General features: G+C 44.2%; 1 protein-coding gene across 1 annotated transcript; it reads left to right on the top strand.

Annotated features, from left to right (window-relative positions):
* Positions 1-2,812: 2,812 nt before the first annotated feature.
* On the top strand, positions 2,813-40,313 carry SLC15A5 (solute carrier family 15 member 5). The gene is made up of 9 exons (XM_044285790.1): positions 2,813-3,173; positions 4,155-4,377; positions 7,512-7,685; positions 29,030-29,246; positions 29,967-30,153; positions 37,376-37,564; positions 39,144-39,275; positions 39,487-39,595; positions 40,166-40,313. The coding sequence occupies exons 1-9, from the start codon at positions 2,813-2,815 to the stop codon at positions 40,311-40,313; spliced, it is 1,740 nt and encodes a 579-aa protein (XP_044141725.1).
* The last annotated feature ends 19,856 nt before the right edge of the window (positions 40,314-60,169 follow it).

The raw sequence follows: 60,169 nt of genomic DNA on the forward strand, positions 1-60,169 counted from the left end.
CTATCCCAGTTTGCGATAGAACTTCTGGCCTGCCCCGCTTCAAGTGTCCTGTCAGAAAGGACCTTCAGTGCAGCAGGAGGCATTGTCACTGACAAAAGAAGTCGCCTCGGTCAAAAAAGTGTTGATTACCTCACCTTCATTAAGATGAATCAGGCATGGATCCCGAAGGGACTGACAGTAGGGGATACGTTTAACTAACAAAAGGCCTGATGACATGCCTTGGCCTAAAAATGGTCCCCACGCTGCTGTATTTAATGTCTGCATACCGGATGACTTTCGTGAATTCTCCGCCACCAACTAGGGTTCAAGCCGCAATGTTTTAGTCACCTTTCTGCCTTGAAAACATCAATTTACAACAGCGGCTGCAACAATAACATTGTTTTTCAGGCATGTGTACATGCCTAATTTTTCTGGCCTCTGGTGCTGCACTGTGGCTGCAAAAAGAAAACAAAAAAAAAGGCACATACAAGTGTCAATTCCCCTTTCGTGATCGTTACCTTGTTGTGGTGAAGGGGCTTGCGTATCACAATGAAGCGATCATCACCTCTGTGAGTGTGTTGGCAATGTTGCCACACCCCAGATGATAAGGCCGTTGCTTCATTATGATCAGACCAAAAACGATCGGGACGGCTGGATGTTTTTTCATAGAAAAAACTTAAATTTTCTATTTATTTTATTTTTTAAGTTGTATGGGTGGGTTTTTAATACATAAAATAAAAAAATCATAATAAAATCTCTTAATAGTTTATTAGAAATAATGCAGACAATTAAAAAAATCCCCATCAATTCCAATACAAATCAAGTACAAAGCTCAGAACTAAATTATTCCAGGATGTCGTAATGGTTCGTTAATTCGACAATGGTTAATCAATTTGACACACGTCCCCAGATAGGGGACGTAACAGGGATTAAACTGATAGGAATAGGACTAGTTAAGACACCACTCATATAGGGTGTCACAGCACATTGCTCCGTGCACGCGCAGTGCCACAATTTGGGAGTAAGAGGACTGACCAAGCTGCTTTTTCCATCTCCCGGTTCCTAAAATCAATTCAGTTTGGTGTATCAGAGTTTGGTCTGTCACTGTGAAGGCAGTCGAAGATACCCGGCCTAAATTTTTTTTCACAAAAGGCAATCCCACCCTGATATGGGACGTAACAGGGATTAAACTGATGAGAATAGTACTACAGAAAATACCACTCATATCGGGTGTGACAGTAAATTGCACGGCGCAGGCGCAGTGACCGTGGCGTGGATTCAAACAAAGGGGAGGGAGCCAGCGTTTTTTTAACCATCTCCCCACTCGAAAAATCTATTTAATAAATGGACCCCAGATTGGGGACGTAACAGGGATTAAACTGATGAGAAGAGAGAACTACAGGAAATACCACTCATATCGGGTGGGACAGTAAATTGCACGGCACAGACGCAGTGACCGTGGATTCAAACAAAGGGGAGGGATCCAGCGTTTTTTTAACCATCTACCCATTCGAAAAATCAATTCAATTCACCTTTCCGGGACCCTTGGTGTTGTACGTGGCTGGGTGGAGGAAAAAACCTTCAATGACATCAACGGGACATGGCTAGCTTGGTATCCAACCTTGTGCAAATGGGAAGTTTGCGGTTGGGCAAATGGACTGTTTTCGGTTGTTTGCGGTGCATAAAAGGGGAGTTTGGTCTGTCAATGTCTGTGAATTGGGCGTAACCCTTACACTACCTGATCGATACAACATCATACCTGATCGTATACACACACTGGATGTTTTAAACCACGTTGTTAAAAAAATATTTAGATTGTTAGGTGATTTATGCCCTTTATGGATTAAAATCCAACTCTGCGTCAACTATGTAATTTTCCATGGGAGTTTTGCCATGGATCCCCCTCCGGCATGCCACAGTCCAGGTGTTAGTCCCCTTGAAACAACTTTTCCATCACTATTGTGGCCAGAAAGAGTCCCTGTGGGTTTTAAAATTCGCCTGCCTATAGAAGTCAATGGCGGTTGGCCCGGTCCGCACGTTCGCGAACATTTGTAGAAATTTGCGTTCGCCGTTCGCGAACGGAAAATTTTATTTTCGCGACATCTCTAGTTACGTTGGCACTGACTCTCTGTACTACACAGAGGTCTGTTTCATACACTGTATAGAATCCCAAACGGTCAACTGACCAAAAGAAATCCCTTCTATACAGTGTATGAAACAGACCTTCTATACAGTGTATGAAACAGACCTTCTATACAGTGTATGAAACAGACCTTCTATACAGTGTATGAAACAGACCTCTGTGTAGTAGAGAGATTCAGTGCAGTTGTAACAGGGTGTATCAAGTTGAAGCACTTTTACTTTTCTGAGATGGTACTTGAAAGTACAACTTGTCATATATAACCTGACCCTTACACAATGCATTCAGAAAGACTTTAGACTATAAATGAGTGAATTGCTTGAAAGGGATTTCTTTTTGGTCAGTTGACCGTTTGGGATTTTGTTGAAATTATCCCGAGGGTCCCATCTAGGGCCTTCACTTTGATTAATACACTGTATGGGACATTTTGCACACAGGAGGGCACTAGGCTTCATGGATTCCCCATATACACTGGATTCCACAAAAGTAGGCGATGTTCTCCGCTGAGATTTGTGTTGTTGTTTTTTATACTACCGTAATTAGATTTGGTGGACGCAAAGCAGCAGGGTTTGGTGCAGCAACAGAGTGTGACTTGCAGGAGGAATAGTTTTATGTATGTGTGGAATTCCTGTCCCTGGACAGCACTGAAGGACTGCATTCTCCATTATCACTCTCAGTGTGAGAACAGTGGAGATGCCTTTGCCACACTTTGTGAGCTTCTCCAGGTTCCAGTCCTCGCATGAGGACAGTAGCAGGTTTTGGAGGAAAGATGTCCATCTGGAGTCTTCAAGGACTGAGGCCAGGAAAAGCCTCCAGCCCATAATCTGTATGCTTTTGGTGGAACTGTTCGAGCGGTTTACCTTCTTTGCCACTGTCTGCAACATGATCTTATTCTGCAAATTAAAAATGGGCTACCAGTACCACCAAGCGGCCATTGCAAACCTCTGCTTTGTGGGAGCTTGTACCATCACGCCTGTCCTGATAGGCTGGTCAGCAGAGTTGTTCATTGGAAGAACAAGAGTGATTTATATCTGCACTTTCCTGCACTTTGCAGGTAGGTATCTATGAGACCTACATGTATATGAGTATGTATTATGTATGCAGCATAGATGTACAGATGTATGTATTTATATTCTTGTGTACATGTATACATGTATGTATGCATGTTTGTATACACTGTACATATAGCCTGCACATACTGTATTTACATACCCACATACATGCATATATATGCACATTCGTGCGTATACACAGATAAGAAATGTGTGTAGATGCACGGATGTGTGTGTGCATGTGTATCGATGTGCATATGCATGAATGTGTGTACATGGGTAGAAGTGTTTATGGAGGTGTGTAATTGCATGGATATGTGAATGTACAGATTTGTGTACATGCAAAGACTTGACTATGGATGTGGTTATGTACATGAATATGGGAAAATAAGTGTTTATAAACTTGAGTATGTGCATGGATATGTGAATGTATTTGTGTATATGCATGAGTGTATAGATGTGTGTTTGTGCATGGATATGTGTATGGTTGTGTGTGTACAAATCATGCATATAGATGTGTGTGTACGGTTGGGTGTACATGAATGTATATGTCTATGAATATTCTCATTGCAGTCTCCCCACCACCACCACACATATACACGATCAACTGCTCTGAATGGATGTCGGTAGCCCCATCTTGTAAGTGGACCTTCATCACACCCTAGTAGGGGTATATACTGACTACATAGAACTCCAGACATTGTTTTGGTGTGTAGTTTTATAGATCCTACAGTTGGGGTGTAGCAAGTTAGGCCCTGTAGTTGAGGTGTGGCTTGATAGACCTTGCCTGGTAGAACCTGCAGTTGGGCTTACAAAGCCCTTACAGTTGTGGTACATTTTGATAGACACTTAGGGGGTCTATATAAGGTAAGAAAGGTAGACCCTGTAGCTGGGTGCCAGTAGGTTGGGTTTGATGACTATGGGGAGCTGTAACAATGATAAGTCAATATTTGGCACCTGACATGTTTGTTTTATGCCCCCAGGAACGGTTCTGCTGCCAGTAGTTGCATTCCCCTTTGAGGACTTTTACATAGACATGCATCACATCGCGCACACACTGGCTCGGAGGGAGCAAACTCTTCTTTTCTACGCTGGACTTTTAATGGCATCCATTGGAACCGGAGGGATTCGAGCCATCATCTGCCCTTTGAGTGCTTATGGTCTCCAGGGCTATAAACAGAAGGAGCTGATGTCATTTTTTAACTGGTCAGTAATCAATAACCTTGTCATTGCATAAAACAAGCATATTTTCATATAGTGTTATGCCACAGCCTCAGTATCTGCTTCTCCTCTGTATGTATTATTCTCAATCCCAGGGCGCACTGTTCAATGTGCAGAGTTTGGCCAGAGGATAAGAACTGGGCTGTGAGCCATGTAAGGATGACAGGAAAGCCCTGTCACAGCTTAAGATCTGAGAAGCGACACATTGCTCACTGATCAATGGCACTGCTATAATATCTACTTTGGGCCCCTTCCCATGATGCCTCACACATAGAAGCCTTTGTTATCTGAAACAGTATCACAAGGAAGCCCTATAAATGTGACAAAAGAGAAGATAGTGGACACCATGGGCATGTGAAGGTAAGAGGTAAAATCCCCTCTACACATCACATCTCAGTTTTTGATCTATGATAAAGTCTGTTCGTTGCCTTCCTTAAAGGAAACTTACCACTTACACAATAATAAACCTTTTATGGATCTGTAAAACTCTGTATGTGGTGAGCTCCCCCTAGTGGTGAATGCAGGCAGAGGAATTTTATCTTGGCTGTGTGAGCAGAGGTAGGGCTCTTTATCAGGAGCACAGCACTCCGCTGTAAAGTTATATTATGACATACAGTACTGTGCAAAAGTTTAGGCAGGTGGTGGGAAAATGCTGCAAAGTAAGAATGCTTTCAAATAGTATTTTTTTATCAACTATCAAAATGCAAAGTGAATGGACAAAAGAGAAATCTAAATCAAATCAGTATTTCCTGTGACCACCCTTTGCCTTCAAAACATCATCAGTTCTTCTAGGTACACTTGCACACAGTTTTTGAAGGAACTTGGCCGTGAGGTTGTTTCAAACATCTTGTAGAACTAACTACAGATTTTCTTTGGATGTAGGCTTGCTCAAATCCTTCTGTCTTTTCATGTAATCCCAGACAGCAGGGGCGTAGCTATAGGGGGTGCAGAGGTAGCAGTCGCTACCGGGCCCAGGAGCCTGAGGGGGCCCAAAGACCCTTGTGCCACATAAGACACTGGCATTATAGAAAGTGCATACTGGTCAATTTACACCTCTGGCTGGAGGGAATGGGTTTAGGTTAAGAATTTGGAATGATGGGGCGCCCTTTCAATGTTTGCCTCAGGCAGCAGGAAGGATATGTGCTCCCCTGCCCCTTGCCAACAAGCACTGAGGGACGGGGGCCCAAGCTGAACTCTTGCACCAGGGCCCATGAGCTTTTAGCTACGCCCCTGCCAGACAGACTTGATGATGTTGAGATCAGGACTCTATAGGGGGCCATATCATCATTTCCAGGTCTTCTCTTCCCTCTTTACACTGATGATAGTTCTTAATAAGATTGGTTGTATGTTTGGGGCTGTTGTCCTGCTGAATAAATTTGAGGCCAATCAGACACCTCTGTGATGGTATTACTTGAAGCATGTATTTCCCAGTGAGGACACCATTAATCCAAACCAAATCCCAACTCCATTTGCTGAAAACTGTCTTGTAGCAGATGAAAGACACATAAGGACACATTTACTGAGGGACTTACGACTATTTTACACAACAATAGTTGCAAGTCCCCCTTTTAACTGGCCGTGCAATAATATTTAGTTGCACAGCTGGTGTTATGCTGTATTTGCTCATTTACTAACATCAATGCACAGTCGTTTTTACACCTGCCACAGATACGCCAAATTTATGATGAGGTGCATGCCTTGTCTTAAATTAGACAAATCTTATGGCAGCACAAGGGGGAACTAAGACCAGCGTTTTGTTGTTGATAAACTAGTAACACTTCTATTTTTGAAAGCATTCTTAGGCTACTTTTCACACTAGCGTTTTTGCTGGATCCGGCAGGGTTCAGCAACAACGCTTCCGTTACTGATAATACAGCCATCTGCATCCGTTAGGAAAGGATCTGGTTGTATTATCTTTAACATAGCCAAGACGGATCAGTCATAACTCCATTGAATGTCAATGAAGGACGGATCCGTTTTCTATTGTGGCAGATTGTGGCAGAGAAAACGGATCCATCCCCATTGACTTGCATTGGGGGTCATGCCAGATCCATCTTGCTCCGCATCCCAGCACGGAAAGAAAACTGCGGTTTGCTCTCTGGTATGGGAACGCAACTAAACGGAACGCATTTTGGAGCATTCCGTTCTGTTCAGTTCAGTTTTGTCCCCATTGACAATGAATGGGGACAAAACAGAAGCGTTTTTTCCCGTTTTCCGGTATTGAGCCCCTATGAAAGATCTCAATACCGGAAAGTGAGATAGTAGCCTTACTTTGCCACATCTTTTCCACACCTGCCCAAAACTTTTGTACAGTACTGTATCTATAAAGGTTTCCATCAGTCAAAAAAATATATTTTTTTCTCATTGACTGTTCCTATAAAATAAAACAAACCAGGGAAAACTGGGAGGTGAACGAGATGTATTTTTCCAGACTTTTTGGTTTCTTCTCCATAAGAGCTCATTCAATTACACTTGTTCCCACATGATGCCAGTGCACAATTTTTGGCTGCATCTTATATCAAAAATGGCAAGGAGAAAAATATATATATATTTTTAATGGCCCAAAACTTAAAATGCGATCAAACAAGTAGTATCAAATAATCCCTGTTAAGCTACGCCCCAAAAAGCACCCATTTTTACCCTTGTAATCTTGGCTGATTGGGAAAGTTGGCAACCCTACACAAGTACATTGGGTATTCTCAGGCCTTTTACGCCAGTCTTAATTTGCCAGGTGTGCTGCCGGAGGATTTGTCTAATTTATGTAAAAAAAACGACACCAGCCCCTGACTGGAGTTGTTTTTACTCCTCTTTTATGCCTGTTTTCAGGTATAAAAGATAGCTGGGTACATTTACTAAGACCGGCTTTTTACATTGTTCTTAGTTTCCCCCTCAGCACTGCTGGTAAATACGTCTAAGTCCTCATGCACACAGCAGTTGTGCGGCCGTTCCGTGCATTGGGGACTGCTATTTGCAGTCCTCAATGCACGGGCAACATCCGTGCGGCGGCTTGAATGGGTCCGTGATCCGTTTGCACCGGAAAAAAATAGAACAATTTTAATGTGACTGGAGTATAAAGTGTGATGTCACTGCTCATTCTTGCCTTTGTTTTGTGTCTTTAGGTTTTATTGGCTCGTTAATCTTAATTCCCTGGTTGTGTTTGTGGGAATCTCCTATATACAACAGTCTGTGGCCAAGAATTTAGGATTCCTGATTCCATTTATGTCCATTGTTATGGCCTTAATTACCATTCATATGGTGCGTAATGAGCTCATCTACCAGCCGGTAACAGGTAAGCAGCATCCACCTTCTCTGTATGTCTCTGTGACTCTCATGATGTTCTATAGGGGACGTTAAAAATGAATAAATGTACTTGCAATAGTTCTGGACTAACAAGCGGCGCTAAAGAGAATAAAAAAGAAAAGTTCAATATGTCCAACCAAATCTATACAAAACTATCCTACTCCAGATAGTGAGAACAGATACAATTCACAGTTATTTACGTTAGAAAAAAATCTGCAACAAGATGCCATTTGGATGCACAGGACTGTGTTTTTACAGGATCCGTTATTTTCTGTTCTTCTGACAGATCAGAAAAAAGGAAACATACAGTACAGACCAAAAGTTTGGACACACCTTCTCATTCAAAGAGTTTTCTTTATTTTCATGACTATGAAAATTGTAGCTTCACACTGAAGGCATCAAAACTATGAATTAACACATGTGGAATTATATACATAACAAAAAAGTGTGAAACAACTGAAAATATGTCATATTCTAGGTTCTTCAAAGTAGCCACCTTTTGCTTTGATTATTGCTTTGCACACTCTTGGCATTCTCTTGATGAGCTTCAAGAGGTAGTCACCTGAAATGGTTTTCACTTCACAGGGTGTGCCCTGTCAGGTTTAATAAGTGGGATTTATTGCCTTATAAATGGGGTTGGGACCATCAGTTGCGTTGTGGAGAAGTCAGGTGGATACACAGCTGATAGTCCTACTGAATAGACTGTTAGAATTTGTATTATGGCAAGAAAAAAGCAGCTAAGTAAAGAAAAACGAGTGGCCATCATTACTTTAAAAATGAAGGTCAGTCAGTCCGAAAATTGGGAAAACTTTGAAAGTGTCCCCAAGTGCAGTCACAAAAACCATCAAGCGCTACAAAGAAACTGGCTCACATGCGGACCGCCCCAGGAAAGGAAGTTCAAGAGTCACCTCTGCTGCGGAGGATAAGTTCATCCAAGTCACCACCATCAGAAATCGCAGGTTAACAGCAGCTCACATTAGAGACCAGGTCAATGCCACACAGAGTTCTAGCAGCAGACACATCTCTAGAACAACTGTTAAGAGGAGACTGTGTGAATCAGGCCTTCATGGTACAATATCTGCTAGGAAACCACTGCTAAGGACAAGCAATAAGCAGAAGAGACTTGTTTGGGCTAAAGAACACAAGGAATGGACATTAGACCAGTGGAAATCTGTGCTTTGGTCTGATGAGTCCAAATTTGAGATCTTTGGTTCCAACCACCGTGTCTTTGTGCGACGCAGAAAAGGTGAACGGATGGACTCTACATGCCTGGTTCCCACCGTGAAGCATGGAGGAGGAGGTGTGATGATGTGGGGGTGCTTTGCTGGTGACACTGTTGGGGATTTATTCAAAATTGAAGGCATACTGAACCAGCATGGCTACCACAGCATCTTGCAGCGGCATGCTATTCCATCCGTTTTGTGTTTAGTTGGACCATCATTTATTTTTCAACCCAATCGAGATGGTTTGGGGTGAGCTAGACAGCAGAGTGAAGGCAAAAGGGCCAACAAGTGCTAAGCATCTCTGGGAACTCCTTCAAGACTGTTGGAAGACCATTTCAGGTGACTACCTCTTGAAGCTCATCAAGAGAATGCCAAGAGTGTGCAAAGCAGTAATCAAAGCAAAAGGTGGCTACTTTGAAGAACCTAGAATATGACATATTTTCAGTTGTTTCACACTTTTTTGTTATGTATATAATTCCACATGTGTTAATTCATAGCTTTGATGCCTTCAGTGTGAATCTACAATTTTCATAGTCATGAAAATAAAGAAAACTCTTTGAATGAGAAGGTGTGTCCAAACTTTTGGTCTGTACTGTACCTCCCCTATCTGATGCACAGGTTTCTGTTCTTCTGACGGATTATTATTATTATTTATCATTAAAGTGCCCTTCATTCCATAGCTCTGTACATATGAAAAAGGGGTATACATACATAATACAGACAATTGCACTAGGCATGAACAAGATGAGTTAAAAACTGGTACAAGAAGAAGATGGTATGGGAGAAGGACACATTAAGTGAGGGTTAAGTTGATCTTGGCAGATTAGAGGCAGCAGGGTCACGTTGTGGGCTTGTCTGAAGAGGTGGGTTTTTAGGTTTCTTTTGAAGGATTCCACCTGTAGGTGAGGGTCTGATATGTTGGAGTAGCGAGTTCCAGAGTTTGGGGGAGAAATCTTGGAGGCTATTGTGGTAAGAGGTGATAAGAGGAGAGGAGAGAAGGAAAGAAGGAGGTCTAGTGAGGATCGGAGATTACGTGTGGGGCTGTATCGGGTAAGTAGCTCAGAGATGTAGGGAGGGGACAGGTTGTGGACAGCCTTGTATGTATTTTTTAGTATTTTGAACTGAATTTACCAGTGAAGGGATTGGCGGAGGGGAGAGGCAGAGGAGTAACAGGGTAAGAGGTGGATCAGTCAGGCAGCAGAGTTGAGGATAGATTGGAGGGGTGTGAGGGTGCAAGATGGAAGGCCACAGAGGAGGATGTTGCAGTAGTCTAGGCAAGAGATGATGAGGGCATGTACAAGCATTTTCGCAGACTTAAAGTTGAGGAAAGCGCGGATGCAGGAGATGTTTTTGAGTTGGAGGCGGCAGGTGGTGGAAAGGGCTTGGATGTGCGGTCAGAAAGGAGAGGGCAGAATCCAAGGTCACTCCAAGGCAGTGGACTTGGTTGACCGGGAAGAGTAGCTTTGAGACATATGGAAGAAGTGAGATGGGGTGATAACTGGACAAATAGGATGGGCTAAGTAAAGGCTTTTTGAGGATGGGTGTAATGGTAACATGTTTAAAACCAGAGGGGAAGACACCAGAGGTTAGTTATAGGTTGAAGAGATGAGTTAGGGCTGGGATAAATACTGTAGTGAGGTTAGAGATGAGGTGGGATGGGATTGGGTCAAGTGCACAGGTGGTGAGATGTGATCTGGAGAGTAGAGTGGAGAGTTTTTCTTCTGTAATGGTGAAGAAGTGGGTTTTGGGAGAAGAGGACTGAGCAGTTGTGTAGAGGGTCTGTGGGGACTGTGCACTGAAGCTTTCTCTGATGTTGACTATCCTTTGTTTGAAGTATGTGCCAAAGTCCTCTGCTGAGATAAGAAAAGGGGGTGGGGGCGCTGGGGGACAGAGAGGGAGTTAAAAGTGTTAAAAAGTTGTTTAGGGCTGTGGGACAGGGAAGATATGAGAGATGAGAAGTAGGCCTGTTTTGCATCAGTGAGTGAGGATTTGAAAATGAGGAGGGATTGCTTGTATGTGGTGAAGTGATCCTTAGAGTGGGATTTTTTTCATCGCCGCTCAGCAGCCCTGGAAGCTTGTCTGAGTTTTTTGGTCAGGTTGGTGTGCCAGGGTTGTCTGTAGATGTTTTGGGTTTCGTGTGTGAGGGGGCAACAATGTCCAGAGCTGTACTTATTGTGGTGTTATATAGGGTGGTGGCAGTATCTGGGTCTTGAAGAGAACAAATGGTAGAGAGTGGCAGAAGAGAGTCAAAAGGCAAGCGAATGTCGAGATGTTTAAGGTTCCTGCGGGGGAGTGTTAGTGTGTGGACCGGGGGAGCAGCAGAAAAGACCAGTGAAGAGAAGGTGAGTAGGTTGTGGTCGGATAGGGGGAGAGGAGAATTAAAAAGGTTAGATAGGGAGCAGAGACAGGTAGAGATAAGATCCAGAGTGTGACCATCTCTGTGGGTGGGAGCGGAAGACCACTGTGAGAGGCCGAAGGAGGAAGAGAGTTATAGGAGTTTAGAGGCAGCTGAGTGGCAGGTGTCAATAGGGATGTTAAAGTCACCCATGATTATAGTGGCAGAAAGAAAGTGTAGGAGGCAGTTGTTAAAGTGGTCAAGAAAGATGGTGGCTGGGCCTCGGGGGCGGTAAATGACAACTACTTGGAGGTTGGAGGGAGAGTAGATGTGAACAGAGTGTACTTCAAATAAAGTGAGTGTAATGGAGGGTGGCAGTGGAGTTGGACTGTAGGAGCAGGTGGCTGATAGGAGAAGACCAACTCCTCCACCATGTTTGCTGACGGGGTGGGTGGTGTGAGTGAAATGAAATCCACTATAAGAGAGTGCAGCAGGAGAGGAGGTGTCAGAGGGTGTCAGCCATGTTTCTGTGAGACCCAGAAAGTAAAGTTTTGAGAGATGAAGAGGTCATGAATGTAGGACAGTTTGTTACAGAGCGTGCATTCCATAATACTCCTGCAAGAGGAACCAAAGGAGCAGGGGTCAGAGGAATGGTTATTAGGTTTAAGGGGTTGCAGAAATTTGTAGAAGGAGATTTGTAGTAGAAGGTAGAGGTTATAGTGGGGATTTCCTGAGGGGGGCCTGGTTTTGGAGAGATATCACCAGCAATAAGGAGAAGCAGAGAAAGTGTAAGTAGGTGAGAATAAGAGAGGGCATGAGGTATCTGTGTGTGTTTGTGAAGGAAGTGTTTTACGTTGCCAAACAGGATTGTGCAAGCGGTCAGATGAGAAGGTAAGATGGAGGGAGAGATGAATAGTTCCTTGCTGGGTGAATGGATGTAGGGGTGTTTCAGGAGGTTTTGGAAAAGTGGAAAGAGTAAGATGAAAGATTGAAACATTGTTTGCATTACCTATTTCTGTATTTACCGTTGGCCCCCTTCTGATTATATTCTGGTATAATTCGGTATGTGCACTTAAAGAGTTGCACTTGAAAAATGTTTCATTGAAAAGACCAAGGTCTGAAAGACCTAAGAACTTAGATTTATACCACTAAGTTTTTAATCAGGTGTGAACAAGAGGGGAGGGGGCTACATTTGGCCTAATCAAGGGAGGACTAGATTCAAGGGTGAAATAGTCAATGTAAACAAATACTCAATAAATCCATCAGGGGAAGAGACTTTAAAAGTTCAATGCAGACATACCAGGGGATGAGAAGGAAAGATGAGGGGTGTGGACAATATCAGACTATGGAAAAGTTGGTTGCAGCAGTTAGGTTCAATGCAGACATACCTGGAGAGGAGAGAATTGGGTGATGGTCAGTAGACAGTAATGACAAAGTGTATTACACTATTATATACATTCTGGTATAATTCAGTATGTGCACTTAAAGAGTTGCACTTGAATGATGTTGCATTGAAAAATTGAAAAAAACCGAAGAAGAAAGGAAGATGAGCCTTAGGGCTCATGCACATGAACGTGTGCGCCCCATGCTGTTGACCGCAAATTGCGGGCTAGGGGTTATTTATGCACTGCAATACTCATGTGGGCTGGTGTATGTTAGCAGAACTGGGTGCAAATTAAAAACTAGGCCATGAGAACAACCAAGAAATGTTAGGATTGGTAAAGAGACTCATGGCGTATTCAGACATTTGAAAGGAAAACATTATAGAGATTCATTAGGTAAGACTTTTCTGGGCAATAGAAAAAATTGTGGTGGATGGGTGAAGATATTATTATTAATAATAATAATAATAATAATAATAATAATAATATATATTTATATAGTGCCAACATATTCCACAGCACTTTACAATCAAAGGGCTCATGTACAAATACAGATTCATAAATTACATAGCAACAAACAAGTCAACAATTAAAACAAGAGGAATGAGGACCCTGTTCGCAAGAGCTTACAATCTATAAAAAGATAAGCGTTACACACAAGGTAATAAGTGCCTTATTAACACAATACGGGAGTAGATATATACGGCCACAGTCAACAGCCGATATTTGTAGTGCTTCTGAGTGCATGGAGTGTGGATAATGGATCAGGTTCAGAAGAATGATGCTGAAGGGATGGTGGGGCTGTGAATGGGGGAGAGTTAGATCAGGGTATGTAATTGGCTAACCAAAAAGATTTGTTTTTAGGGAGCGCCTAAAACTATGGATGTTATAAATGAACCTAATTGCTTGAGGTAAGGCATTCCAGAGAACGGGTGCAGCTCGGGAGAAGTCTTGGAGATGAGGGTGAGAGGTTCGAAATATGGTGGATGTTAGTCGTAAATTGTTGGCTGAACAGAGAGCATGGGTAGTATGGTAAACAGAAATGAGGGAAGAGATGTAGGGAGTGCAGCACTGTGTGGAGAGCTTTATGGGTGAGGATGAGAAATTTAAATTGAATCCTATATTGTATGGCACGGCACAGGCATTAGAGTAGCAGTTAGACAGATAGATGAGCCTGGCTGCTGTATTCTGGATAGATTGGAGAGGGGAAAGTATGGTGAGGGGGAGACCAATTAGTAATGAGTAATCGAGGCAGGAATGGATCAGGACAACAATGAGAGTTTTTTTTTTTCTAAAGTAGGATAAGGGCGGATTCTAGAGATGTTTTTAAGGAGTAGGCGGCATGAGCGGGCAAGAGATTGAATATAGGAGGTAAAGGAAAGATCAGTGTCAAACATAGCACCGAGATAACGGGCGTGCTGTATAGGCATTATGGTAGTGCCACACACTGAGATGGAGATATCAGGTTTAGGTAGGTTAGTAGGTGGAGAAAACACCAGTAGTTCAGTTTTTGAAAGATTCAGTTGCAGATAAAGAGAGGACATTATGTAAGAGACAGCAGACAGACAGTCACTGGTGTTCTGTAGTACAGAAGTGTATAGTTGGTTGTCATTATTGACAAATTAAACACATGGGAAGGTTTCTGTATTTATACACTGAAATCACTAGCACCAATAGGGTTAAAAGAAACATGTCTTTAGAAAATATTTTGTAGAATTTTTGGTGATTTTGTTTTATTTTCCATCTCCCTAATATACAGTATATTTAAAAACAAACCTTAAAATCATAATCAATTCACATTGGCCACTAGTCCTTAAAATATGTCAAGACATCTTCCTTTTCTTTCAGAGCAGCCACATGGACCATAGACACAATAAACTGTAGGGAACACATCGACTTCTATGGGAGATTTTGGTAGGCATGCTATGTGACTTGTGCTGAGGTCAGGAGGCAGCAGATAAGCTGTGATAGCTGTGAATGGTGGATCCTTTGTTATCTACAATGCATTTTGAAAGTCCTCAGACTCCTTCAATTTTTCACATTTTGTTATGTTGTGGCCTTGTTCTAAGGCTACTTTCACATTAGCGTTCGGGGCTCCGCTTGTGAGTTCCATTTGAAAGCTCTCACAAGCGGCCCCGAACGGATCTGTCCAGCCCTAATGCATTCTGAGTGGATGCGGATCCGTTCAGAATGCATCAATATGGCTCCGTCTGTCCTCCGCTCCGCTCAGCAGGCGGACACCCAAACGCTGCTTGCAGCGTTCGGGTGTCCGTCTGGCCGTGCGGAGGCAAACGGATCCGTCCAGAGTTACAATGGAAGTCAATGGGGGCGGATCCGTTCGAAGGTGACACAATATGGTGCATTTTTCAAACGGATCCGCCCCCCATTGACTTTCAATGTAAAGTCTGGACGGATCCGTCTGAATACAAATTGTACTTAGACTTTTTTAGTAAAATATAATGCAGATGGTTCCGTCTGAACGGATACCATCATTTGCATTATAGGAGCAGATCCGTCTGTACAAATACCAGGCGGATCTGCTCCAAACACAAGTGTAAAAGTAGCCTTAAATAAAAAAAATTGAAAACTCAAGTTTTTCCAAATCATTCTGTACGCAATACTCAATAAGAACAAACTGAAAACAGAATGTTTGAAATCTTTGCTAATTTATTGAAAAAGAAAAACTAAAATCTTGCATTCACATAAGTATTCAGACCCTTTACTCAGGACTTTGAAGCGACTACTGCTCCAGTCTTCTTGGGTATGATGCCACAAGGTTTCCACAATTGGATTTGGGTATTTTCTGCCATTCTCCTCTGTGGATCCTCTCAAGCTCTGTCAGGTTGGATAGGGACCATCAGTGGACAGCTATTTTCAGGTCTCTCCAAAGATATTTGATTGGGTTCAGGTCAGGGCTCTGGCTGGGCCACTCAAGGACATTCACAGAACCATCCCTAAGCCACTTCTGTGTTGTCTTGGCTGTGTGCTTAGGGTCATTGTCTTGTAGGAAAGAGAACTTTTGGCCCTGTCTGGGCGTCCAGAGCACTTTGGATCAGGTTTTCATTAACAATAAGTCTTTTACTGAGAAAAGGCTTCTTTCTGGCCATAAATCCCAGATTGGTGGAGTGCTGCAGCGATAGTTGAATTTTGCCTTCTGCACACAGGATCTTTGGAGCTCAACCACAGTGATCATTGGGTTCTTGGTCACCTTACTAAGTCCCTTCTCACCGATTACGTAGTTTGGTGGGGCGGCCAGCTCTAGGAAGAGTCTTGGTTGTTTAAACATCTTCCATTTAAGAATTATGGTGGCCACTGTTCTCTTGGGAACTTTCAGTAAAGCATACAATTTTTGTACCCTTCTCCAGATCTGTGCCTCCACACAATCCTGTCTCTGAGCTCTACAGGCAGTTCTTTCCTCCTCATGACTTGGTTTTTGCTCTGATATGTATTGTCAGTTGTGAGACCTTATATAGACAGGAGTGTGTTTTAACAAATCATGCCCAATCAACTGAATTTACCACAGGTAGACTCCAGTCAAGATGTAGAAACATTTCAAAGAAGATCAAAAGAAATGGGAGGCCCCCAGAGCTAAATTTCAAGTGTCATAGCAAATGATCTGAATAGTTATGTCCATGCCAAATTTTTGTTTTTCCTTAATAAATTAGCAAACATTTCTAAAATTCTGTTTTCACTTTCTTATTATGGGGTATTAGATGCAGATTGATGGGGGGAAACATGTTTTTTTTTTATTTTAGAACATGGCTGCAACATAACAAAATGTGAAAAAGTGAGTTTCTGAATGCATTGTATATATAGGGGCAGAGGCGTACATAGAAATCACTGGGCCCCATAGCAAAAATCTGAATTGGGCCCCTTAACCCCGCCCACTACCCACCATGGCCCCTCCCACTTCCTGACCTGGCTCCTCCTATGCCACACCGCCATTAAATAAATTTATACATGACCTACAGAAACTGTTAGGGGTTTCCTGGGGGCGACCTGTCACATGGGATATCTGCTGCAGCCTGCAGGTCTCCTTATTTGGGGTGCCCTGTTAAAGGGAATCTGTCACTAGCAATTTACCACAATTTTTTTTTCCATGAATCCATGTTTAACAGAGTACCTTTTTTCCATCTGTCTTGTTCTTTTGATTGTGAGTCTTGTCATTTCTTCAAAAAATCGATTCTTATGATATGTAAATGACGCTGTAAGGAGCCCAGAGGGGCGTTATTCTTTCTCCACGGTGCCCAGGAACGCCCCTCTGAAGTGCCGTGCCCGGCTAAATTTGAAAACTAATAACGCCTCCAAGACAAGTTCATCTAAATCGCCTCCAGAGGCGCGGCTAAGTGCTCAACACCCCCCTCCTCAGCGCCGCGCTCTGCTGCAAACACCCCGATCCTCCTCTCGCCGGCATCCCAAATCCCGCGCAGGCGCAGTGCCGGTGATTGCCTGCGCTATGATAAGAAGACTGACGGCACTGCGCCTGCGCGGGATTTGGGATGCCGGCGAGAGGAGGATCGGGGTGTTTGCAGCAGAGCGCGGCGCTGAGGAAGGGGGTGTTGAGCACTTAGCCGCGCCTCTGGGAGGCGATTAAGGCTACTTTCACACTAGAGTTCGGGCGGATCCGTTCTGAACGGATCCGCTCATAATAATGCAGACGGAGGCTCCGTTCAGAACGGATCCGTCTGCATTATTTTTAGCATAGAACAGCTAAGTGTGAAAATAGCCTAGTACGGATCCGTCCAGACTTTCAATGTAAAGTCAATGGGGGACGGATCCGCTTGAAGATTGAGCCACATTGTGGCATCTTCAAACGGATCTGTCCCCATTGACTTACATTGAAAGTCTGGACGGATCCGCACGGATCCGCACGCCTCCGAACGGCCAGGCGGACACCCGAACGCTGCAAGCAGCGTTCAGCTGTCCGCCTGTCCGTGCGGAGGCGAGCGGAGCGGAGGCTGAACGCCGCCAGACTGATGCAGTCTGAGCGGATCCGCCTCCATTCAGACTGCATCAGGGCTGGACGGCTGCGTTCGGGTCCGCTCGTGAGCTCCTTCAAACGGAGCTCACGAGCGGACCAGCGAACGCTAGTGTGAAAGCAGCCTTAGATGAACTTGTCTTGGAGGCGTTATTAGTTTTCAAATTTAGCCGGGCACGGCACTTCAGAGGGGCGTTCCTGGGCACCGTGGAGAAAGAATAACGCCCCTCAGGGCTCCTTACAGCGTCATTTACATATCATAAGAATCGATTTTTTGAAGAAATTACAAGACTCACAATCAAAAGAACAAGACAGATGGAAAAAAGGTACTCTGTTAAACATGGATTCATGGAAAAAAAATTGGGGTAAATTGCTAGTGACAGATTCCCTTTAATCAGGACATCTGCTAGATTTTTGGGACCTGTCACATGGGACATCAGCCATGATGGTTGGGGGCCGGGGCACTATTTCTGGGGTTCCATGAGTCAGTAGTGGTAATTAAATATCTCTGGGTACATTGTGCTATAATATATTTGGAATTTGGACTAGTCGGCCGGGCCAGGCACTGCTGCAGGGAGTGCAGCCGGCAGTGACACGGCAGGGACGAACGAACGGTACTTCACTTGACTGAGTCTGAGACTAGTGACTTACTTCAAGACTCAAGTTCAGGCCAGCCCCAGCCAGGGACACAACCGGTGCACTGCTCAGTGCTCACTCACAGTACTACTCACTGCTTCAGAGTTCAGAATCTTCCTCCGGACTCCCTCTCTCTCCTCAGCTCAGGCACTGACTCTGGTGAAGGGCCAACGGCGAAGTTCGAGCCGATTCTCCCGCCCGCCCCCTTGTGCCACTGGCCAATCAGCAGCTGCCTCAACAGAGTTGCCTTGTGCTGATTGGCCAGCGGCACAAGCGCCACATGCAGGCTGGTGTTTGATGCTGATTCCGGCAGATACGGTCAGGAGGAGGTCAGGTCAGGGGGGGGGGGGCGGGGCGATTGCAGAAGATAAGTTGATGTGTGGGCTGGGCCCTGGGGAGAAAAGCAGCCGCATAGCCGGCTGCAGCAGGCCATGAGTGGGCGGGGCCAAATAGTGTGGGCGGGGCCTTCGCTGCGCTACGGGCCCCCTAGTGCCGTGGGCCCCATAGCAGTGGCGTGGTCTGCCTCTATGGGCGGTACGCCACTGTATAGGGGATATCTGTCATTGTAATTCTGTCTGTGATGGTAATGAGATGGCTGCTGAAAAGTTACCAACACAGAACAGGAAGTCTCAACATATTATTAGGCATAGTGGCCAGTATGAAAAGTGCAAGATTTCAAATATTATTTCTCAAATATAGATAGTGACATTGAAAATTAAAACAAAAATCTAATATATATACCCTGTCATCTTTCTGGAGCACTATTAGCACTATTGCTGAGTCCTCATTGCTCATGTTCATACTCACTCCATTCGACTGCTGTACGCCAGGACACCACATTTCCTTCTGCTTAGTGCCTGGAAATGTCCCGAGCAGAGAAAGGGGTGTGTAATGAAGGTGCCACCTGTGTCTTGCTGGTGGACAACAAAACTGTGGGAGCTGTTTGTGCTTGTCAGCAAATCAAATGATCCTCTCTACCAGTGGTCTGTCTGGGCCATTAGGATCCTGTTCTTGGTGTGTGTGTGCGCCCTCACTCACTTCCTAACAGCTTGTTCATAATTTCCTAGATGGCAGGCAGTTCATTGAAATGACCATCCTGCTACTCTCAGACTGATGGTATGCCCCCTCTCAAAGTCTGCATTTTAGGTAAAATGTCTTTGAGTGCATCATAGAGGCATATTTAGAGGTCAATGATCTCTTACCAAGAGACATGCCATGGATGTGTTTGGGATGACCCAAAGGCTACGCTGGGTCCCCCAGACATCGTCGAGGAGTCACGTGTTGCTGCTCTCCAGAGGGAATGGTAAGATGTGGTGCACCCCAATAGAAGATAATTCCAGGGAGGCAAGGTTTGCAATGAACCAGTGTGCTTCTTTGCTGGAAAAACTCAAGTGCAAAACAATGTAGGCAATGAATTTTGCTAGATTCTCCAGTCTCCTCCCGAGCAGAAGAAGGTTTCATGCTGAGGAAAGGCCTGAGCTAATTGTCCCTTTCATTCTCTGAAGGTTGGTACCCTGGCCAAAGGACTGGTGGCCCATAGTCTCTGCGTCAGTAGTCCGGATGGCTCTCTGGTCAAATGGTTAGTGACTCAGGGTCTGTGGCAAAGTATCCCCGTCTCAGCATCTTATTCTGGTCACTGGTTCAGTGTAGCAGAGTCTCTCCTACTGAACACTGGTCCCTATCTGCAGACAACTAACAGCTCTGACTTCTCCACCTTTATACAGTTTCTAGCTAACTAGACCCTACTAGTAGGGGTGTAGTGAAGAAGCACAGTCTAACAGAAACATTGTTGCAATAGCAGTCTGCCACAAACTTGTACTGAGCCTCAATACAAGTCAGTGGGAATGACTAAGCTGTTTTGAGACATAAACAACAGTCTATATACAGCTTAACCAGACAAAGGGGTCAAAAGTTCACAGTGTCAGTTTTTTTCCTCCAAAACTCAACTCTGCATATTCTCTATTGGTAACTGTTGAAATTTACTAGCTTCTCAGTGCATAGGTAAAAAGTCCCAAAGTCTCTCAGAATGCTGCTTGCTGTATATTCCTTTCCACAGTGCAGTGCAAATACAGTGCAATAACAGTGCAAATGAATAGGATATATTACATATAATATAACATAGCATAAAATGCAGTTAAATAGTGTAAAACAGCATCGGTGTTAACAATGGCATAAATCACAAAGCAAGTTAACCCTTCAAAGTGAAATAAGTAGGGAGTTGATGGCTTTGCATAGTAGGAATTGGGGCAAATGTCCACAAACGACCATACTCTAAAGTACCCTTGCTCCAGGGTACTACAGACACACTAGTCAATAGTAGGGTCTAATAGCATTTTAATAGGACAGTGGGGGAAGCCCCTTTAGGCCTTTTTGTGGCAAGACCCAGTGTCTAATCAGATCACACATGTAATCATTTACATATCTGCCTTAGGCCTCTTGCACATGAACATTTTATTTATTCCGTTTCCATCCTGTTTTTTTTGCGTTCCGTATACGGAACCATTCATTTCAATGGATCCGCAAAACAAACGGAAGGTACTCCGTATGCCTTCCGTTTCCATATTTCTGTTCCGTTCAAAGATAGAACATGTCCTATTATTGTCCGCATAACGGACAAGGATAGTACTGTTCTCTCAGGGGCCAGCTGTTCCGTTCCGCAAAAAACAGAATGCACATGGACATGATCGATATTTTTTGTGGATCCGCAAAATACTGAAAAAGCCATACGGTCGTGTGCAAGAGGCCTTAATGTGCATTTAGATGCTGGGAGGAGTAGCAGATTGTTGGGAAAGAAGTGTTCCTTCCTGACAATCGACTGCTTGTAAGTGAAAGTAAAGTGCTGCATTTACACGCAGCGATCACCTCCACAGTATGAGGATGAGGGATCGCTGCTGCTATTGCTCGTCCCCATACAAAATCATTGGTCCTGGGCAGGAGGGTGCTGTTTAGACGATCCTGGGAAACTATGATTGAGGTGTCCACACCTCAGATCATTTCACCCGATGAATGAGCATTTTTGCTTGCTCATCAGGTGATCTGCAGCACCTTTAGATGGGCAGATTATTAAGAATGAGCATTCGTAGGAACATTTGTTCCCAATAATCAGCCCTACCATCAGGCCATGTAAATCAAGCTTTAGACATAACTGCATGCTAAGTTGTACATTTCTATCAGTTTTTTTTTTTTGTCAATGAGTGTATTACAGTGGCACTTTGTAGGCACACACCAATGGAAAAAAGGGGAGTATGAACATATAAATTTGTGATCCAGACTCAACAGGAGCAGTACTATTCATGTAATATTCCTCCTAATAGCACTCCAAGGAGGTGACAGATTTCCTTTAAATATAGATTTCAAAATAAAATGTTTCCTTAAAGATTAGACATGTTTTAGTTTTATGGCTTATTCATATTCAATATATTTTTCATGTTCAAAAACCAAATTTAGCGAATAATCTCGAGAATTGTATTGTAGGTGGAACAAATGGGAGTTATCTGTTTATGGACACTGATGGGGTGTATTACATCTCATCTGTCAATGCCTAATAGCTGTTTAGATAACAAGAATCATGTGACCATGGGAATAGATTGGGTTTGGAGTAATTGTTACTTTGCATACAGGGAGTGCAGAATTATTAGGCAAGTTGTATTTTTGAGGATTAATTTTATTATTGAACAACAACCATGTTCTCAATGAACCCAAAAAACTCATTAATATCAAAGCTGAATATATTTGGAAGTAGTTTTTAGTTTGTTTTTAGTTTTAGCTATTTTAGGGGGATATCTGTGTGTGCAGGTGACTATTACTGTACATAATTATTAGGCAACTTAACAAAAAACAAATATATACCCATTTCAATTATTTATTTTTACCAGTGAAACCAATATAACATCTCAACATTCACAAATATACATTTCTGACATTCAAAAACAAAACAAAAACAAATCAGTGACCAATATAGCCACCTTTCTTTGCAAGGACACTCAAAAGCCTGCCATCCATGGATTCTGTCAGTGTTTTGATCTGTTCACCATCAACATTGCGTGCAGCAGCAACCACAGCCTCCCAGACACTGTTCAGAGAGGTGTACTGTTTTCCCTCCTTGTAAATCTCACATTTGATGATGGACCACAGGTTCTCAATGGGGTTCAGATCAGGTGAACAAGGAGGCCATGTCATTAGATTTTCTTCTTTTATACCCTTTCTTGCCAGCCACGTTGTGGAGTACTTGGACGCGTGTGATGGAGCATTGTCCTGCATGAAAATCATGTTTTTCTTACCTTGCAGACTTCTTCCTGTACCACTGCTTGAAGAAGGTGTCTTCCAGAAACTGGCAGTAGGACTGGGAGTTGAGCTTGACTCCATCCTCAACCCAAAAAGGCCCCACAAGCTCATCTTTGATGATACCAGCCCAAACCAGTACTCCACCTCCACCTTGCTGGCGTCTGAGTCGGACTGGAGCTCTCTGCCCTTTACCAATCCAGCCATCTGGCCCATCAAGACTCACTCTCATTTCATCAGTCCATAAAACCTTAGAAAAATCAGTCTTGAGATATTTCTTGGCCCAGTCTTGACGTTTCAGCTTGTGTGTCTTGTTCAGTGGTGGTCGTCTTTCAGCCTTTCTTACCTTGGCCATGTCTCTGAGTATTGCACACCTTGTGCTTTTGGGCACTCCAGTGATGTTGCAGCTCTGAAATATGGCCAAACTGGTGGCAAGTGGCATCTTGGCAGCTGCACGCTTGACTTTTCTCAGTTCATGGGCAGTTATTTTGCGCCTTGGTTTTTCCACACGCTTCTTGCGACCCTGTTGACTATTTTGAATGAAACGCTTGATTGTTCGATGATCACGCTTCAGAAGCTTTGCAATTTTAAGAGTGCTGCATCCCTCTGCAAGATATCTCACTATTTTTGACTTTTCTGAGCCTGTCAAGTCCTTCTTTTGACCCATTTTGCCAAAGGAAAGGAAGTTGCCTAATAATTATGCACACCTGATATAGGGTGTTGATGTCATTAGACCACACCCCTTCTCATTACAGAGATGCACATCACCTAATATGCTTAATTGGTAGTAGGCTTTCGAGCCTATACAGCTTGGAGTAAGACAACATGCATAAAGAGGATGATGTGGTCAAAATACTCATTTGCCTAATAATTCTGCACGTAGTGTATAGATAGCCAATCATTACAGTGGAAGGGGAATTCGATCCAGATTTCAGGATAAATGTCCTCGTGCTTCGTGGTAACGAATCGATTTTACCTAAAATAGTGTAAAAAAAAAAAATCATACTTATCTCCTCCATTTGCTTGCGACGGGCCGGCCACCGCCATCTTGATTGAAGATCTCGGCCGAAATCCCGTACACCGGCCAGCGTGACAAAGTCAGATCTTCAAGCAAGATGGCAGTGTGATTACATTTCTCCTTCTGTTACTTTTACACAGTTTTTACTCTCAGATCATATATGATCACGGCATCTGAGGGGTACAATTATGGGGAGCTGCGCTATTGTAGCTCACTTTCATTGCACCCGCTACTTACAAAAAAATGCACTTCCTGACGAAGTAATTTGTCACTAAGCAAATTTTTTTGTAAAATCGGATTTTCCAAAACTTCGCTTATTTCTAGCAGTCATGTACAGTATGAGGATAGGGTAGAAGCAGTCAGATGACATGACGTGAAAGGAAGAGGAGTGATTAGACATCGTGGAAGCAACCACTACTGGTGGACTTTTTGGCCTTTATTGCTGGCGTCTCAAGATGCTGATAGCACAGGGAGAAAATATATAAAGTTATGGGTCGAGGTGTAACTTTACCCATGTGAGAAAATTAAATAATAAAATGCTGGTTCTGAGTCAGGGCAGTAGAATGCTCAACTGATTAGGTCACGATGAGAACGGAAAATGTAAAAATATCACAAAAAAATTTGAGAATAAATTTTGAAATGTGAGGTATGAGGAAGTGTGTCTAATCTAGTATATGTTGTGGGTCATTTATTATCGTGGTCTGAGCCTGTTTTTGTCCAATTTTACCTTGTTTGGACAGACTACTTGTTTTAGCCACATTTACTAATGATGCTATGCCTGTTTTGGAGTTTTTTTTTAGACTTGTTAGACAGTTTCATGGTGAGGGTGTGGCTAGTTGTGTGTTTTGTGTGCCTATTTATGTAGGTGCGCTTTTAAGTATGACATAAAATGAGTCTTATTTTTACTCCACTCCAGGAAAGACTTACCCTAAGTTCACACCTGAGCGTTTTACAGCGCGTTCCTACACGCTGTAAAACGCTCAACAAGGAGAAACCAATGCTTCCCTATGGAAATGGTTCTCACCTGGGCGTTTTACAGCGCGTATGATCGCGCTGTAAAACGCCCGACGCTCAAAAAAGTTCTTGAGCTTCTTTGGGGCGTTTTGTCGCATACATAGACTTTCGGGAACGCGCAACAATGGGCGTTCGCTTGTCTCTGTATGCGCGATTGTAAACGCCCGTACAATCGCGCATACAGAGCGCTCCATCGCGAACGCTGAGGTGTGAACCCAGGGTTAGAGTACTTTCACACTAGCGTTTTTCTTTTCCGGCATTGAGTTCCGTCAAAAGGCTTCAATGCCAGAAAATAACTGATCAGGTATATCCCCATGCATTCTGAATGGAGAGTAAACTGTTCAGGATGCATCAGGATGTCTTCAGTTCAGTCATTTGGACTGATCAGGCAAAAGATAAAACCGCAGCATGCTATGGTTTTATCTCCGGCCAAAAAAACTGAAGACTTGCCTGAATGCCTTGCATGCACAGACCGAAAAAAGGGTGAAAAAAATAAATGCCGGATCTGTTTTGCTGGATGACCCTGGAAAGACGGATATGGCATTTCAATGCATTTTTCAGCAGGATCCTGATCAGTCTTACAAATGCCATCAGCTGGCATACATTTTGCCGGATCCGGCGGGCAGTTTCGGCGACAGAACTGCTTGCCGGATCACTCTACCACAAGTGTGTAAGTAGCCTTAGGAGGTAATTTATCAAACTGGTGTAAAGTAGAACTGCCTTAGTTGCACATAGCAAAAAATCTGATTCCTCCTTTCATTTTCCAAAACAAGCTATCCAAAATGAAAGGTGGAATCATGATAGGTTGCTATGGGCAACTAAGCCAGTTCTACTATACACCAGTTTGATAAATTACCCCATTGGTTATGTTTGTCTGCTTTTTGTGGGGCTGCGCAACAATGTTATTTAAAAAGTTGCATTGTCTGGTAGACATGCGTCTTTTCACAAATATAAAACGTGTATATAGCTGCGACTTTTTGCCACACTTTTGCGCCTTATTTATGAGCCGACTAATGAGTAGTCTAATTGTACACTATCCACCGTCGCCCTGACAAACACAAAGACACCTCGCCTAACTCATCACCTGCTGTGCGACTCCTTATAAATACTATGCAAAATACTGACAGGCTAATCCACTATGCCGGTCTAATAACACTCTAAAAAACAGACGCGCATGAGAAATGACCTCCATTGCGTTTTATTTTAATACGTTCTATTTTATTACGATATAGATATTTCTAATGGGTGGCTATATATTGGTTCTGTTTGCATATGCTACTAATGCCCCGGAAGAAGCCGCGGTGCGGTGAAACCTCGGTCGGGCATGGATAGTATGAGATGTTTTTATGTGATAAGTACAAATGCTTTTAACTCCTAGTATAATAAAACCTTCAATGTTATCCTTGAATCGAGTTCTGCACTATGGGTCTCCTTTATTCTCATAGCACTAACACTGCAAGAAAACCGGACTGCATGGCTCCAGCCTCCAGAGAATACCAACTACACTAGGCAACTGTATGGATTAGCACAGGAGAACTGGTTATCTACTTGCTGCTAAGCTGCCATTCATCTCGTTGCAGATTGTGGAGTGGCAAGTCTCAGGACTATGAGATGCTGTGTTTTTCCTCTAATGTGAATTGAGAGTCACTGAAAATTGTATTTCTTCTCACTATCTAGAGTAAGGTAGTTGCTACTGGTTTATTTTTCTGTAGGGGGCATAGTTTAACCCTATGGACTGAGACTCTGTAGCCCCAGTTGCTAATAAGAAGATGCAGCCCATAACAGGCAACCAATAAGAAGATGCTTCCTCATCTTTCCAATAAGACGAAGCAGAATTACAGTCAGGTCCATAAATATTGGGACATCTACACAATTCTAACATTTTTCGCTCTATACACCACCACAATGGATTTTAAATAAAACAAACAAGATGTGCTTTAACTGCAGACTGTCAGCTTTAATTTGAGGGTATTTACATCCAAATCAGGTGAACGGTGTAGGAATTACAACAGTTTGCATATGTGCCTCCCACTTGTTAAGGGACCAAAAGTAATGGGACAGAATAATAATCATAAATCAAACTTTCACTTTTTAATACTTGGTTGCAAATCCTTTGCAGTCAATTGCAGCCTGAAGTCTGGAACGCATAGACATCACCAGACACTGGGTTTCATCCCTGGTGATGCTCTGACAGGCCTCTACTGCAACTGTCTTCAGTTCCTGCTTGTTCTTGGGGCATTTTCCCTTCAGTTTTGTCTTCAGCAAGTGAAATGCATGCTCAATCGGATTCAGCTCAGGTGATTGACTTGGCCATTGCATAACATTCCACTTCTTTCCCTTTAAAAAACTCTTTGGTTGCTTTTGCAGTATGCTTTGGGCCATTGTCCATCTGCACTGTGAAGCGCCGTCCAATGAGTTCTGAAGCATTTGGCTGAATATGAGAAGATAATATTGCCCAAAACACTTCAGAATTCATCCTGCTGCTTTTGTCAGCAGCCACATCATCAATAAATACAAGACAACCAGTTTCATTGGCAGCCATACATGCCCACGCCATGACACTACCACCACCATGCTTCACTGATGAGGTGGTATGCTTAGGATCATGAGCAGTTCCTTTCCTTCTCCATACTCTTCTCTTCCCATCACTCTGGTACAAGTTGATCTTGGTCTCATCTGTCCATAGGATGTTGTTCCAGAACTGTGAAGGCTTTTTTAGATGTCGTTTGGCAAACTCTAATCTGGCCTACCTGTTTTTGAGGCTCACCAATGGTTTACATCTTGTGTGAACCCTCTGTATTCACTCTGGTGAAGTCTTCTCTTGATTGTTGACTTTAACACACATACACCTACCTTCTGGAGAGTGTTCTTGTTCTTTCTTCACCAGGGAAAGAATTCTTCGGTCATCCACCACAGTTTTTTTCCGTGGTCTTCCAGGTCTTTTGGTGTTGCTGAGCTCACCGGTGCGTTCCTTCTTTTTAAGAATGTTCCAAACAGTTGTTTTGGCCACGCCTAATGTTTTTGCTATCTTGCTGATGGGTTTGTTGTGTTTTTTCAGCCTAATGATGGCTTGCTTCACTGATAGTGACAGCTCTTTGGATCCTATCTTGAGAGTTGACAGCAACAGATTCCAAATGCAAATAGCACACTTGAAATGAACTCTGGACCTCTTATCTGCTCATTGTAATTGGGATAATGAGGGAATAACACACACCTGGCCATGGAACAGCTGAGAAACGAATTGTCCCATTACTTTTGGTCCCTTAACAAGTGGGAGGCACATATGCAAACTGTTGTAATTCCTACACCGTTCACCTGATTTGGATGTAAATACCCTCAAATTAAAGCTGACAGTCTGCAGTTAAAGCACATCTTGTTAGTTTAATTTAAATCCATTGTGGTGGTGTATAGAGCCAAAAATTTTAGAATTGTGTCGATGTCCCAATATTTATGGACCTGCCTGTATGTATTTGACTAAAAGCAGGACACGGACTCAACTGTTTTATGCATCCATCCAACCAATAAGACACAACATCATCCATCCAACCAATAAGACAACCTCATCCATCCAACCAATAAGACGAGTAGTAAAGGGGCATCTGTCAGCAGATTTGTAGCTATCAAACTGGCTGGTCTGTTACATGTGCACTTGGCAGCTGAATCCATTTGCGTTGGTTCCATGTTCATATGTGCCCACATTGCTTAGAAAATTGATTTTAATATATGCAAATTAGCCTGTGGGAATAACGTGGGTGTTGCCGTTACACCTAGAGGCTCCGCTCTCTCTGGAACTGCCGTGCTGACAGCACTTTCATTAACAGGGCAAAGCAGTGAAAACCTCATCACATCTGACCATGAAAAAGTGGAGAGGACGTGGCAGTTGCAAAGAAAGCTGAGTCTCTAGATCAAGCATTCTCAAACTGCGGCCCTCCAGCTGTTGCAAAACTACAACTCCCAGTATTCCCGAACAGCCTACAGGTATCAGCCTACAGCAGGGCATTCTGGGAGTTGTAGTTTTACAACAGCTGGAGGGCCGCAGTTTGAGGATGCCTGCTCTAGATGTAACGGCAACGCCCCTGTTGCTCCTAGAGGCTCATTTGCATATATTAAAACATCATTTTTCTCAGAAATGCAGGCACATATGAACATGGGACCAACACAGATGCCTTCAGGTGCCAAGTGCACATGTAACAGGTCAGCCAGTGTCATAGGTACAAACCTGCTGACAGATGCACTTTAAGGCCATTCACGCTACTCAGCCATTTTCCCTTTTCCCAGATCTTGATTTTTTTCTTCTATTGTCCCAAATGGTTCTGTTATAGGGAGTCAATGGTTTCTCCATTTTTGTTCATTTACATGTGTGTCAGTGAGTGGTGTGGCTGCTGCTTTCCACCTCTGCCTGTAATATCGGATATCTGGACGTTCCTGTGTGTTATATTAATGGTAGAAATGTTTGTCTCTTGCAGTCAGTTCTCTTGGCACAACGCTTGGTGTGTTTGTAAATGCTGGAAGGATGTGCTGCATTCATTACCGTCATGTCGGGGGACAGGTCTCCAGCTGGATAGATCGTGCTAAGGAATATAATGGTGGCCGTTACAGCGTGTCCCATGTGGAAAATGCTAAGGTGCTGCTCAGGCTCCTCCCACTTTTTGTTTTGCAGGTTCTGTACAGAATATGTACTGCTCAGGTGAGTGACATGGAAATGAGGGTTAAGAATGAAGGAGGCAGAAATAGATGTCTATGTCCCCAACTGTACCTCCATATGCCTCCTGCTACATTCGGTGTAGCTACAGCCTTAGGCTACATTTGCACGACTGTATAGGTTTTGCTGATCCGCAAAAAAAATACGGATGATGTCCTTTTGGCATCTCTTATTACAAAACGGACAAGAATAGGACATGCTCTATATTTTTGTGGGGCTGAGGAACGGACATACGGATGCGGACAGCACATAGTGTGCTGTCCACATTTTTTGCAGACCCATTGAAATGTATGGGTCCTCATCCAATCCGTAAAAAAATGGAACGGACACGGAAACAAAATGCGTTCGTGTGCATGTAGCCTTAGGGGGAGATTTATCAAAGGTGGTGTAAAGAAAAAACTGACTTAATTGCCCATAGCAACCAATCAGATTCCACCTTTCATTTTTCAGAGCTCCTTTGGAAAATGAAAGGATCAAGCTGATTGGTTGCTATGGGCAACTAAGTCAGTTTTCCTTTACACCAGTTTTGATAAATCTCCCCCTTAGTGCCCACTACACCATTAGCTAGAGGGGGTGATTTTGTCTACTCCCTGTCTTAACCCAAGGCTATAGACCACAAACTTTCCTAGGAGCCTGCAGTAATCATAATCTAACATAATGGCCATTGGCCACCAAAGCTACTCAGTTTTATGTCTTCTTGCTCAGGCTTCATCTGGATATTTTATTCAGTCTATGAACTCTAACCTAAGTCTCAACGGGTTCCTGCTGCCCATCGCTGCCATGAAAGTCATAAGTATCATCCCAGTCATTCTTCTGGCTCCTTGTCTGGAGAGAGTCCATTCCTTCCTGTTCTACAAACGAGGTTACAGGCAGCTACCCTGCATGGCCATAGGTGAGTCCCATCACGAATGGTCATCTGGCCAGGAAAAGTGTCCTCTGATGACATGATAACAGCACTGATATCAATATAATAACACATAAGATTTACTGAATTATACTCAGCAACATCGATAAACAAAATCATAATCCATTATAAAGTCTGTGGGTCCCAGGTTTCATGGAGATTACAGTTCTTACGGTTCCTGGAGGAAGAATTATGTTCCATGTCCATGAAAATGGTAATAGTGGGGGTTTGGGCTAGACCTGGTTTGTATACATCTAATACAGTTCCTGCTCCTTCTTCTGATATCTCTGCAGTGTCACACAACTTCATCAATTTATAGATCTATAGATCAGCCCCTTAAAGCTGGAACAGTCACTTGGAGTACTTTTTCTACGTATGCCATTTGCATGCAATAGCAAGGCTGGTTTTGTGAAACAAATGCCAGTTCTCTACTGGAGGTAATAGTGGCGCGGTGCACATATACATACTCGCAGTTCAGATTATTCATGGCCTGACAGATCTCACATGTAATGCAGTTTCCACAGTTCTTAAAGTTTTACAGGCTGCAAATGTGGTTGACAGGCCTGGATGTTATCTCTCTGAGTCAGACTTCCAGTATCTGAACTTTTACTCTCCATTCAGTCACAGGGGTGCAAAACATATATCTCTCTCCCTTTTTCTGTATTTCTCTGAATCTCAGCACTTCAAGTACCCAGCTACAGGGTATAGCTACTTAGCAGATGTCTCTAAAGTATGTGTCACGGCTGTTTAAGGGTAACCAGAGCATACACAGTAAGAAGAGCTACTGACCGGACCCCAAACTAGGGAAGAGAAAGAGTGACCCCTGTCAGACCCTCAACACTCTCCCTATGCTGCTAAAGCACATGCCCGGATCCAAATGGTGGAACGAGGCATGCCCGCGTACCTTAGACTGATGAGCCCTGTAACCCCTACAATAGTGGAAGGGGCACGGCCACCGATGCCCTGCTCAGAATATGGAGGGAACCGGGGCCACCTCAGATCCAGTCAGGAAATCACCAGGTACACAACAAAGTCTGCACACTTAGCTGATGAAGCTGCAACCGCAGAGAAGACGGATCCAAGGGCCGCTGGCAATATCCGGAGTGCTTGCAGCAGCAGAACACAGGTCCAGAGAACTAGTAGCTAAAGAAGTGAAGATACTCAAGGCAGAGCTACAACTGAAAAGAGAAATATAATCCACGCCCTGCAATAGGAGGAGGGGTGATTTAAAGGCAGGGAAATCAGGAGAGACAGCTGGGAGTAAAGACCTCACAACAGGGGCGGAGAAACAGAACAGTGAGAATACCTCCAAACTCTAAGTGACATCATCACAGGGGTGGAGACACAGAGCTGTGAGAACGTCTCAAAGCTCTGGTAGTGACAGTACCCCCCCCTCTACGGGTGGACTCCGGACACCCAGGACCCACCTTCCCAGGATGAGCCCTATGAAATGCCCTGATAAGGCGAGTGGCTTTAATGTCCGACATCGGAACCCACATCCTCTCCTCAGGACCATAACCCTTCCAATGAACGAGGTACTGAAGAGAACCGCGGACAATGCGAGAGTCCACAATTCTGGAAACCTCAAACTCCAGATTGCCATCAACCAAAATCGGAGGAGGAGGCAAAGAGGAAGGTACCGTGGGCTGGACATATGGTTTTAAGAGAGATCTGTGAAATACATTATGTATCTTCCAAACCCGTGGAAGATCAAGGCGGAAGGCAACAGGATTGATGACTGACAAAATTTTATAAGGCCCAATAAACTTGGGACCCAATTTCCAGGAGGGAACCTTCAGTTTAATATTTCTTGTAGACAACCACACCAGATCACCCACATTCAGGTCCGGACCAGGCACACGTCTCTTATCAGCCACACGCTTATACTTCTCACTCATCTTTCTGAGATTACTCTGAATCTTTTGCCAAATGGTAGACAAAGACGAGGAAAATCTCTCCTCCTCAGGTAAACCAGAAAGAGCCCCTCCCGAGAATGTCCCAAACTGCGGATGGAACCCATATGCACCAAAAAATGGTGACTTATCAGAAGATTCCTGACGACGGTTGTTCAAAGCAAACTCAGCAAGAGGGAGAAATGAACACCAATCCTCCTGGTTCTCTGCCACAAAACAGCGCAAATATGTCTCCAGATTCTGATTGAGGCGCTCAGTCTGACCATTCGACTGCGGGTGAAAAGCAGAAGAGAAGGACAGCCGAACCCCCAGGCGAGAACAGAAAGCCTTCCAGAACCTGGACACAAACTGCGTGCCTCTATCGGAAACAATCTCAGAGGGAATGCCGTGCAATTTAACAATATGATCGACAAAAGCTTGCGCCAACGTTTTAGCATTGGGTAAACCAGGGAAAGGAACGAAATGAGCCATCTTGCTAAAACGGTCCACGACCACCAGGATCACCGACTTCCCCGAGGAACGAGGAAGATCCGTGATAAAGTCCATGGACAGGTGTGTCCAAGGACGGGAAGGTATGGGTAACGGGAGAAGGGAACCTGAAGGTCGTGAACGAGGGACCTTAGCGCGAGCGCACGTCTCACAAGCCGCCACAAAACCCTCCACAGACTTACGAAGAGCCGGCCACCAAAATCTCTGAGCAATGAGATCTACCGTGGCTCTACTCCCGGGGTGACCAGCAAGAACCGTATCATGATGTTCCTTAAAGAGTTTGTGACGTAGCTCAGGAGGCACGAACAACTTCCCGGAGGGACAACGGGCAGGTGCCTCAGACTGGGCAGCCTGGACCTCGGCCTCCAAATCGGAATATAGAGCAGAAACTACCCCCTCCGCCAAAATGGGACCCGGGTCCTCGGAGTTTCCTCCTCCCGGAAAACAGCGAGAGAGAGCATCAGCCTTCACATTCTTAATCCCAGGGCGGAAAGTAACAACAAAATTGAATCTGGAGAAGAACAGAGACCATCTGGCGTGTCTCGGATTCATACGCCTGGCCGACTCCAAGTACGCCAGATTCTTATGGTCGGTAAAAACGGTGATAGGGTGCCTGGCCCCCTCCAACCAATGGCGCCATTCCTCGAAAGCCAACTTGATGGCCAACAACTCCCTATCTCCCACATCATAGTTTCTCTCTGCCGGGGAGAGTTTTCTAGAGAAAAAGGCACAAGGTCGCCATTTGGCAGGAGAGGGGCCCTGGGACAAAACTGCACCCACACCCACCTCGGAAGCATCCACCTCAACAATAAAAGGTAAGGAAACATCGGGATGCACCAAGATGGGAGCAGACGCAAAACTCTCTTTAATCTTAGAAAAGGCTGCAAGCGCCTCCTCCGACCAAGAGGAAAAATCCGTCCCCTTTTTTGTCATGTCAGTAAGGGGTTTGACAATAGAGGAATAATTCAAAATGAACTTTCTGTAGTAGTTAGCAAAACCCAGAAAGCGCATCAATGCCTTCTGATTTTCAGGAAGCTCCCACTCCAGCACAGCACGGACCTTCTCCGGATCCATGCGAAAACCAGAAGCAGAGAGGAGAAAACCCAGAAATTGAATCTCTGATACCATAAAAAGACATTTCTCCAGCTTGGCATACAGTTTATTTTCCCGCAGTATCTGCAGGACCTGAAAAAGATGATCCTGATGGGTCTGAACATCAGGGGAAAAAATCAAAATATCATCAAGATACACCAATACAAATTTCCCCATTAAATGATAGAAAATACTATTAACAAAATGCTGAAAGACGGCCGGAGCATTCATCAGGCCGAAAGGCATAACGAGATTCTCAAAATGCCCATTAGGGGTATTAAAGGCCGTTTTCCATTCATCCCCCTCTCTGACCCTGACCAGGTTGTACGCGCCTCTCAGATCCAATTTGGAAAACACCTTGGCCCCAACAATTTGGTTGAAGAGGTCCGGGATTAGAGGAAGGGGATAGGGATCGCGAATCGTGATACGGTTCAGCTCCCTAAAATCTAAGCAAGGTCTCAGAGAGCCATCTTTTTTTTTTAACAAAAAAAAACCCGCGGCAACAGGCGACTTTGAGGGACGAATATGCCCCTTCTCGAGACTCTCGGAGATATAGGTTCGCATTGCGAGTCTTTCCGGTTGTGAGAGATTGTAGAGCCGTGCCTTTGGCAGCTTGGCGCCGGGAATGAGGTTAATGGGACAGTCAAACTCCCGGTGAGGAGGTAGCTCCCGAACACCGCTCTCGGAAAACACATCCGAGAAATCAGAGAGAAATGATGGCAGAGTTTTAGTAGACACCTCTGCAAGAGTGGCTGTGAGACAATTCTCTCTACAAAAGTCACTCCACTCATTTATTTGCCTTCCTTGCCAATCAATAGTGGGGTTATGTCTAGTGAGCCAGGGTAGCCCCAAAACTAGAGGAGAAGGCAATCCGTTAAGGACAAAACAAGATATCTCCTCCACATGAGTGTCACCTACAGCTAGCCGGATATTGTGAACAATGCCTTTCAGAGATCTCTGCGAGAGTGGGGCAGAGTCAATAGCAAAAACAGGTATATCCTTTTCTAATGTACAAACCTGAAAACCATGCAAGGCTACAAATTGAGTGTCAATAAGATTGACGGCCGCTCCACTATCGACAAAAATCTCACAAGGAATGACTTTGCTCTCTAGCGCCACCCTGGCAGACAGGAGAAAACGGGAACTGCAGGTCAAAGGAAAAGCATCAATTCCCACATCAACTTTGCCCAAAGTAGCAGATGAAGCAGAACTTGATGATCTACCTCTTGAGGTTTTTCTCTTATTATCGCTCTTAGAACAGGTCAGGAATCTCATAGACGGACAAACATTTGCCAAATGACCTATGCCCCCACAACAAAAACACACCATATTCTGAGGACTAAATCCTCTTTTATCAGGGGCAAGTCGGCCTAGCTGCATGGGCTCCTCCTCAGAAGGGAGCGAGACAGGATGAGACCCCTGCATACTGAATGAGTCCGCACCATTGCCCCTAGACTGACAATGGCTGGACGGAGAGGTCTTGTTTCTTTCTCTTAGACGCCTGTCAAGGCGTACCGCTAATGACATGGCAGACTCTAAGGATGTTGGTCTCTCATGGAAAGCAAAGGCATCTTTCAAATCCTCTGAGAGACCATGACAGAACTGACTTCGGAGTGCAGCATCATTCCAGCCTGAATCAGCTGCCCATCTCCGAAATTCAGAACAATAAAGCTCCGCAGACAGTTTGTTCTGGCATAGAACACGTAAGTTCGATTCTGCCAGAGCAACACGATCCGGGTCATCATATATCTGCCCCAGGGCCACAAAAAACCTTTCCACGGATCGAAGGGAAGGATCCCCTGATGGCAGCGAAAAAGCCCAAGTCTGAGCATTACCTCTGAGCAGGGAGATGACAATCCTCACCCTCTGTTCCTCATTACCAGAGGAGTGGGGACACAAACAAAAATGGAGTTTACATGCCTCTCTGAAGCGAACAAAATTCTCACTGCCCCCGGAGAACGTTTCCGGAAGTGAGACCTTTGGCTCGCAACAGACTCCATGAGCCGGAGCAGAGCCCAATGCTTGTAGCTGAGTCAGAGATTGACGGAGATCCGCTACTTCCAAAGAAAGACCCTGCATGCGGTCAACCAGGTCAGAAAGCGGATCCATGTCAACAAGGACGGTTTTGGTGGATTATAATGTCACGGCTGTTTAAGGGTAACCAGAGCATACACAGTAAGAAGAGCTACTGACCGGACCCCAAACTAGGGAAGAGAAAGGGTGACCCCTGTCAGACCCTCAACACTCTCCCTATGCTGCTAAAGCACATGCCCGGATCCAAATGGTGGAACGAGGCATGCCCGCGTACCTTAGACTGATGAGCTCTGTAACCCCTACAATAGTGGAAGGGGCACGGCCACCGATGCCCTGCTCAGAATATGGAGGGAACCGGGGCCACCTCAGATCCAGTCAGGAAATCACCAGGTACACAACAAAGTCTGCACACTTAGCTGATGAAGCTGCAACCGCAGAGAAGACGGATCCAAGGGCCGCTGGCAATATCCGGAGTGCTTGCAGCAGCAGAACACAGGTCCAGGGAACTAGTAGCTAAAGAAGTGAAGATACTCAAGGCAGAGCTACAACTGAAAAGAGAAATATAATCCACGCCCTGCAATAGGAGGAGGGGTGATTTAAAGGCAGGGAAATCAGGAGAGACAGCTGGGAGTAAAGACCTCACAACAGGGGCGGAGAAACAGAACAGTGAGAACACCTCCAAACTCTAAGTGACATCATCACAGGGGTGGAGACACAGAGCTGTGAGAACGTCTCAAAGCTCTGGTAGTGACAGTATGCCAGGGTTTCTATTCTCCCAAGCAAAGTTCTATGGAGTCTAGAAACTGTATGCAGGTTATCTCCACAGACTTTTTAACACACATCTCCTCTAAATGTCTGGTACACTTCATAGAAATCTCAATTGCTCCCTCAGAGCCTGGTGTAAGGCTTTGACTCAAGCTGGCTGAATAATTTCTGCTTTCTTCTCTTCTTTCTTTCACTACACTCAACTGCATACATTAGGGCAGCCCCTCTCAGTAACTAAGGCCAGCTTACCCCTTTTAGGGCCTATAGAAAGGTAATTCATCATGTCATATTTCACACATTTTTAACTGTTTAGTAGTGGGCTATCAGTACACAGCACGTGTCTGCAAAATGGTTGTTCACCAGATCATTGCTTATACAACTGCTGTTCAACCATCACCCAACTTCTATCTAAAGTGTATGGCCACCTCTAGTCTTTGTTTCAACATCCAAAAAGGAATGGACCATGGTCAATGTAAGGTAGTCAGATCTGTGTCTTCCATGTTTCTTCTTCTTATCTATTATACAGTACTATTAATGCCAGGGTACAGTACATAAAAAAACTACATAATATGAGAAAAAAAAGCAAGTACAATTAAACATGAATACAATATTTATCTCTGTTCAGGTCCCTGTAATCAGAGATGGACAGCTGGACATGTAGGAAGGGCCGAATGCCCTAGCTCAATCTGACGCCTAAAGGGAAAAAAGTATTATGGGATAGTGGGGGGGGGGGGGGGGATGGTGTCATAGATTCTGATTAAACATGACCACTTTGTCCTACTTCAGAGTAATCCCATGGTCTGCTGTTGGCAATAAGGGAATCAAAGTGTCCTCTATAAGTAAGCTAGTGTCTCTTCTTGTTCCTCCTCAGGGTCTTGGTAATCACGAAGCATTATCCATTTGTGATTTTTCTGCAGTTTGTGGTCACGTTGCTGCTGCGCTGTCCCTGCTAATTGCTGGTATCTATGAAATTCATCGCAAGTGGTTCCCTCTGGTGGAACAGACCCTATCAGGAAAGATTTTGTTAGTGTCTTCCATGTCCTGCCTCCACCTGGCTCCACAATATATTTTCCTAGGAATGGCAGAAGTTATGGTGGCTCCTGCTTGTAAGTCTTAGATAAAATAATTGGACACCCCGCACTATTAATAAGTATCAGCCAATGTTTTATCCAGGTTAAGGCCTCATGCACACAACCATACTTTGTATCCATGTCCGATTAGCATTTTTTGCGGCTTGCATAAAGACCTATTCATTTCTATGGGTTATAAAAAAATTAAAAAAACGGACAGCATCTGTCTGCATCTTGTGTTTCCATGCTGCAAATTAAACATATCCTATTCTTGTCCATATTGCGGAGAGTAATAGTAATTTCTAGTAAAGGGGGCATTCACACAACTGTATTTTCCATCTGCATCCAATCCACATGTTTTGCAGATCGGTTGTGGACCTATTGACTTCAATGGGGCCGTAAAAGATGCAGACAGCACACCACGTGCTGTCTGCACCCCTATGTCTGTTCCGTGCCCCAGCAAAAAAAAACAGAATGTCATATTCTTGTCCATTTTGCATACAAGAATAGGCATTTTTGATCCACAAAATGCAGAATGTACTCGGCCAGTATCCGTGTTTTGCGGATTCCCAATTTGCGGACCACAGAATGGATATGGTTGTGTGAATGTCCCCTAATGAAATGCAGATCGCAAAGAAAAGGTGTCTGTGATCTGCAGATTCATAGTTTGTGGACTTTAAAAAGCTTACGGTCCTGTGCATGAGGCCTAAGCCTGTGATTACACCTTCCTTTTCAAGATCAACACACTTCTTTCCTTATATACTCTATATTTCAGGGTATTCTGCTTCTTCGAACAAGAAACACAGTTCTTCTACTGCAGACTCCTGAAGAGTGTGAAAGTTTTTATCTACTGTATCAATACTCTACACAGTCTACACCACTGTTTGACCTCCACATTTCCGCACAAGAATGACTTGTGAGAGGCCAGATACAGAAGCAGGGTTCTGCCAGCTGCACAGAATAATAAAAACTGGCTTTGTCACCAATACAAACTGCATCCATTTTTAAGCAGATCTTTAGACCTGATGAGGCTGGTGTACTTATGTTGAAAATCAAATGTCAGAATTGTTGTCTCTTCTTGTGACCTCTCACTAGTCACTCTTGTGCAGATTTGTGGAGATCAGGTGGCATGTGGTTTTAGGTTGAGCAGTGATGACTACATTCGTTCATGTTCCTCAGAAGTCTGCAGGAGATGCTGATTAGTCTTCCTATTCCATGGTTGCCACAGATCAGATGTTTATTTGAGGAAGGAGGTACCATGCAGAGGGGGGGGGGGGGGAATAGAGCACACATAGGAGATAGTCATAAATCTGCATGTACGGTTTTTGCAGCAGCACCGAAATCATCTGAAATGTCTGCATGTAATATTTATAGGTAAGCAGCTCCCTTATGTTTAGTCCAGGAAGTTGTGTGGGGTCATTAGGGGTGCGACTCCCTGCTGATATCATAAAGCAGTGATCTGTTAGTGACAGAGGTGAAATTTCTCCTAGACATCAGAAGTTCTGGCTCCTCAGTTATACCATGTCTCCTTGTGGGTGGGGCAACAGAGCTGATGTAATTGATGAAAATGGAATGCACAGGGATCACTGACTGTTGCTCCCTCTTCTCTCCACAGGTTCTTTTATCACATTCTGCCTGGCTCCACGCAGTATCAGGGGTGTTTGTATGGCAGTTATGACTGTGTTTCAGGCACTTGGCTGCTTTATTGGAGCTTTACTGATTAAAATTGTGTTTTCAGCATCAGAAGGTTTGTATAGAGATCTGAACTGTATATGTATAATGTATTGCGTGTGATCAAGGTGTCTAATCTAAACCATACCTCACCTCCATCGCTGATGTATAATGTTACATATCTGGATAGTGGTGATATCTCCTATATCATATAACTCACCTCTGTATAATATAACATATCTATAGTGTGGTGATATCACCTCCTACATTGAACTTTTTTTCCTCAGGAGACTGGTTTCCAGACATCTTGTCAAGTGGTCACTTAGAACACTTCTTCTTCTTCTTGGCCTCTGCAATGCTCTTGAATTCTTTGGCTTTCTGGCAAATATCTTACAGGTAACCACTGGACCTTGAGTGTTGCAGTATTTCTAGACTTTGCCCCACCTTATCATCCAACTTTACAACCTAATTATCCAATAAAGCTGGCATCATCACCTGTGACTGATTCCCAGTCTCTGCTCTAATAACCCAGAACTAAAGTCCTTTACATCCAGATGTAGCAGTAAGGGTCCATAAGAATCTCAGCTTGGGTTTTGGAGTCAGCAGTTCCCACAGTGTATAATCAGTCCAGGAGGCCACATCATACATGAACCCCGTGGACCACATTTATAGAGAAGCCTAGGGGGCCACATCTAGACATGAACCTAGGGGAATCACATCTATACATGAGTCATAGTGTCTGCCTTTATACAGAGCCTTGGGGGCCTCATCTATCCATGAGTGCAGAGGATGCTTTTATCTATGAGCACAGGGGCCACATCTAAACATTACCCAGGAGATTACATCTATCCATGAACTCAGGGACCACATCTATACATGAGACCCAGGGGCCACATATGTATGTGAGCCAAGGTGACTGCATTTATCCTGAAACCGGTACTTTTTCATGTATTTTTTCTGTGACAGGTACTGGGACCTAGATGATCACAATGACCAAGGATTTAGACCAAGTCTTCTGGAGGAGAAGCTGCTGCTCCATGAGAAGTCACTCAAGTTCTATGAGACTTTTCTGGCCTGGCCAGCAACACTTGGCCCATTAGAGACAACATTATAGCCCTCACCCGCAACAATAACTGTGGTGCTTAACATGTTGGGGCACTGTTGAGACCTCTTGGGATGGACACATCCTCTGTGAGATTCTGGAGTCATTTGGTGTTGCATCTATGAAGATTATATTTACATTTTTTCATAGGGAGGCATCTAATCTATGATCTACATTGCAACCTGGTGATGCAGGTTTGAGGCTGCAGTGCCTACTGAAGGAGACAAGCCACAGAGCCTCTGCAATGTATATGTATCAGTAATTCAAAGGATGGGCCCCCGTCGGACAAGGTGGAGCAGTGATTAAGGGGTCATACTGGTAAGAAGGAGAGGTTGGCTTGGATGCTTTGTCTAATAGTCAAATTGTGTTGGTAACATGTTGCACCCAAAAATAATAAGATAGGTCAACTCACGTTAGAGTGGATCAAAAAAGTTAATTAAAATTCTACTCTGATTTACTCTGTTCTCACTGATTTATTAGTATTAAGAATTTTCACATGGAAAGCAGCAGAAGGAATTCCATTCGCCAAGGTGCTCTGAAGTAGCTGGGCCACCATGATGGCTGATTAACTCCTCTATTACTGGTAAATTGTGTGAACGGCCAGGATGTTTGTATGGATCACGGACTACTGTCCAAAATGTTGCAATTTTGGAAGGAGAGGGACAGTGATAGATATCTCTTCTTGTTCTGGGGTGTGAGGTGATGACCAAGGCTCAGGGGACATAACTGGGACACCAGGCTCTGTGCAGTAAATCCTGCTCCCTGAGTTTTTGGGTGATGAAGGGATGGACAGTGCATACCCACTCTTCTGTTTTCTCATTCTTTTGCCCAATTTTCCCATTCTGTTAGTGGAGCCTCCAGGATCCAGATGACTGGGGTCTTTCTTCTTGAAGGTATTGTATTCCTCAGGGTTTGAAAGGTGAACATCTTGTGGACTCTGGGTCTGAGTAGACGAATCTGTCAGGAGAGGCTTCATACACAAATATTTATTGTATTGATTGCTGCGAGTCATCACTTCTTGCCTCTGTAGATGGTTGTGACTTTGAGATTCACGTCCAGCCAAGAGATTAGATTCTCTGCATGGTTTTCCAGGTTTTCTCGCTAAAATTGTATATGTAGCAAATCGATAATTCCACCAGGACTCAGAACTTGCTGTACCCAATGTACTACCAAACTGGCGGATAAACTGTTGCGTTCGGGAGCTGGAAGCAGTCAGTGGACAGCCATGAAGAGTTATTTGTAATGGTCTTGTGTACGAACAGATGATAGGGACATTATTTACCGGGACAGCTTTCAGTCTCCATCCGCTGGTCTGTGCTGAGGTCACATTTTGTGTAATGGACACTTTCTGGTTGGCATGGTTTTCTAGACTTTGGTCTTTCAGTTTTAAGACAGAAATTCCAGTGATGAAAAGGTCTCCTGCATCCTTGGGAGTTATGTGTGTGCTTCCAGGAAGTTTCTGGTGCATTGGCCAATTGTTTCCAACATTGGGGTATCTTGACTTTAGAAGACGACCAGTAGAATACATTTTCTGCTTCTTGTCGTTTTTACTGTAATCCATTCCTACATGGAAAACACAGAAAATGAAGGAACATTTATATTATTTTATGGGCCCTCTAAGACTAGACTAGACTAACCCAGTGTTCTTTCCAGCAGCAGCAGTACAATGAGGGAGAAAGACCATCATTACCCAATGAACAGATCCACGTTGTCCATCTGTAGCGGGCCCAGGAGAAGGAAGAGAATGGGAGTAGAAATAGTAGTATCAGTAATGGAGGTAGAGGTTACTTAGTCTGATGTTCTCCTGAGCCATGCAATGATGGAAAGGGTGCATCTGTGCTTCTCTTCAGGACACTCCCAGGGTTTGGGGCTCTCCTGCCTGGTGGTGGTTCGGAATGCCCTTGGTGGTGATGTTCTAAGGCAGGGGCGGGGAACCTCCGGCCCGCGGGCTGCATATGACCATTTCATCTGGCCCCCGGCCCCTGCCAGAACATATTGTAAAGATGCTAATGAACGCTTCCATTATGGAAGCGGTCATTAGCATGCGGGAGGCACAGGAAGGTGAGAACAGTGCATTGCTAACTGTACTCATCTTCCTTGGTCTTCTTCCGGCCTCAGGCTGTGCCCTGACATGTACAGTGTCAGGACGTAGTGCACGTAGACACACACTATGACCTGACGCTGTGCGCTGTCAGGTCACAGTGTAGCACGACTGGGAGAAGACCAGGGAGGGTAAGTGAATCTGCCAAGTGGCAGCGCTGTCCGAAGCTGGAGAGCTAAGTTTCTTTATTTCTTTATTTATTTATTTTAAATGTCTGATCTGAGGTCCGATTGGGGCTGATATAAGGTTGGGGAGGGTCTTATGGGGGTCTGAGCTGAGGCTAGGGGGGTCTGATGGGGGCTGATCTTAGGCTGGGGGTCTAATCTGAGGCAGGGGGTCTGATGGGGTGTGATATGAGTCTGGGGAGTCTGATCTGAGGATGGGGGGCCTGTTGGGGGTCTGATCTGAGGCTGGGGAGGGTCTGATGGGGGTCTGATCTGAGGCTAGGGGGTCTGATGGGGGCTGATCTGAGGCTGGGGGGGTCTGATCTGAAGCTGGGGGGTCTGATGGGGAGTCTGATCTGAGGCTGGGGGGCCTGTTGGAGGTCTGATCTAAAGCTGGGGAGTCTTATAGGGGCTGATCTGAGGCTGGGGGTCTGATCTGAGGCTGGGGGCCTATTGGGGGTCTGATCTGAGGCTGGGGTCTGATAGGTGTCTGATCTGAGGCTGGGGGCCTATTGGGGGTCTGATCTGAGGCTGGGGGTCTGATAGGTGTCTGATCTGAGGCTGGGGGCCTATTGGGGGTCTGATCTGAGGCTGGGGGTCTGATCTGAGGCTGGGGGATCTGATCTGAAGCTGGGGAGTCTGATCTGAGGCTGGGGGTCTGATCTGAGGCTGGGGGGTCTGATCTGAGGCTGGGGGGTTGATCTGATCTGAGGCTGGGGGGTCTGATCTGAGGCTGGGGGGGTCTGATCTGAGGCCGGGGGGGTCTTATGAGGGTCTGATCTGAGGCTGGGGGTCTGATGGAGACTGATCTTAGGGTAGGGAGGGTCTGATGGGCATCTGATCTGAGGTTGGGAGGTCTGATTGGGGTGTGATCTGAGGCTGGGGGTCTAATCTAAGGCTGGGGAGGGTCTCATGAGGGTCTGATCTGAGGCTGATTTAGGCTGGGGGGTCTGATAGGAGGCTCATTTGAGGCTAATGGAGGTGGGGTGCAGAAAGGGGCCGAGAAAGGGACAGTTGTGAAGAAAGAGGCAGGGACAGTGGCAGGGAGATTGAAAGCTGGGTGAACCCCTCTCTGGACCCCTCTGGGTTTATCTTGGCTGTCATTAATGCCAAATAAAGAACTAAATATATAACATTCTCAACTTAAAAATTAGACTGCTATATGTGGTCAAAATGGTGCCTGTACTATTTGTAATATATAGTGCAGGCACCATTTTGTGCTGCAAAAATACAGCACTCTAGATTTTTTTAATTGAAGCGCAATATCTGTAACTTACCCCTAAGTCAATTATATGTTTGACCAAATATAGCCGTAAAATTTTTAAGTTGAGAATTTTGTATGGCCCCTGAACGATGTTACAAATATCCAAATGACCCTTGGCAGCAAAAAGGTTCCCCACCCCTGTTCTAATGTGTAAGGCAGTGTTCCCTGAAGTGTAAGGCAATAAGGCAGGTTTAACAGGTGAATGGTTCAAATACATCAGTTACATTTCTCATCATGCATTGACTGTCAGTTCGTATACAGTTTTGCACTTTCCTCTGGTCTTGCAGTTCTCACAGCTGCAAAGGTAGTTTACAAGTCAGGTCTTTCTCTTAAGCACTACACTTTGGTCTCTAGCTCAAATACAAGCATCCAGAAATAGGTGTGCAACACTTCCCTGACTGCTTTTTGCTTTCTCTCACTGAGTTCTTCTACTCACAAGCGGATCCACAATGTCCTCTGCAGGATGTGGTCCTTAGCAGATCCCCAGTCTGTCTTTAAATGGAACCTGTCACCTGGATTTTGTGTATAGAGCTGAGAACATGGGTTGCTAGATGGCCGCAAGCACATCCGCAATACCTAGTCCCTATAGCTCTGTGTGCTTTTATTGTGTCAAAAAACTGATTTGATACATATGCAAATGAACCTGAGAGGAGTCCTGTCCCTGACTCATCTCAGGTTAATTTGCATATGTATCAAATTGTTTTATTTACACAATAAAAGCACACAGAGCTATGGGGACTGGGTATTGCGGATGTGCTAGCGGCCATCTAGCAACCCATGTCCTCAGCTCTATACACAAAATCCCAGTGACAGGTTCCCTTTAAAGTATGTTCAGACTTCTGAAGCCTTTCATCTCCTAGACAAAGTCTGTTAGACAGGTTATCTCCACAGTTTGAATTTTGCACACCTCCTCTTGACACTGATATGCTCCACAATATGCTCTTTTGCTTCTTTCTCTTTTTTCCTTGAAGGCTGGTGTCAAAGATTTTCCTCTACATTTTTGCTTCTCTCAGGCTCGTTCTCATCACAGAGATGTTTTTTTTAACTTTTGCTCACTGCTCTGTCTCACACTGTTCTTAGTATATTCCTCCTTATGGGGATGGTGGCACAGCCCCACCTAGCAATGGTTGTTATGGCCTGTGCAAGGTCACACTCCTTGTGCGTGTCACACACAGAAAATGCATAAAATACATTTTAAGTAGTGGACCACTGCCGTAGCAATGGGATTTTGTACATCTGCTGGACTGGACATCAATCTGCCACAAGCTGCATACTGTAGTTGGTAACTTCGGGGCATGTAAGCCATACCCGGGAATAACCCAACCCCAGTCAGGCCCTCCCACTTACGTGTGGGACAGTTCAAGTTTCCCAGAATCCTCTCAGAAAATTAGGGACAGTTCTTGAAAATTTTAGATGGCTGATGACTATGTATTAATATGTCATCGTGAGACTTTCAACTGCTAACACATCACTATGACATTTCTATGATGTTTTTTGGCTTTGCAGCTCTCCATCCATTCCATATGTCACAGGGGTAACAGAGGCAGAGGGAGTTGATTGTACGCTGCTCACACGGTACAGCTTCTGTATTTGTCTCTGTGCTGCCTGCAACATGGAGAAAACACTGTGGGCATCTGGGAATCTACTTTGTGGCGGCAACACTAAATCCTTAAAGGGGTTGTCTCTCTTCAGCAAGTGGCATTAATCATGTAGATTCAGTTAATACAAGGTACTTGCCAGTATATTGTGATTATACATATTTCCTTCTTTGCTGGCTGGATTCATTTTTTCATCCCATTATACATTGCTTGTTTCCATGGTTACAGACCACCCTGCAATCTGTCAGTGGTGGTCATGCTTGCAAACTATAGAAAAAAGCATCAGCCTATGTGCGCTCCCATGTTCTGGTCACAAGAGAGGCCGGCACTTTTTCCTATAGTGTACAAGCACGGCCACCATTGATGGATTGCAGGATGGTCGTAACCATGGAAACAAGCAGTGTATACTGTGAAGGAAAAATGAATCCAGCCAGCAATGGAAGCACTATGGATAATAACAATACATTAGTAAGTGCCTTGTATTAACTGCATCTACATGATAAATGCCACTTACTGAAACCCCTTTAATCCTGCAGAGCGTGTCTTCATTTACTATAGACAATGAAGACTTTCCCTCTCTGTCATCAGCCAAAAAGGGGCATATACATAAGCTGTACAGTATGAGGGACACACCAACAGCTTCTCATATCTCAACTCATGGTTCATCACTAGAATCAACTTCAGCTACAGAGCATATAGAGGAAACACGTGGATCCAGGTTACAGTCTTCTCGTCGTCACCCTCCAGCCGGCGCCATCTCATCCCCGTTACTAATTAATGGCGATAATGATCCACTTAACAAGTGGCAAGTGCTGTGGTCATATTCAAGAATCTATGTCAGAGCCAAGAGATGAAGCGTCTCAGAGCAAAGCGTCTCATCCGATAGACTCTCCTCTGGATGTGAGGCATTTAACTCATACCACACTTTACTGGTGCAGAATCTTCTGAAATCTGGACATGCCTGCACAACATTGAAGAAGAATCAGCTAAAATCTGTGGTGACACTAACAAAGGAGGAGGGCATTTACTTTTTATTTAGTACAGGGACAAGACATCAAGCCTTGAGATGGGGAGTGGTGGAGGAGCCTGGCGAGCGGAAGGCCTGGTAACTTCCACAGCCCATCCTAATCCGATATGTAGTTTACCCGCTCATCTCCATCGGTAAAACAAAATATATCAGAAATTGTAGAAATAATGAAGCAGATGATGTTCTTCATATTTATGAAAAACTTCAACTTGTTCTACAGTAAAAAAGGTGAATCAAAGAGGCTCATGATTACGATCCGTTCAAATATTTATGTTTTAATGCTGTTTCCGTACAGCAATAAAAATGTATTGGCTCCGTGGAGCCAAATTTCATTTCGCCCTAAGGTGCGCCCTAGCAACCCGAACTGGGCTTTGGTACTGGGTGGTACTTCCGTACCAAAGCCCAGTTTAGATTGCTATTTTACGGAAATTGTTTTTAATTACACAGACATGAATACAGTAGGAATTCACTGAAGTCTCGCGCAACTTTTGGCTCCACAGAGCCAATACATTTTAATGCTGTTCGGAAAAAGCATTACAATCAAAGTATTTGAACTAATCAACTTCGGATCTATGATCCAAAGGTCGATTAGCTCAAGCCTACTCATGATGTCACTATTGCCGCTATGCAGCCGCCAAGCCATATGCCGCTGTCCTCTCAGCCAATCAAAGCTGGAATGAGTTTCTCTCTCTGCTGTGACTGGCTGAATACCAAGATCCCACAGGAAATAAGCAAGGAAACAAAAAAAAAGAAGGGGGACATTTCTATCTCAAATAATTTACCGGTAATTTCTGCAGGACACATGGGCCTTCTGATATTCCTCCTGATCTCTTCTATGGCATTTTTGACCAATCAATAATATTCACCCCGAAACTGAATCCTGTAATTTTCCTATGCACAGCAACGGGGGGAATATTTCAAGCCCTGCACTCCAGAATACTGGTTTCAAAAAGTCGGAAATAGGATTTTGCAACTTTTTGGGTTTATTTTCTCAAAAATGTTGAGACATTTTGCATTTCTAATCCACTCCAGTTTTGAAAAAAGAGTTGGAGAGTGGGCATGGTTAGCATATAGAGCTCATTTAAGCCAGATTTATCAACTGAGACTTTAAAAAAGTCATAAAAACTGTAGCAATCTTACTCCACTAAAGAGGAGGTGTAGAAAGTGGAGTGACATCTCAAGACAGAAGTGTTAGACATAAAGGGGTTGTCCAGCCAGGGGTGGATTGGCCATAGACCTTACAGGGAAATTTCCTGGTGGGCCAATGACCAGGGGACCGCCTTGGCGCTCCTCATGGCCAGCCAGTGGAAGTTTTTGGGGATGTATTTTGTGCCTCTGGCAGTATTTTGTGATGCACTGTGGTATTTGGCTCTTTCGGGGTGGTATAACATGCAACAATATGGTATTGCTGGCCCTGTCTTCCATCAATTTTGACCCAACAACAAAACGGGGCCACTTTTCGTATTTTTTCCAGGGCCACTATAAGTTTCCAGTCTGCGCCTGTGTCCAGCCATGTATATTGATGACCTATTGCCAGGATAGGTCATCAATATCTGATCGGCAGGGATTCGACACCCCCGACAATCAGCAGTTTGAAGAGGAGACAGTGCTCCATGGAAGCGCTGCTTGTTGGTCATTCAACTACGCATTGTCTCCTGTGGAGCGGTTGCATAGTGTAACTACAAGCACTCGCTCCATTAGAGCGAAAGGAATGAGTATTTTTCATCACACTGCACTTCTGAGACGGAGCACTGTGTAATAAAGAAGAAGTAGTGCTCTCATGGAGCGCCACCTCCTGTTCAAACAGCTGATCGGTGCGGGTGTCAGATCAGATATTGATGAGTGATGACCTATCCTGACGATGGGCCATCAATATCTATGGCTAAATAAACCCTTTCAAGACCCAAAATTATCAAACATTCTGACACATTTGATAAATTTGGCCCAAATTTAGGAAACTCAGAGACCTGCAAAACTGACTTCAAAAATTCCCCTCGTGATAAATCTCAGACATTGTCTTGTCTGATGCTGAAGAGAAGACTTACATTTCAGTTTTAGATGAGAGCTCTAATCAGGAGTTTTACAGACAAGAAAGTGATGCTCCAGGGCTCAGTACAAGATAACATTAAAATTAATATGCAGCAGAGGACACCTAGCACAGGAGAGAGAATTCTTTTAAGCAGGGCAGACAAGATGGGGTTAATTGTAAATTACGTGTCCTTACGTGTTACAGACAGGAGATACTGTATATAGAGCCAGGAACGTTTCTTGCTATAACAGATTATCCCTCCAATTGGAGTCTGAACCACCAGCAGATCAACCGCAGAAGAACGAGTCGGTGGTCCTGAAGTTAACTCTTGAGGGATATAGCAGAGTTGTTAGTGTCTTTCAGCAAAATGTATCCGGCACCGTCCAATCCCCCTAGTGACCATGATGAGACATGAGCTGAACCTCCTGTAGAACCTGTGCCCCCTCTTTCGCTCCCTGTCCATTTGGCGATGGTTACAAATTTCGTATAATGATGGCAGTAACTCTGCATCATGTTTGACCTTGAGATCAGGATAGAAAACTTTCCACACTCAGCCGTGAAATACCTTGCAGGAAACTTTCTTTTTTTTAGTGGCAATTAAAAAAAAATCAGCTGAGCTTAAAGAGCATGAACGGTATCAAGAGGCCTCTTGGCTTAATTACAAGCTGCCAACTGCAATAACCAGATCAGCGTCTCCAATCTGCGCTCCCTGGATCCTCCATCAAGTTAAAGAGGAAAGAATTGCAGCATCTCCCGTATCTGCTCATGTGGAGCTGATGTGAATATAATATAATGTACAGTGCCACCCATCCTCGTGTTCAGCCCTAGGGGACGAAGAGACACCAGTCGTTCCTTTGACCTAAGAGGATCAATAATCTCCTGTGATCTGGTCATTATACAGCTAGAGGAGGACACATCTCACTTCCCCTGCCCGGGTTTAATTAACTAGACTTTAAAGGAGATCAGAGACTCTAATGCTGACAAGGTTACTGCTCCAGAGACCATCGAATCAATTCATCTCACTCTAATTATTATTACATCAATCTCCTTGCAAATGCCTCACCGTCAAATACATTGAAAAGTAGTACTTTCTGCAACAAAGGAAAAAGCTCCATCAGCAGCATAGAGCTAAGCGACACAATCCGGTGCAGCTCTATCACTAATAATGAGTGTCGCACCACAATCCGGTGCAGCTCTATCACTAACAATGAGGGTCGCAACACAATCCAGTGCAGCTCTATCACTAATAATGAGGGTCGCAACACAATCCAGTGCAGCTCTATCACTAATAATGAGGGTCGCAACACAATCCGGTGCAGCTCTATCACTAATAATGAGGGTCGCAACACAATCCGGTGCAGCTCTATCACTAATAATGAGTGTCGCAACACAATCCAGTGCAGCTCTATCACTAATAATGAGTGTCGCAACACAATCCAGTGCAGCTCTATCACTAATAATGAGTGTCGCAACACAATCCAGTGCAGCTCTATCACTAATAATGAGTGTCACAACACAATCCAGTGCAGCTCTATCACTAATAATGAGTGTCACAACACAATCCAGTGCAGCTCTATCACTAATAATGAGTGCCGCACCACAATCCAGTGCAGCTCTATCACTAATAATGAGTGTCGCACCACAATCCAGTGCAGCTCTATCACTAATAATGAGTGTCACAACACAATCCAGTGCAGCTCTATCACTAATAATGAGTGTCACAACACAATCCAGTGCAGCTCTATCACTAATAATGAGTGCCGCACCACAATCCAGTGCAGCTCTATCACTAATAATGAGTGTCGCAACACAATCCAGTGCAGCTCTATCACTAATAATGAGTGTCGCAACACAATCCGGTGTGACAAGCTCTATAAATGATGCAGATTACTGCATCACAATCCAGTGCATGAGTTCCAACACCACTGCAGACCACTTCCAGTCTAAACATCTCATCTCAGCAACACAGAACACTGCAACACAATCTAGTGCAACAATTCCATCACCAACACAAAGTACTACTACACAATCCAGTGCAACCAGCCATATCACCAATGTAGACCACTCCACATACAGTGCAAACATCTCTAGTCACCAAGAAAGAACACTGGAACAAACTACTATATATTACTAACATAAAACACTGCAATGCAATGCAATTTAGTGCAACCAGTTCCAGAGCACTACTACACAATCTGTACAACCATCACTTACATTGGGCACTACAACACAATTCCAAGCAACCAGCTCTATTAAAAACACAGAGCACTGCAATACAATCCAGAATAACCAGCTTCTTCACAAACACAAAATACTGCAATGTCATCAAGGGAAAGCTGTGTCATCACCAACATGCAATACAGTCCAGTGTAACCACATGCATTACCAACACAGAAGACTACTACACAAGCCAGTGCATCCAACTCGATCACAAACATAGAGCAGTACAACACAATCCAGAGCAACCAACTCCATCACAGAACAAACTTGTTCAACCAGTAACATCACCAATACTGTATACTACAACACAATCCAGTGTGACAAGCTCCATCACAACACACTACAACATAACCCAGAGCAAACAGCTCCATAACCAACACACAGCACTGCAACACAATCCAGTGCAACCAGCTCCAACACCATCGCAACGTACTACAACACAATCCAGAGCAAACAGCTCCGACACCAACACAGTGCACTACAACACAATGTAGTGCAACCAGCTCTATTACTAATGTACTATACTGTAACAGAATCCAGTGCAACCAACTCCATCACAGAACATAGCACTGTAAAACAAACTTGTTCAACCAGCTCCATCATCAATGCAGTGTACCGCAACACCATCACGTGTGCCAGAGATGGCATGCAGGCCATATTTGACTGGCACGCAGTCACACTGCATCTCAACGCACTGCATCTTTAATAAAAAAAAAATCAGACTCGCTACACAGGGTCTGCTAGGCCCGCCCCGCATGCTTTCCGCAGTGCCAACCAGCTACGAGACTCCACTGCCTCATGTTGGCTGGCTGAGTACTGATGCGCTACACAGAACCCATCACCAAGGCCCGCTCCTCATGCTTCCCGCCATGCCAACCATCTTCAGACTCCGTTATCTCACGGGTTGGCTGCTGTATTGCTAATGTTCCTCGACTGCTGTGGGTAAGGAGTAGTGTAGATAAGGGACAGCAGGGGATGATGTGCTGGGGCAGTCATATGGTAGGTTGATAGTGAGCTTGGGGAATGGGGGAAGCTTAGTGACTAAATTGGGGATGGGTTTAGGATGGTGAGCCTGCATGTGACTGCTGGGGGTTATGGGGGTACAATGTGGGGCAAGCGTCTGACAACTTTGGGTGGGTGGGAGAATGGTCAGCCTGCATGTAACTGCTGGGGAAAATGGGGGGACAATGTGGAGTGAACTTCTGACAACTTTGGGGGTGTTGGCATATAGCAAGCCTGCATATGATTGCTGGGGGGATGGGGGAGCAACTTCTAACAACTTTTGGGGGGTGGAAGGATGTTGAGCCTGTATGTGACTGCTGGGAGTAATGGGGGGGGGTAAATGTGGAACAAGCTTTTGACAACTTTAGGGGGTGTGGAGGATAGAGAGCCTATATGTGACTGCCAGAGGGACCTAAAAGTCTCCTCCTATGAACTAAAGCTGGATTGTCTTTGCAAAGAAAGTCAGGAACAAAGATCTCATTGAGTGGTAAGTTAAACTGATTTTTATTTTTTATTGTCACATACAGTTTGTGTTATATGACTTTCCTGTATTGCCCGGAAAACACTGAGCTCTTCAACTTTGATTTTTTTTCTTACATTGGAACTCAGTCCAAAAAAGGTTTCCGACCCCTGTTCTAGTGCAACCGGTTGCATCACTAACACAGCACACTGCAATATCACGAGCACCGCGCAGTGCAGAATCCGGTGCTCCATGATCAACATAAGCCAGTGCAACTATCTCTATTACCAATGTACTGTACTATAACACAATCCAGTACAACCAGTACCATCATCAATGTAGAGAACTATAACACAATTCAGTGTTACCAGAGCCAAAGCCAATGTAGAGAAGTATAACACAATCCAGTACAACCAGCTACATCACCGATGTATACAGTCGTGGCCAAAAGTTTTGAGAATGACACAAATATTAGTTTTCCCAAAGTTTGCTGCTAAACTGCTTTTAGATCTTTGTTTCAGTTGTTTCTGTGATGTAGTGAAATATAATTACATGCACTTCATACGTTTCAAAGGCTTTTATCGACAATTACATGACATTTATGCAAAGAGTCAGTATTTGCAGTGTTAGCCCTTCTTTTTCAGGCCCTCTGCAATTCGACTGGTCATGCTCTCAATCAACTTCTGGGCCAATTCCTGACTGATAGCAACCCATTCTTTCATAATCACTTCTTGGAGTTTGTCAGAATTAGTGGGTTTTTGTTTGTCCACCCGTCTCTTGAGGATTGACCACAAGTTCTCAATGGGATTAAGATCTGGGGAGTTTCCAGGCCATGGACCCAAAATGTCAACGTTTTGGTCCCCAAGCCTAGTTATCACTTTTCTCTTATGGCACGGTGCTCCATCGTGCTGGAAAATGCATTGTTCTTCACCAAACTGTTGTTGGATTGTTGGAAGAAGTTGCTGTTGGAGGGTGTTTTGGTACCATTCTTTATTCATGGCTGTGTTTTGGGGCAAAATTGTGAGTGAGCCCACTCCCTTGGATGAGAAGCAACCCCACACATGAATGGTCTCAGGATGCTTTACTGTTGGCATAACACAGGACTGATGGTAGCGCTCACCTTTTCTTCTCCGGACAAGCCTTTTTCCTGACTCCCCAAACAATCGGAAAGAGGCTTCATCAGAGAATATGACTTTGCCCCAGTCCTCAGCAGTCCATTCACCATATTTTCTGCAGAAGATCAATCTGTCCCTGATGTTTTTTTTTGGAGAGAAGTGGCTTCTTTGCTGCCCTTCTTGACACCAGGCCATCTTCCAAAAGTCTTCGCCTCACTGTGCGTGCAGATGCGCTCACACCTGCCTGCTGCCATTCCTGAGCAAGCTCTGCACTGGTGGCACTCCGATCCCGCAGCTGAATCCTCTTTAGGAGACGATCCTGGCTCTTGCTGGACTTTCTTGGACGCCCTGAAGCCTTCTTAACAAGAATTGAACCTCTTTCCTTAAAGTTCTTGATGAGCCTATAAATTGTTGATTGAGGTGCAATCTTAGTAGCCACAATATCCTTGCCTGTGAAGCCATTTTTATGCAACGCAATGATGGCTGCACGCGTTTCTTTGCAGGTCACCATGGTTAACAATGGAAGAACAATGATTTCAAGCATCACCCTCCTTTTAACAGGTCAAGTCTGCCATTTTAACCCAATCAGCCTGACATAATGTTCTCCAGCCTTGTGCTCGTCAACATTCTCACCTGAGTTAACAAGACGATTACTGAAATGATCTCAGCAGGTCCTTTAATGACAGCAATGAAATGCAGTGGAAAGTGTTTTGGGGGATTAAGTTAATTTTCATGGCAAAGAAGGACTATGCAATTCATCTGATCACTCTTCATAACAATCTGGAGTATATGCAAATTGTTATTATAAAAACTTAAGCAGCAACTTTTCCAATTTCCAATATTTATGTAATTCTCAAAACTTTTGGCCACGACTGTAGTACTATAACACAATCCAGTACAACCAGCTCCATCATAAATGTAGAGTACTATAACACAATCCAGTACAACCAGCTCCATCACAAACATAGCTCACTACATCACAATCCAGTGTTACCAGCTCCATCATCAATGTAGAGCAATATAACACAATCCAGTAAACCAGCTCCATCATCAACATAGGCTACTATAACACAATCTAGTACAACCTGATTCATCACCAATGTATAGTACTATAACACAATCCAGTACAACCTGATTCATAACCAATGTAGGGTACTATAACACAAACCAGTAAGACCAGTTCCATCACCAATGTAGAGTACTATAACACAATCAGTACAACCAGCTCCATCACCGATGTATAGTACTATAACATAATCAGTACAACAGCTCCATCACTAATGTAGAGTACTATAACACAATCCAGTACAACCAGCTCCATCACCAATGTAGGGTACTATAACACAAACCAGTAAGACCAGCTCCATCACCAATGTAGAGTACTATAACACAATCAGTACAACCAGCTCCATCACAGATGTATAGTACTATAACATAATCGGTACAACCAGCTCCATCATCAATGCAGAGTACTATAACACCATCCAGTTCAACCAGCTCTATCACCAATGTAGAGTGCTATAACATAATCAGTACAACCAGCTCCATAATCAATGCAGAGTACTATAATACCATCCAGTACAACCAGCTCCATCACCAATGTAGAGTACTATAATACCATCCAGTACAACCAGCTCCATCACCAATGTAGAGTACTATAATACCATCCAGTACACCCAGCTCCATCACCGATGTATAGTACTATAACACAATACAGTACAACCAGCTCCATCACCAATGTAGAGTACTATAATACAACTCTATTCAAATGTCAGCTCCCAGCACAGTGCAGGTCTAACACTTACATTTGGTATTTAACAGGTTACTGACATGTCAACACCTCTGGAGGATTTCTCCACCCGATGGGGATAAAGTCGCCATCTTTTGGGAATCGTTATTTTTACTGTCATTAATTGAGCATTTTTTTGTCTAGAAAATAATGATGAAACATTTTCCATCATCTACAAACCAGAATAGTAGAGAAATTCCAGAATCTGTGATGCGTCAGTAAATCCAAAGCAAACTAGTATGCTAATATATTGTGACTACTATTAGCTACACTAGAGTTATACCACTATTATCTACACTATTAGGGCTCATGCACACGACCGTACGTATTTTGCGGTTCGCAAAAAATCCGGATGACATCCATGTGCATTGCGTATCTTGCAGAACGGAACAGCTGGCCCTTCATAGAACAGTACTATCCTTGTCCGTAATGCGGACAATAAAAGGAGAAGTTCTAGTTTTTGCGGAACGTAAATATCGACATACTGAAACGGAATGCACGCCGAGTAACTTCAGTTTTTTTTGTGGACCCATTGAAGTGAATGCTTCCGCATACGGTACACAAAAAAATGGAACGGACACGTAAAGAAAATACGTTCGTGTGCATGAGCCCTTAGGGTCCAGTCACACGTCCACAAAATGGGTCCGCATCCATTCTGCAAAGTTGCAGAACGGGTGCGGACCCATTCATTTTCAATGGGGCAGCAAAAAATGCGGACAGCAAAAAAATAGAACATGCCGTATTCTTGTCTGCAGACACGGACAAGAAAAGGCATTTCTATTATAGTGCCAGCCATGTGGGGTCCGCAAAATGCGGAACGCACATGGCCGGTGTCCGTGTTTTGTGGATCCCTTAGGGTAATACCACTATTGTATTAAGCTATGGCCTACACTATAGGAGTAAAACTAATAGAATACTGATACTATCTACACTATTGGAGTACTACTACAAGAATTCTGCTACTATTATCTACACTATAAAAGTAATAGTACTAGAATACTGCTACTATTATCTACACTATAGGAGTAATACTACTAGAATACTGCTACTATTATCTACACTATAGGAGTAATACTACTAGAATACTGCTACTATTACTTACACTATAGGAGTAATACTACTAGAATACTTGCTATTATCTACACAATAAGGCCCCTTGCACATGACCGTATGCCCTCCGAGACATACGGTCCGTGAGCGGGCCAAATGTTCTGGAGCGGCATTGATCATACGCACGGGAGCACACAGCATTATAGATTACAATGATGCTGTGCGCGTCGGGCCGCCCGCGGGATTATTGTCCCGCTTCTCATATGATCTTATCAGTGCGGGACAATAGTCCCGCGGGCAGCCCAACGTGCACAGTATCATTGTAACCTATAATGCTGTGTGCTCCCGTGCGTACGATCAATGCCGCTCCGGAACCGTATGTCTTGGAGGGCATACGGTTGTGTGCAAGAGGCCTTATAGTAATACTACTAGAATACTGCTACTATTATCTACACTATAGGAGTAATACTACTAGAATACTGCTACTATGATCTATACCACAGATGGCAGTATCAACATTAAGAGACCTATCTAGTAATGGCGACCTCCTGAGAGGGCTGCATAACCCCGAGCACAGGTGTGATTCTCTGCCTCTCCCCTATCAGTGTGCTAGCAAGGCATAATACAGAGTCCGGGATATCTGTCAGATCCGATTGTACAATGCACTCACATCATTTTCATAATTACAAGCAATGGGAAGAGCAGAGGGTCTGCAGCTGCTATTTGGGCTAATAGGTTGTAAAGATGATAGGAAGGGTGAGATGCCTCTGTGGAGCGCCCACTCTTCTCACCATTATGAAACGTCCAATATTGTCTGATGCTACAAGTTTAAGGCAGATATTGTGTTATCACAGTGAATATTCTATAGGAAACATCTACGGTGCTTCCCCATATCTAATACTAGGGTGTTTTCACACATGCTGTTTTGATGCAGTTTTTTTTCGAGAAGTAGAATCTTTCTTATATAATTCACCCGCTTTACTAACCGCTCCTTGCTTCTGCTTCAACAACTCCATCAATACAGCATTTCTGAAATCAGCCATACAGGAATTTCTCAGCATTCCGCCCCTCAAGACACTTGGAAAACCAGCGGCGACTACTGCGCCGATCTACTCACCGATCAATCGCCTTGTGTTGCAGCAGCAGAAGGGAACGAGCGTCCGGACTTCAGTACAATAAATAGACTGTTTACAGGAGCAGGAGAGCGCTTCATGGTAAAACTCCCGAGCCTCAGCCCGGTGTCCACAGGGGATTGCTCTCCCTCACACGGCATTGCAACTTCATTTCTTCTCTAATGAGTTCAGATTGTGAAGGTCGAGCCCTGCTGTTTCTAGAGGTGCTCTTGTGTTCAATCATGAATGGAGGAGATCCTTAACGTGGGTGCAGCTCATTTCTAGTAGTAAACCGGACAAATACAATACAAAATCAGCATTGACCCAAGAACACAGAGAAACACTGCAGGGTCTAGGGGAAGGGTGCAGAGGTAGCAGTCACATCCAGGCCCTGGTATGTGAGGGAACCCCAGGGCTATATCTATCAGGGTGCAAAGGTAGTGTTACACCAAGGCCCTGGTGTTACAGGGGTCCCCAGTAATGCAGCTAAAGGTGTAGACATTACAGTCATATCCCGGGGGCTAGTGTCCGAGGGAGGACCAGGGATGAAGCTATATAGGTGGTGTAGAGTTAGCAGTCATACTTCAGGGGCTAGTGTCTGAGGGGGGAATTAGGGATGTAGATATATGGGTCAAAGTATTGGTCATACCCAGGCCCTGGTGTCTAAAGAGGCTCAGTCCCCTCTGCCAAAGTGACAAAGAGGATATAATATAATCAGCAACCAATTACAGAGCTTTAGGGATGCAGAGGTGAGGTTTGCCTGGTTTTAGGGATCCTGCCTGATGTTAGGTGGGGTGTTTTTGGTGTAGTTGGGTTTTTGGGGTGCAATGCAGGGCTCCCTCAGAGTAGGATGGTTTGATGAGACAGTACAGAGTGGCGGTGCAAAGCAATGACAAGGCCGTATTTAGGCAGATGATACACAAAGGCACTTGCAGAGAGTAAACTCAATCTTTTCAGATTACATGAACAGTTTTCCCAAATCTGTATATGGGAATGTAGGCCGGACAAGGAGTATGTCTCTGTGCATGAGTCATAAGACTGTGCCCTCAATGACTCAAGCTTTATGCCTTGTTTAAGACTGTAACTACTAAACCTGTTGTCTGTCAAAAGACTGTTGCAACCACCATGGTTGTAGAGTACCCCAGAGCATGTTATGTATTGTTATGCCATGTATTCCATCAAGTACAGCCATGTATGAATGGCACAGCCAAAGGTTAATAATCCTAACTCAGCCCTTATAGGTTGATAGGTGGTGGTTGGTTCCACCCTTGGCTCTAGGGATTCTATAGATTGACGTCCGCGCCCGTTTTTTTCCTATCATTTGCATGGCAAACTTGACAGACTTTTTTTTACTTTCCTTCATGTCTGGTGATCCTCCAAAAATAAAGGAAGACACACGGAAACAAATCACGGAACAACAGAACCGTTGTGTGCATGAGGCCAGAGAGAAAGTGAAAGAGAAAAAGGAGAACTTAGAATCTGTATGGCCAAGCCTAGGAGTCAGAAATGTAATCTTCTACTGCAGCCACTGAGGGACATAATGAAGACACCCTTCACAATTGGACACATCCTGGACAGACGTGCCTTCAAAAGCCTGTATCCTGCAGTGGACACTATAGCCACCATAGTAACATAGTAGTTTATAAGGCTGAAAAATACATCTGTCCATCCAGTTCAGCTTGTTATCCTGCAAGTTGATCCAGAGGAAGGCAAAAAACCCTGTGAGGTAGAAGCCAATTTGTAGCACTTTAGGAGAGAAAATTCCAGACTCCAATTAGAACTCCCATCGCCAGAATACTATTGCTTGACATAGATTTTACTGAGAGAGACTTTAACAAGATAGTGTAAAAAGAAGGCCATGATTCCCATTCTTGCCTAAATCCATACATCATTATTTAGGAAGAATTGCACTGTGTACAACTGGAACTGTGTTCTGCTATAACTGGTTGTACTACTACTCCCCTTTTTCATAACAGTAAAGAGAGACATTTATTCTTTTATTTCTGGCCTGGTCTCCTGACTTCTACACCATACTCTGGCCATTGCACGCTGCGCACCCTGCCTTGCACCCCTCCAAACACTTAACATCATGGGACCTCCAAATACCACCAGGAAGGAGCCCCAAAATGATGGTGTGCTCTGGGAGAAGAAAGGGTACACAGCTCTAGTGAACAACTCTGTGAGGAACAGCCAAAGGAACTACCACTCCTATGCTCCGGGACATGCTGCACTTATTGCACTTATGTGAAATCAGTAAAACCGCCTTGTTTAAGTTGCAACTGTGTCCATCTGATTTCTTACACCATCCTAGACAGGGAAACCACACATAACACTCAGGGTTAAAAAGTTTCTTTCGGTCTGACCCTGAAAAGTAGAACTGTTTGGGGAAGTGTGATCTGTAAGAAGTGGACATCTGCCTAAACCGATAGGGCCTTTATATGGTAAAATACACCACAGATGAACACATCCATCCACTGCAAACTGAGACCTCTGTGTATTTATGTGGAGCTTCATCCCTCTCTCACTTAGCTTGAAGACTATGGAAAAACTCAATCCAAGAGGGTCCATCCATGGATATAGTGGACACACACTGTAAACATATTTGTTAGGAATTGTGGGTACTAGTACACCAGAAGTGTGTACACTCCCTCAGCTGTTTTAGCATTTAGCCCACCAGTCTCCATAGACAGTAGGGTAAGTTAATGAGGGGCTCAACGCTTTTCACACTAGGGTGTAGCCTCTGTTACTGCTCTGTAAAGATCTGTGATTGGAAGTGGAAACATCCTGCAGCAAGAACAGCTCAGCCACACAAGATGCGCCCACCAAGAAATGAAATGTATAGTGTATAAGAATAATCAGTCGTGCAGCACTAGACTGGAGGCAATATCAGCACCAGAACTGTTCAGCCAAGGCTTCATCGACTGAGGTCTCCATGGC

Source organism: Bufo gargarizans, chromosome 3 (assembly GCF_014858855.1).
Source record: "Bufo gargarizans isolate SCDJY-AF-19 chromosome 3, ASM1485885v1, whole genome shotgun sequence".
Taxonomy (NCBI): Eukaryota; Metazoa; Chordata; class Amphibia; order Anura; family Bufonidae; genus Bufo; species Bufo gargarizans.

What these genes read in the sequence shown, in the direction of transcription:
- SLC15A5 (XM_044285790.1), top strand. Translation starts at nt 2,813, where the DNA reads ATGCCTTTGCCACACTTTGTGAGCTTCTCCAGGTTCCAGTCCTCGCAT. An exon ending in ACAGAATATGTACTGCTCAG is followed by an intron (nt 29,247 to 29,966) that starts GTGAGTGACATG and finishes CTTCTTGCTCAG; the next exon opens with GCTTCATCTGGATATTTTAT. An exon ending in GCTACCCTGCATGGCCATAG is followed by an intron (nt 30,154 to 37,375) that starts GTGAGTCCCATC and finishes ATTTTTCTGCAG; the next exon opens with TTTGTGGTCACGTTGCTGCT.